Raw genomic sequence first — 72089 nt, 5'->3', positions numbered from 1 at the left:
TTTCTTCCATTATGGTTTCATGTTGTTACAACTTGCTGCCCTCTGTAATATTAAAAAAATAATCTGTAATTAATCACTAAACAATACTACTTAGGAGGATCTTCTGTAGACCTTCAATGGCCTATGTTATTTCTTGATTCTATTTTTCTGCATGACCTTACAGCCAAGATGAAAAGTAGTGTCAGTTTAATAGTAAATTGGACTTACACCACAAACTAAATCCTTATCACATAGGGAAGTACATTTTCTAACTCTAATTAGGACAAGCCTGTGTACTTGCAAGACTGGCAGGAAGCAATATTCCAAGTTTGTCTTTTGCTCTTTGATCTTCAGCAGCAGCATGTTTATTCCTTAGATGTGCAAGGCAAGAGAGCACCCTGAAATAGATGTGGAGAAGCCTGTCCTTAGTAAATAGGATTTGAAAATGTATTTGGGCCACACAGTAATGCCCATCTTGGCTCCTTTCTCCTTCCCCCGCATCCCCTGTCTGAGCCTTTAGTTTTTCACAGGGCAAACAGATCACAGCAAGAAGCTATACTCTGCTTTTGACACCTTGTACTACAGAGCATTTTCCTCATTCACGAGATAGAAACTTTAAAAAAATTATAAGCTAAATACAAAATCCCTTGTGTAATGTGCCACAGCTGTCTCTTACTTCGGACTTTTTTTCTTTGCATGCCGTTGTAGTGTTTGAGCATTTTCCTGATGTGTAAATTAGATCAGTATGACAGTCTGTTATCTGAAATTCGTCAGTCTTTACAGTTCTTCTGCGGGAGGTTTTCTTTAACAGAGGCTGCCTTGAGCTGCACAGAAACTCAGCATAGCAGCGAAGCTTTTCTGCTTTTCTCAGACTGCCTGTCTCTAGCTTCATGGTAGCACAAACTAGAAGACATTTGGTGTCACACACTTAACTCTAAATTTCCATCTTTCACACAATGTGACAACAATTGGGAGGAAAAGGGGATCTCCTAAAAGTGTTTTTTTGCTTCTTCAAAAGAAGACTGAAACTGAGTAGCTGTTAGAATTCTACAGGCAAAGAGAATAGGAAAGTAAAAGTTGACTTTCTCGACTGCTTTATCTATCCTGAAGTATTTCAGTGAGATTAAGTAAATTCTTAGTGTAGTGACAACCACATGTAAGGCAGACATCCAAATGTTACTTATTAAGGCCCACAATTATATAGGAACAGGTCTGTTAGAGGTGGAACAGTCCTACCAGATGATCATGTTTTCTTTCAGTTAAGCTTAAGAAAAGTCTTGACTCACCAGATACCTTCAGTCTTTGTGCATGTTTCTCAAATCTCATTGTAATTTTATTTAACTTGCTTTAAATTGCAGTAGGCTTTAATTCTTTGCAGTTACTTTGAATAGATGTTTTGGATATTTCTGAATTTTTAAAAACTAAGGGCATTAACTGTGAAATGACAGGGTTTGGAGACACTGGATAAATGAATTTTTTGTTCAGCTGGTATGTTGAACACATATACAGCTTGTCGTAACTTTGAGATACAGAAGACATTTCTACTAACTATAGTTTGTGGTGGTTTGATACTACAATTCACAAGTCCTGACTGTTATGCCCTTGCTTTAAAGTTTGCTCCCTCCATCCCTTTTATATAGGTAATGTAAGTAATTCTATTGTTTGTACTATGCTTGTGGACTGGAATACTTAATCTGTCTTAGATGATTTAAAAGACCAATCCCTTTCTAAGCAATACTTAGAAAACCCCAGAATTTTCCTAGTTTATAAAAAAGGAGATAATTCAGACTTGGAATACATAAAATTGTGGCAGAGAACAATGAAAATAACTTTGTAGTAAAGAAAGGCTCCGCTGAGTGCAAGGAAAAGCTTCCTATGAAGGTGACACATTGGAGCAGGAGCCTTGCTGAGATTTTGGAACCTCCCTCAGTGGAAGTTGTTAGGGCCACTTTGGAGTGGTCTTAGACATGAGGTGGCCTCATAGTGGAAGGCTGGGGCTAAATGTTTGCTTGAAGTGCTTTCTGGCTGTTCCTATGAATATTTTAATAACTTTTCTACACTCAGGAATTTGCAAAGGTATTGTTTCTTTTTTATAAGTCATTAAGCCTCAGCTGAGACACAGTAGCTTGCCCAACTGTGTTCCATCTGTTGAAAATTCAAGGAAAATTAATACTATTTCATTACTGTGGTTTAGACTAAAACAGTAATTATGATGAATTATGGTAACTACCTTTGTATTAATGACTTCACAGTATATGAATGGTTTGGTATCACAACTCTGATACTCTTGCTGTATAGTGAGATAGTGAACACAGTTTGTGTTTTTTCCATGTTCTGGAGGTTGTGTTTTTCTGATTGTAGTTCATGGCTAGTGTGTTGCTCTTCCTGACTGGCTCCAGCATTTGCCATTTGAGAGAAATCAAAAATTATTACAGTTCTGGATACAGTAGGTAAGATGCAAAAATGTGAATAGTAAATTTAACAATACATTGAAGCTAAGTGTTCTTGTCACTAACACTGATTTCTGAAGCTTCTCTTTTTCTCTCATATTCTTAAATATTGTATTTGGGAGTTAGAATTACTCCTGTAAGGAAGAAATTTTTTACAATAAGTTCTTGTGTGGGTTTTTTGTTGGTTTTTTTTAGAATATGCTTTATTTGTAAATATCATAAAATACAATGTAGCTGCGTTTAAAGCACAGGTGACTTAAACTTCATTTTCTTCTGGAAGGTAGTATAGTTTTTCTGTACCATGTGACATAACAAGTGATTACTTTGTTACAAGGAAAGTATTTTAAGTCAAGTTAAATCAAGAGTATTCTAATCTAGGTACTTTTGGTCTCTTATGTAGAAAACAAGAGACAAACTTAGCAATCATATATTAATATAAGCTAAATAATACTCTCTTTCTTGTTTTAGGGACCTGTGAGATTTAAGAATCTCTCTCCTAAGAAAATTCGCTGCTTCTACAGCCTTCCATCTTAGTGTGCAATTGATGATTTCACTTGAGACACCTATCTGAAGAAACTAACAGTAGGCAAGGTGTAATTGCCCTTTAAAAATGTTAAAAGTTCAGCAGTGTGTAACAGCTGTCAAGATACCCAAGAAAAAGCCATATATTTGTGACACGTGCTATAAACAGTTTGAAACTCCATCAAAATTAGCTAGGCATTATCTCATACATACTGGTCAAAAGCCATTTAAATGTCATGTATGCAATAAAACATTTAGGCAGCTAGTCCACCTGGAGAGGCATCAGTTAACCCATAATCTGCCTTTTAAGTGTATTGTTTGTTATAGAAACTTCAAAAATGTAATAACTTTCTTAAAGCATCAGCAGCTTCATAATGCAAATTATGAGAATGATACAAAACAAGCAGAAAACTCCATGAATTCTGAGCAAGGCAGGGTCACTTGTGGCATATTTCAGTGTTCTGTGTGCTGGAAACATTTTAAAACTGAAGAGAGGTGGATGCTGCATCAGTGTCTGAAGTCAGATCATCTACGTGGTGCCAGAAAGAGAAAGAAAACTCACACTTGTGAATCATGTAACAAGACATTTCCATCAAGATCCAAGCTAGAAAGACACTTCCTTATTCACACTGGACAGAAACCTTTTAAGTGTTCTTCATGTGGCAAATCTTTCAGACAGTCAACACACTTGAAAATTCATCAGCTCACACACACAGAAGAAAGGCCTTTTCAGTGCTGTTTTTGTCAGAAGGGATTTAAAATACAGAGCAAACTTGTGAAGCATAAACAGCTCCATGCCAGAAATAAGACTTTCCCCAGTATTGCATGCAAAGCAAAGGCTCTTAAGTATCCCAGACCACACAACCTGCTGGAAGGGAAGAGGGATAGTTTCAAGAATGCTGACACACGTGAGTCACAGGAGAATGACCCACATGATGTTCACTCAATTTATATTGTACCCTTTGAATGCCCAGCATGTGAGCAGTGTTTTGAAACAGAGCATGTTCTAAATTTGCACAAATGTTGTTATCCAAGAGACAGCAGAAGTTCAAATAATGGTACAACAGCTTGCAGACACACAGTCAACATGAAAAATAAGATCCTGATGAAACTGAAGCGTACTGGAGCAAAGGCAACAGATTTTTCTCTGACTGACAGAAAAAAAACCAAATCAGGTCATGTTAGAAATCCTGACCTGGTTGCAGCTAGAGATCAGTATTCTGATCAGCATGCCTCCACTAAACCTTCCAGGGATTGCCACAGCAACCTTGACATGCATAAGGCACTTAGTAATCAGATGAAAAGAACGTTGACTGTGCCACTACCTTGGCAAGAGTACCTGCAACCTCACAACTTGGGTGTTAATTTAAAAGGTGTGCTTACTGGTGAAAGCATGTTAAACGTTGATGATTCACTGGATAATAAAGATGATGCTTTTTGTGGTTCGTCAAATGATAACTTCTTTGATAATCCAGAAGTACGTCACTGTGCTTTTTCAGCTTCTGCTAAAAATAGACATAACAGACACAAAGTGTGTAAATGTGACAGATGTGAAAAAATTTTTCCATCTTCATCCAAACTTCAAAGACATTATCTTATACACACGGGACAGAAGCCCTTTGGCTGTAATGTTTGTGGGAAGACATTTAGACAATTAGCTCACTTAAAAAGACATCAGCTCACCCATACTGAAAAGAGATCCTGTAAAAGCCCCATTTGCCAGGTAGAATTTGAAAACCCGAACAAACTTTTCAATCATCAGGGAGATCACATTGAATTTAAGTCTTCTCAGCCTGTGGCTTATTCTCAAACACCTTCACAGCCATCTGGCTTTCAAGAATTTGAGCTGCTTCAGTCAAACCAAGCAGCTGAAATCAAAGTTGAAATCGAGTCGGGGAATTTTGTGCTTGACACCAGCAGTAGAAACCCACAGCTGTATTTGTGTAGTAAATTGTTGGAAACAGAGCAAAGCTGTTACAGTTATTGGCATGATTTTTCTGAAGGTACTGAGAAAAGTGAAGTTGTTAACAAATTGTATCAATGCAGTATCTGCTTTAAAACTTTTAAATCTCCTTCTAAGCTTGAAAGACATTACCTAATGCATGCTGGACAGAAACCTTTTCAGTGTTTAGTTTGTGGAAAACAATTCAGACAGACCCCACATTTGAAAAGACACCACCTTATTCACTTTAAAGAGCTTAAAGCTTAGCTTCACTGAGCAACAGGAGAATATATTGTTTTTATCAAAACTGGATAATGTCTTATGAAATCATAGATCTAAACTTGTGGTTGCATAATTATTAAAATACTTATGTTAGACCAAACAATTAACTAAAGAGGATTATATTTTTCTGTTCCACAGATGAGCTGGTGAAGAGTTAATATACTGTCTTCAGAACTGTCTACTTGTTATAATTTTTGAGATATGAATGTTGAGATGTTTTAAAAAATGCAAAAAAAAAGCCACTCTGCATTCCTTTAGCTAAATTAATTTATAAATAACATTCTTACTGTATTAATAGTGTTGCAGCAATCTGCAGTGCTCCATGAATCAGATATTTTAAAAGTTTTACCTTTTTCTGCATAGTATTTTATGTTCAATGACAACTACCAGAAAAGTAAAGACAAGGTAATTGCCACAATATAGAAAAAATGGTCCCTTTACTTTCTTCTGGCTCCCTATATGTTGCAAGCAAAGGACACTTGCTGGATTTGTTTCATATTTTTTAAAATATATATTTTAAAATGTTTCATATTTTAGAAAAAAATACAAAAAAAAGGAAGAAAGTAGAAAAAGGGGAGAAATGAGAAAATGAGAAAAAATGAGGTTTAATGAGAAAAATGTTGATGTGGCATTATAGAACATTCTGTTTTCTATAAAATAGAAAAAAAATGCTTTTTAATGTGCTTGGAGATCTATTCCTCATCTTGGAGATGAGGAATTAGATTATTTCCCTTTTTATATAAAAGGAGACAATGCTATAATGTTAGGATTTATAATCAGTCCATTTCACCACGTGATTAACTCCACTTCCTTCTATATCCCTCGCCTTCTCTAGCTCTTTTGATCAATTCATATATTACTGAACTATTTTTATGTAAGAGAAGTGGACAAGAAATTATCATTAACTTTACAAACGTGCTTACTATCTGTTCTAGTCTCCTTTCCTTCTAGCATACATATTGAACCAGTAAAAGAAGTGTTCTCTAAGATGTGATAATAACTCAGACAAGCAGTTTTGCCAGGAAGTCATGTTCTCATTATATTAAATATAAGAGACTGAAAATTACTTTTAGCTGAAATTAAGTAATTCTGATTTTGTATTAATAGAATCTGTAGCTATACTTTCTGGTAAGTAGATGGCTTTGTCCTTTGTGCTGAAGAGGCTGGCAAGAAGTGTAAGTGCAGTGGAGCTTTATACATTATGAACAAGAATGAAGTTTGTTTCTTTTTTATTTTCCTCTGAAAAAAACTACCTTTTAGGATACCTTGTTTATTATACAATTTTCAGTAGTTGAAACCTGAAGTTTTTAATCCTATTTCTAAATTAGTATCTCTAAGATACATGACATTCTCTATTTAAATAGATCCATATTTATTTAACTAAAATGGGTTTGATTTTTTATTTTATTTTTGAAGTGGCATGAGCTTTGTAGTATTTGGTGAATATGAAGTGAAGGGTAAAGGGCGTTTTTATTTTCATACATGTTATTCTTTTCCATTTTCAGAGAGAATAAACCCAGGAAAAATACTCAGAAACAGTCTGTAGTTACTATGATTTTTGTGTGACAGACAAATTCAGTACATTAATAATGACTATAGTTATATATTGAGATTTTTTTCTGCCTATGTGAATTGTTTCATATTGAAAGAACACTGTATAAAATGTTTTGAAAGGATATTGCTGAGCTCTTTTAAAAAACCCATAATAAACTATTTATATTGTACTTTTATTGTATGCTTTTTTTTCAAACCAGAGTTTTGAAACTACTTAACATTCATTATGCAGAAAAGACTGCATATCAAAATAACCAACTTTGTATGTTAGAACAATAGTTTTATTTCAGATATTTTTTATTATAAAGTATAAATATGTTTAAACATAATGAGATCTTTCTCAAGGAGTTACAGTCATTTAAAAATGCTATGTTTGAGAGCAATGTTTAGAGAACACTTTTTGTTTTGAAAATATCAGTAAATGAAGGGGAGGTAATACAGAAAGATACTTTTGAGGGATGAATAGACATTTGTGCAAAGTGTTACTATCTGATTAATTTGCAAAGCAATGAAATCTTTGGGCTTGGATTTCAGAAGGGCAGTAAGAGCCACTCTGTTTATCTGGCTCTCTATCCCTTTATGAAAAGTTTTGTGTCAGTATAAATTCATGATTTTAAGGGGTTAATTGCAGACATTAGCTAGAAAGGGGTAAAATCGTTTCTAAGAGTCAGGAGAAAAAACTCTGAAGTTGAAATCCTGTGTCCTTTGCAGTTAACAGTAAAATTCACTGGGACTGCCATACTAACTGATCACATCATCCATTTTCTACCTAGGAAATGTGGCTATGGATGTTTTTAAAATGTTTATGCTGTGCTGTCATTGCAATGTGTCACAAATGAGTGCTTTAGGTTGCTCAAAGAATCACTGGCAAAGGTATCTTTAAAAGCAGGTTTAATGTAAAAGTGAAGGCACGACGAAGTTGGTTGGCAAAGTTCACTCTACTACTTATTAGATGGTTAAAGCACATGGAGAAAAATCAGACTAAAATGTAAAATAAATCAATTTACAACTAAAATCAACCTAAAATGATCTGTGTGGAGGCTGGGGATGGAAAAAGGGTAAGGATGGGAAAGAGTAAGGATGAAAGGAATAAGGGAGACCCTCCAGTTGAGGGTCTTCACAAGGTTCAGAGGGCACCCCCTTGCCAAACTTTCTCCTGGATTTGACCCATGGGGCGGCAGTTGTACTCCCGCACAACGTTGGCAGAAAATCAAAACTTACATATGTGTTCCTATATATGTCTACAGAAAAATTCAAAAAGGAAAAAAAACAATGATAAACCACAGAAAAACTGTTTAATCACTTTTGTAGCTGCTTCTCATTGAGTGCTGGGTTTCTCACTTGGCTGTGATCTGCTCTACTTCACCCAGAGCCAACAAGAAAAGTTAGTGAGGCAAATTGAAGATAGACACAAAAGAAACTTAACTGAAGTTAATGAGACCCTAGGCTGGATCTAATGTTTAGTTTTCCTGGCTGCCTTCTAGTATAAATATAAAACTCTCAAAGTCATAATCTTGCAATAGTAGCTCATTTGAGTAACACTTTTCTAAGTACAGTTGAATGACTCTTAAATCAATAAAGACTATGGATTCAGCCTGTCTAATGGCCCCTTGTAATAATGTTGAAAATGCCTAGATCTCCTAAATAACTAAAGTGGTCACGGTTCATACTTCTAGCGCAAGGTTTTGTGGATTTTTAAAGTGCAAGTTTTAACTTAATAGCCCAGTTTTATGGTCTGATGGCTGTGAACAAGATGTGTCTGAGAGGCAGTTATCGTAAGGAAAATTGAAATTACAAAAGTGACTATGCTCTCATGTAATGTACTTTATCCAGGTTAAGCAAATTAACTGTACTTTTGTACTTTTTCATGTAATGACTAGTTCTGTCAAGCAGCTTTTAAACGGCATGTTTTTAGCATCTGTTAAAAAGGTGAATATTCAAAGTCCGTGCAAATGAAGGAGAAATCAGTCTTATGCCAACAAAATCACTCATAAGTGATCATATCCCTGTTCAGAAACTAGTGTTCTAACATAAAAGTGTCATTATATCTGTCCTGAGTTATCACAGGTCTCTGAATGCTGTTTACTTCTGTTCTCTGCCATTCCAGTTCCTGTCTGCTTCCAGGATATCCTAATGTGTGACTTGATTCTTTTATGCATCTGACATGATTTGGATATGTTGCTGAAATCTTTCCTCATCACTGGAATCCTTCCAGTGTCCCTGGTGCTGAACTGTATGGATCTGTGAAATCCCATATGTCACTTCTAGTCTAAGAGTCATGGAGGTGGTTGTTGCACGTGTGCTGCCTTGGCTGAGGATGTGAGTGCATGAAGATGCAAGAAGCTGGCCGGTGATGATGTAGACTGTGGCCTGTCATTCTCCACTGAAAGTCGTCTGGGTGTGTAGGGTAGTAAGAGCATATGGATGTGGTGACTGTCCAGCTTTGCCCATGGCACTTGAATGTCCCTTGCTGGCAAAGTGAAGGAAGGGAAACAGAGAATTACGGGGCCGCTGCTATATGAAAAAGTAAAAAACTGTTCCTAAGCATGGTGTCTCCCATTTGTACTGCTAATGCACTGCACTCATGTTCTATTGACATAAAGGAAAACATTATCTTTCTGGCATACAAATTTGCATTATTTTATTTGTGCATTTTTTTAGGGTATAAATTTTAATCCTTAAGTATGTGTTTGCAAAAGGAGCTGGCTGAGCTACCGAAAATCAGATGATTTCCTTCCTCAGTTTCCACTTTATTTTAATTCTCATATGATCCTGAAAATACATCAGAGAGATTCCTGTTAGTGACCAGGCCAACTAAATTAAGTAGAAATCTGCTAAGCCATCTAGACACCTCAAATGCACCAGGCAATTTGAGGATAATTTTTAAGATCAAAACATGTTAGGATTTTTTCATGACACTGAGAGCAACCTTGGATTAGTATCTTGGCAACCTTATTTGCCATAGTGTACTTTATCTCATATTTAGACTCTAGGTCTTAATAATAGCAGGTACTTGGGTAGAGAGAGTATCTTTGTAAGAATTCCCTCAGGCATTGAATAGCATGTCTGATGCTAGTGCAATTAGTGGAGGAAAAATGTCCATTTGCCAATAAGCTAAAATGATTTGTTGTGTATTATTATAGTTTATATCATAGTAGAAGGGTTTTTTTCAGTAAGAGGAATTATTAAAAATCATTAAATTATTTTTCAGTGTTACACCGTTGTGACTTTGCTGTCTTCAGTAGGATTCTGTTTTATTGCCATTTTATCCTCTCTTAAAATCCTGACATGCTAATGGAAATGTTTACCAAAAACCTAGAAAATATGGAGAAAAGCAAGGATGAAAGCTTTGGGAGACTGGAGCTAGCTCTTAGCATCTTAGAATTGCTCTGCCTCCGATTAAGTTTTATGTTGCATATTAGATGCACTTCAGTTTTGTCTGCAATCTATTTTTTTTCTTTATTGTGAGAAAAGATATGTGATCAAGGATCTACTTTTACAATGATGCTGCAAATAGACCCAAATTTCTATAACACTTCTCATGCCAGCACTAGCAGAAAGGAAATTATTTGCCTTATAATCTCATTTCAGTGATGAAGGCCCCATGTTCCTCCATCAAACAGATTTATTTCGTATTAATTTTTTTCCACATAGAAACTTTATCATATAAAAGCCTCTCATAGGATTTCTAGCAAATATTTCTAGACTTTTTCTGGCCATTGGTCCCTTAACTTCTAACTGTGGTTCTGCCTCAGTTGGTAGGAACCTAGCTAAAATTCTCTGAAAAGAATTAGAATAGCCCAGAGTCTGCTGTGACTTGAGCTGTTACCCAAATGTGAGCCCAGCAACAGAAAGCTCAGAATGACACAAAGTCTCCTATTTCACCATTTCCTTCACTAGACACACTGCTGCTATTCTGGGATATCAAAGCATCTGGGTTGCTGAATTAACCATATTTTTCTCTAGTCATGAGCTCAGAATATCCATTGAAGTTACTGTAAGTTTTGCACAAAAATCAAGGGCAGTACATTGGCCAGAATGTGTGCTAAATAAATATTTATACACAAATCAGAATGCTACTGATGGCTTCTTTACACTTTAAAATTCTAAATATTTTAAGAAGCATCTGTTGCTAAACTGAGGCATAATTTTTGAAAGTACCCATATTTACTGAGTGGAAGTACACATATTTAGTGAGATGAACACGGTGACAAAAGCCTTGGACTAGAAGAATACACATAAATAAAATAGTTAAAGGAACATTACATAATTGAATTAAAGCTATAAAGAACAGGCTGAACATTTAGTTTCTATGAATATTAACTGATATGAGGGATAAGCTATAATCAAAGGAATAACCCCTTGTCATTGTGCCTAAGCTTTTTACATGTTGAAGGATTACTCTGATATTTTTTGAGAAGCTGTTCCAAATTTTATTTACCTGAAAGCAGGTTTAAATCAATATATTTCTTCTACAGTATCAACAGGTAAGAGACACAGGAGATTTCAGATCTTTTTTTGCTTAATGTACATAATATTTTGTTTCTATGCCATTCATCCCCTCATCCCTTTCAAAAACTTACATAACATTGCAAGGAATGTTTCAAAATGTTGCATATTCATTGCATAGCCATTTTCCTCCTTTGGTTAGAAGAAAACCTGTATGTGCAAGTTTGTATATATACATGATGAGACCTGTAATTCTCATGTGTGGAGATTTCTGTTTCAGAGCTTTTCAGAGGGATGCCTCTTGAAAAACCTCATCTTTATGTGTAAAAGTCAACAAGCTAAGATAAAAGCTGATTTTAAAGTGATACATTCTCCTAAACTTGAGAGCCTTGCTTCACAGAAAGCCTCAACAGGCTTGATCATGCATGGGAGCTTTAGGCCTAGCTTGAAATTGTACAGATGAACCAGCAGGAAAACAACCCATGGATGGCAGAGCGTGGAGCAGTACAACAATGCTATCAGTGAGCTGCTTTTCTGTTCACCAGAGTGGTGTTAGCTATGATGGAACAGTCTCCACCCTGGAAAGGAGGTTTCAATATTTTCAATTCCACCTTATGTAAGGGGAACCTCTGTCACTTCTGCTCCACTGGCCACCAGGACAGGTGGCAGTAGAGTTATGATAGCCACCCCATTGCTCCAGATCAAAGAGCCAGGAGTAGCTGCTGTGCTGCAGTGACCAGGCTGAGGCACATGGGGAATCATCTGTCCCTAACACAATGCTTGCTTGGAGGAGAACAAGTCAGTTGTCCATCAGACAAGATGGTGGTTCATAATTTTCAAGGAATCTGGTGACTGGACTGGGTAAGGTAATTCCATTTGGCACCCTGACTGCAATGCTGGTATTTGTCACCTGCTTTGGAATAAAACTTTTACAGCAAAATTTACATAGGTGCAAGATGGTATCCATAACGAGTCCACATCTCAGTGCAGGGTTTATTTATGCCTAAGAAGCTGAAGGGTAAACCTCTGTGTGAAAGAGAAAAGTAAAAAGTGAAATGGCATTTATATTAGAAGTATGGCCCTGCTGAATCTAGTTTCACTGATCACGTCTCACTGACAACCCTAAAACAATAACCAAAAAAAAATTCAATTAATATTGGAAATCCTTCTCGATTAATTGTTTGGAGTTTTCATTGGTAGAAATTAATAATTTCTGTGACTCTAGGTAGAACCTAAAATAATCTAAAAGGTAGACAAGACAGAACATAGAATCAACTCCTGCTGATTATCACTAGGTACTTTCTGACCTACTGAAACTGTGTTCAGGAGAGTATCATTGAGATAAAAGCAATGGGCAGCCTACTGATGACCTTGGCTTACACAGTTTGCAAAGAGAGGGAGAAAAGCGTATTTTTCTTAGCTACAGTAATATAGAAGGGCAAGCATCCAAAACAAGAAGAGCTAATTAAGCAAGAAAGCAGCATAGAATATAAATTGACCAGGACTAGGTATGCAGCCTAGAAATGAATAATAGTCTTGAAAACTATCTACTCAAATGTGTGACTTTTAAATAATACATGTCTTCATGAATGAATTAACAGATTTTTTAAAGGAATATTTTATTTTCTTGACACGTTAAGTCAGTGAGTACAGAAAGATGGAGAACTTCAGAGAAGGCTGTGGGGATGACAGGGTAGGGGGTATTATTTTTCCTGAACTACAAAGGAGTTTGGGGTGGAAAGTGTCAGATGTGCCTCCACTCGGGGGGGTAAACTCAGCATAGGCATTCAAGAGACCAGTCTTAATTGACAGTTGTGAGCTGAGGTCAGAGTCACAGATGGGGACATAGGTACAACACTGGGTGTCATTATACCTGGTCTAACCACAACTCTTTAAAGGTTGCCCTGCTCTTGAGGCTTGAAAGTGATGTATTTTTCCAAATCACTGATTTATACTTTTGCTATTCATTTGTAGTCCTACTGTCCCAGCAGTCTCTAACTAAACAATACGCCTTATAGAGAAAAATTTAATGCATTATTTATAGGGAGGGGATCTTTATCACTTTATTTGACATTGTCACTCAGGCATGTAATCATATTACCTAACATTAGGCATGTGATATTAGTTTCTGATATCAGAAGCTCCTCCAGCAAATGAGAGCACTTAAATTAGTTCTAATCTGTGCTCTGGAACAACCTCTGTTGCCACATTGACTGGATTGACTGTAGTGAAGTTTAAGAAAACTGATCTCCTCACAGGGACACCCAAGTGCCAAAGATAGGTAAATGTGGATTCGTTCTTGAGCTTTCATAGCTTTGATAAAATATGGAAATTTGCAGGTTTTGACACATGCCTGATGATCTATCATAGGCAAAAGCCAGAAAGTTTAGGTTGGCCTTGCAAGGCTGTTCTAGAAAATTTACCAAGTCCAAAATACATTTGCCTCTCCCGATTGTCCATCTTAAACACAAGGCTCCTACCTGAAAGTCAATTGCAGAAGCTTTCCTATTTTCAGCCCATATTTATAGGTAATATTTATAGGACATTTCTTTGTCCTTCAATAGTTCCTTCCTTTCCTGTCATTTATCCCTGTAGTTTACATGGATAGCAAAGAGTAGTCTCTTTTCTTTTGTTTGCCAAACTGACAAATTTTTCTGATACATGTAAATATAAGCTATGTATGTTGATTTCTGAGGCAGGGAAATATACAGCAACCAAAGTGTGGAAGGCAACTTGGGGAGGACACTGTAGGCAGTATTATCAGCTAAGATGCAGCAACATCCTAATATGGCTCAACCAGCCAGCTCAGGTGAATTTTACTTGTATTTTCTAAACCTGTCCATGGATGCAAGTGCTAGCAGTTGTACTAGGTGATGGAGAAAGGGTAGACACCAAAAGGTGTAGTTGTATTTGCATAGATTTTGATTAGCCTAAGTTAGTCACAAACTACAATCTCTAAGCTGTTTAATTTAAGCTGAAGCATCTTAATGCACTGGTTTTTTAATATCAAAATTTAAGTGTAAGGTGGGGTATATTGGTTCAAATGTATTTTAAGTGCTTTGCATTTACGTATTTTTCATCAAATACAGATCTCTGAAGGTTTCAGTGACTAGACAAGACCATGTTCAATCCTTGTTATTTACAGAATTTTTTACTGATATTTTTGTAACTTTTTGGTTTTACTAGTTTTCATGCAGAAAATGTAAATTTTCAGGGTCTTCTAAAGTAAAGGCATGTGGTAGGCCTGTTTATTTGAATGCAGCAATTGTCTGATCCTATTCAATGTACTGTCCTTACTTTTCCCATTCCCATTGTACATTCTAATTCAGCTTCAAAAAGAATATTTAGTTTAACTTCTGCTTGAAGAAATGAAATGGAGATCACTTTGATAGCAAAACAAAGGAGGTCATATTCAAACAGACTTCAATAGGATCTGCTTGGAAGTTTAAAGTACTTGAGTGGCAGGTGCTGGATAATGAGCCCAGAAACAAAGCACCATCACCTCCCTAGGGAGTCTGTTAATTTCCTCCTTAATTAATGTGTTTACCAAATAGAATGAGTTACTGCAAGCCATTCTAAAGCATTACCAAACTTCTGACTTCCGTGACCGTGCAATTTTTCCCTTGTACCTTTGCCTTTCCGCCACAGAATTCTAGGCACATGGATCGGACAGGGTGCACAGCCATGCTCAGGTCTCAGCGGCAGTTGTTTGATGTTAGTGTGTTTTTCCCGCGTTAGGATGGACAGAAACCTGTGCCCTAAGTAATACATAGAACAGAAGGAGCCCCCCTACGTGAATTTACTGAGCGTTGGAATGATGAGTGTGGCAGCAATCTGGCGTGTTGACTGCCTCCCTCTTAACAGTATGAGGTTCAGCAAGACCAGGTGGTGGGTCCTGCACTTTGGCCACAACAACCCCTTGCAATGCTACAGGCTGGGCACAGAGTGGCTGGAGAGGAGTCAGGCAGAAAGGAACATGAGGGTACTGATTGACAGGAAGCTGAACATGAGCCAGCAGTGTGCCCAGGTGGCCAAGAAGGCCAATGGCATCCTGGCCCAGATCAGGAACAGTGTGGCCAGCAGGACCAGGGAAGTGATTCTTCCCCTGTACTCAGCACTGGTGAGGCCACACCTGGAGTGCTGTGTCCAGTTCTGGGCCCCTCAGTTCAGGAAGGATATTGAGGTGCTGGAGAGTGTCCAAAGAAGGGCAACTAGGCTGGTGAAGGGACTGGAGCACAAGTCCTATGAGGAGAGGCTGAGAGAGCTGGGGCTGTTTAGCCTGGAGAGAAGGGGGCTCAGGGGAGACCTTATTGCTCTTTACAACAACCTGAAAGGAGTTTGTAGCCAGGTGGGGGTTGGTCTCTTCTCCCAGACAACAAGCAAGAGATCACAGTCTTTACTGCACCGGGGAGGTTTGGGTTAGACATTAGGAAGCAGTTCTTTACAGAGAGAGTGACTGGGCATTGGAATGGGCTGCCCAGGGAGGTGGCGGAGTCACCTTCCTTGGAGGTATTTAAGAAGAGACTGGATGTGGCACTTAGTGTCATGATCTGGTTGACGAGGTGGGGTTAGGTCATAATTTGGACTCGACAATCTCAGAGGTCTTTTCCAACCTGGTTGATTCTGTGATTCCGTGTTTTCCCACAGCCTTTCTGCATTTACAAGCTCCTGAACTCCCGCAGGCGCCACTGTCGGGGAAGGGGCAGCAGTGCCAGCGAAGGAGCAGCAGGTGGCGCCGCCGCCCGACCGCCCGCCGCACGGCCGCTCTAGCGCTCGTGGCCCCGGAAGCGCTCCCGACTCCGCTGCTCCCGGCCGGAGATCCCTCCCTGGGCCTGGGCCGGGCTGGGAGCGCTCGGGACGGTGGCCTGTGCCAGGCGGCTTCAGCGGCGTCCCCATGGCGGCGACAGCGGCGTCCTCGGCCGCGCCGAAGAAGATCGTGGCGCCCACGGTGTCGCAGATCAACGCGGAGTACGTGACACAGGTAGGGCCGCCGGGCCGCCCCTCCCGCGGCGGGAGCCGGGCACTGGAAGGGCCGTTCCCGCCGCGACGGCGCCGCGGTGTTTAGATAGCCTTCCTAGGCCGTGGGTGTCGGGGGAAGGGTTTTGTTCTGTCGTAAGTGATGAGAGATATAACTGTGTTACGTACGAGAGGTTATTTCCCCCCAGCGCTTCCAGACTAGGGACATTTACAAAGCAGCACTACGTGCATCATGCACTACTAAAAGGCATGTTTTAACACGTGAAAAGTTGCTGAGAATTTCTTGTTGCTGAACGTTTTAAGTGGTTTTCTACAAGTCTGTGGGTTTTTTTAATTATTATTATTAATTTCTTTACCTCTGGAAATTTGCTTTCCTTCCTCTTCCAGAGCATAAAGGAGGTTGAATAAAGTTGGATAGGAAGCTCTTGTTACCATAGCTCAGGAGTCTTGTTGAAGTGATGGCTGCAACAAATAGCATTAAAGTATTAGACTTTTATATATAGTCTCTAGTTACTTGTTAGGGTCCTCAATGGAAGCATAATCATTTGAAACCTGGGATTCACAGTCTCTGAAAGATCATGTTGTATTTTTGAGGGTTTTGTTAGAAGTAGCTTACAAGTAAAAGTTGTTTATTACATAGCAGTCTGTGTATCTGAATTTTTTCCAGAGAATTACACCTCTCTTGGAAAAGGTTTAGGCATAAAATCTTAAATTGTTGAAAAACACTGCTGTTATAAAATATAATTTTGTTACCTGTGGTTACTGTAAGCTGAAATTAAGCAAGATATTAGTGAAATAAAGTTTTGGGATGGAATGTGTTGTAGAGATGTTGTATCACTACAACTGAAAATGTATGTATTTAACCTTTATTTTTTCTCATGCAGTTAGCAAATAAATACTGGGCGCCACATGTGAAGAAAACATTGTCTTTTGATTTAAAGGTAATTATTTCTACTGGAACTTTGTTGGGGTGTAAAAGAATGAGGATCAACCCTTTTCTGATGTACCAATGTCCAATGGTCTTTATTTTATATGAAAGTATAGGAGACTACTTGGAAGGTCAACAGTTGCTTAAGACGCTAATTTTTTATGTATTTGCAGTTTATAAATGTAGACACTGTTAGAAAGGTGTGCTATAGCAGTGCAGTTCTTTTACGTGTTATTTGTTCAGTTTACTTTGGCCAAGAACTTAGGGGGGCAACAGATTTTTGAGCATCTCCTTTGAAGTTAAAAGATGCTTGAGAGGGTACTGCTTGTAAAAATGAAGGATGAAAGATGCAGGTGTTGCCGAACTGCGTACTTCATAAAAGCTCTCTTTGGAAAGCTTCGATCAGACAACTTCAGTGCTGTTCTGGTGGATATGTGCACTTTGAATGTTTAAAATTTGGCACGATGTGTTTGGTTTTGTGTAGTGCAGAGTACCTAAATGTTAGGTTTCCTTTCCTTGTGGATGTTTGCCTAGTCTCTTTGTAGTATTTGTGATAAAATTTTTCTGTGATTGTTAGAACTAGGATGTACATAAGCAGCTGAACTGCTTCTCTGTGTCATGTGACATCGAAGTGTGCCTATTGCAACTGATAGTGCAGATTCTTTCATTCTTGTTGGAAAAACTTGATAAAAGTATTTTAGTAGCTGTAAGCAGAGAGTAACTAATTCAGAATAAGGTGTCTTAATGCATTTAGTCACTTTATTCAGTATATAAAATTCTCTTAAATATTCTTTCCCGTAGGTCATTGAAGATGTATATACAAAAGAAATTGTCAGGTCAAAGTAAGTACACCAGTTGCTTTCTCTTATTGGCAACCATTCCAACAGTACCTGTATTGGAGTGGTTTCTAATGTTTCATAGAATATTATAAAACTCATCTGCATGTTGAAAGGAGATGAAAATTACTCAAGGGTGTTTGAGTAACTTAATCGTTATGGTATTTCAAAGTCTGAATGTGGTAAAAAGAAAATTCCTAAACTCATAATTCTTAAATGTGATGGTTGGACATCCTATTATTCAGTTCCTTTACTGGTAGTCTGTTGTGTTTCAGGTTGGTTTTGTTGTGATGGTTATAGAAGCTTGATCCATGCTTTTATCACTAAGGAATGTAAAGAAAAAAAAACAACATTGAGGAGTGTGCTGCCTCTAGCTTTCTACTTTTTTCCTGGTTGCTGTTACCAGGTTTATAAAGGGCAAGTCTAATTTCTAGTTGTACTGTTAGATGGGGGAGACAAAGAATCCAGGATAAACTACATTCTACAGCTGTGTGTACAGGAAAGAATTGTAACTGTAGCTGGAGCTTTCAGGGGAAGTTTGAGCTCTGGAAATAATTCTCTTATTCCTTTCTGAAAGTAATCTAAGAATTGTCATATGCGATCAGAGCAGGCTTCAGTTTCTAGTCACTAAGAAGAAATACCATTATGAACTGATTAAATATATAATTGTAGTTTTCCAGAAGACACTCTCAGCTTCTAGCAATTTGTATTTTCAATGCTATTGGAAATGGTGTCTTTATATTTAAAAGACCTGCATGAATTTTTTTAAATGTGAATTTAATTGTTTAATGAATCTGCATGAGCTTTAGCTTCCACAGCAGTTGCTTCTGCATTAAAGTGGTTGCTATTGCATGGAAACAGCACAGCAGAAGTAATTCCTGGGTGTTTCTACAAGCTTCCTTATATAATGAAGTAAGGAAAAATATATCCATTTTCCGTGCAGCTAAGATGTGTGTGTTCCTGTGTTAATTGATTACTTTTTCCTTTTTAGGTTTGCAATTAGAAAAATAATGCTTCTTGAATTCAGGTAAGCTAATGGCAGCGAAACTTTGAGTTGTTTTTTCTTAGGAACCTGTAAAGATGAGAAGCAAATACAGGGCAGTAAGTCAGTTTGAAGGTAGTATACTCACTTGTTCCTACTTCATAAGGCCTTGAATTGTGTACTGAGGAAAATTAAGTGAGGAGAGCTTAATTTAAAGGGGAAATAATTCATAAATTTAAGTAACATATCAGAGTATCTTCGTTCATGAATCTCAATTTCTAGTGTAAGTGAAGCATCGAGGAAGGGAGTATGAGTGAAATAAGTGAAAAACTTAGGTCTGTAATTTGGAATGTGTCATTTAGCCTTAAATCAGAACTCATTGAAGTCAGAGGAAGTTTTTGGATTAAGTCTCGTACTGTGAGGATAAAAGTGAGTTGTGCTGCAGCAGCATCACTAACATTTTCTTCACTTGAAAAGAAATGGAAATCTGTTTAAACAGTAGTTTACAATTACTTCAGACTTGCCTGGAAGAATTTATAGAGTATGTCTAAAAACACAATGTTTAATGTTCTCTTTGACTCTTTTATCAAATCTTAAGAACAAATACAATGAGGTGTTTTTTATTTGAGGTAGATTCTTTGTTTCAAAAGGCTGTAATATATAAGTAGAGTCACTAACTACCGAAGTAGGATAAACTTCCCTCTGTTTCCTGCTTCCTAATTAGAAAAGTTGCAGAAAATGTAAATTATGGTTTGGGGCTTGACATAACAAATGGCGTGCAGTGGCATGCTGGTAGCATGACTTCTGGAATTTGTATGTCAGCAGTAACATGGATTTAGAGGTTCTTATCCTTTCTGTGAACATTCTTAATGTTATCAGCCCCTAACATAACTTCAGTACTTTCTGATCTATAGCCCCATCTACTGCCATTTTTCCTGTCATGTTCTCTCTTTGCCCTCCCTGCCCACTGTTTGTCTGTTAAGCTTTTCTCTCTTTATTCACGAGATTTTTTTTTTTATTTAGTAAGACAAATACTATTATACTGTAGTTGTTCTTTGCATCTTATGCTCAGAAATTTTCTTTGGGAAAATCAACCTGAGTTCATGTTATGACTTTGTAGGGAGCTGTGGCTACTTGTTACACTTGAAAACCCTCCGATGAATGTGTCTTCCTGATAAAAAACTCATCTGTCTCTTGTGGCTTTTACTGAGTCTTAACAAGTTTTGCTTCAGTGACCTAGATGAGAAGTAACTTGAGGAACTACTCAACAAACTATGAAGATGGCTTTAAAGAGGAAAAAAACCGCTGTGGATAACTGCTCTTTTAAATGAGTGACAGATTATGTGGGTGGCAGTAACTAATGATATACTCTTTGTCTCTTCACAGTCAGTACCTTGAAAATTACCTATGGATGAATTATTCTCCAGAGGTGTCCAGTAAGGCATATTTAATGTCAATCTGCTGTATGGTGAATGAGAAGTTCAGAGAGAATGTCCCTGCGTGGGAGGTAACTGATTTCAATTACAGCTGGAATTGCCTTTGATCTGCAAGTTGCAGTTTTTGCAGTGTGCTCACTTGTAATGACAGAAGGTGGCAGAGCTTGTAGTGTTAAAAGGGAATGGTGCCTCAGCTGGAGTATCTGATATGCTGTTTTAAACTGTAAGTTCTTTTTGGAGAAAGGACTGGACAGATGAAAAATTACTTGATCCCTCCCAGTGCACAAGTCCTTAATGTATGGCATCTCATAGCAGAATAATCACCAGCATTTGCTTTTTTGGCACTTAACAGAAGTTGGGTATTTACAGAGAAGTTCTTGTCCTGATATTGAAAGGAAAAAAAAAAAAAAGGATTTTTTTAATCTGTGGATATAAGCAGGCACCACTGAGACATATTCTTCAATAGTATTGTGCTTAAAACCTGTGAATATGGTTTTCTAGCTTTTTTGCATTATACTAAAATGATCTCGTATTCTGCTCTTGTGTAGACTGCTTGGTTAGTTTTTTTTGGGTTTTGGTGTTTGGTTTTTGTTTGATTTTTTTTTTAATAATACGTTTAGAAATGTTTGTGTTTCTATGAACAATCCATTTCTCACAAACATCTGAACAGTGTGAGCCTAGTTAGACATTCTATGCAAGCGTTATTTCAGAAGTACATTTACTTCAGTACTAGTGCCATTACTTCAGTGCTGGCAAAGCATGAAGGATTACTAACTGACTCATATGATGTCTGTCTGTTTTTGTTCTGGAATATGTCCTAGATGCAAAGTGACAGGTGTGTGTTACCTTTCAAGCAGATTAGTTAAATTTGTTATTTGGTACATTGCTGCCCTTGTAAAGAAACCATTTCGTCTTGATGATTATTTAGTTTACCTTTTTCTTCTGAGGTAGCTGAATGGAAGTTCCATTAAATAAATCTCTAGTGGTTTTTACCTGCTCACTTTTTGCAGATCATTTAGAACTGCCATAGTTTTAACCAAAGTCTACTGATTGTCTTCTAACCCGGGACATTTTACAATATTTCTGTGCAGTCACCAATTGAACATTCCCACAATACAATCCACTCCACTTGTGCTTCTTGTTCAGTTTGTCCTGTGCATCACCTGTGTGAGACTATGCAGAAGGTGTAGCGTGAGGATCCCGTGTCAGGAGGATATCATTGGTCTGTTTGCTTGTGCTGCCCGGTCAGAGTAAATGAAAAGAGGAAAATGAATCCTTTCTTTTATAGATTTAAATGGATTTAGGGAACTTAAGCTATATTATGTGAAAAGATTGAAATTATTTGTATCAATCTGACTCAAAATCAACTTCCTCTTCTATTCCCAGACATTCAAAAAAAAGCCAGAACACTTTCCTTTCTTTTTCAAACGCATACTGGAAGCATCGCTGGTTGAAAATGAGAGTGAGTACTCTCTGCATGAGCAGACAGTCCTGCTGCTTTTCCTTGATCACTGCTTCAATAGTTTGGTATGTGTTTATGCTGTTCTGTGTTAATGGCAGTTTGAGCAATTTCTTCTTTGTTTGTTGATGAAACAAAATTCCCATTTAATGAAAAGACATTACTGGAGGGGTTTTATCTGTTGTTTTGACTCTTACTTTATCTCTCTCATCATGTTTCCTTTTCTCTGACACAAGGTCATAGAAGAGACTTGAAACTGAAGCATTGGCACGTAGACAATTTGGAGGCACAATTTAATATAAATTTTTGTATTAAAAATGGTGCTTAAAAAATGATGTATTTATATTTGTAAAGTTACTTTACACTTAAAAGCAGATGACTTACTATTTGCTCTTTCTGTTTTGCCTGGGAGATTGCACAAAAATTATTTCCGTTAGCTATTGAGAAAGACTGTGTTTTTCACTTTTGAAACCAGACTTAGATAATATTTCTGTCTGCACTTCTCCTGAGTTAGTTTTAAGAAAGCATTGGACTAATTTGTGTTCTCAATCTGTAGTTAAAAAAGCATTGAAGATCCTAAATAGCAAGCAGGGAGAAAAATTTACAATTATGTGTTATATGAAGCAGTACTCTATAACCACTCTTGCTACTGGACTTTTTCTTTGCTTACACTGCACATGGGATGTGTTATTCAAAATCGGCATCTGCACAAATAAGAACAAAATTCTCAGAGACAAAACAATGTAGAAAGTGAATTATTTGATTTTGGAATTGGGAATGGTTGTGGGAGCCAGTAAGCATCTTGAACTTTATGTGTATAGTTCATTGAGGTAGTATTTTTCTGTAGTATCCATGGTACAATGCATCTCCATTTTAAATAGTTTGATAGTGACTATGGAATCCTTCTTGTAGAGCACGTTTCTCATATAACATGATAGGGAGGCCAGTGAAAAAGTGCTTGTAAAAGCACAGTGCTATTGCAAGCTGCCCTTATTTGTGAAAGGCGGAACAGAAGTCACAGTAGTGTTTTAAGTGAAGAGCGGTGAAGTTTAAAGTTTCAGAATGCTGAGAATGGAGTATTTGTCCATGAAGATGTTAATGGAAGTTTTTCAGTGGTTTAGGAAAGAAGGAAAACTTTGTGGATGCAGATCACAGGTAGAGTTGGGGAGAGCACATTTGAACTGACAGAGAGAATTATTTGTTTCAGATAATGGGAAAAGTGTAGATTAAGTGACAGAAACTTGTTAAATTAAGGGCTTTAGTAGAGAGTTCAAGAATAAAAATTGACTGAAGAAGGAACATCAGTTATCAACAGCTTCTGTGCTAAAAATACATGCACAGATGGGACCTCTGCTGAAGTATTGAGAACTGACAGACTCCGTGGAAAGAGCCTAAAATATGAAGGTGTTACTGGGTAATGCAGTTTCCCGTTAGGAAATTGTGAAGTCTAAGAGAACAACATATTTTTGTTAGATGATAATGTACATTGATTTATTTTGTAAGACAGGCACATCAGAAAACATAAGAATTTTAAAAAAGCATTTTTTGTCTGTAACTTTGTAACAGGAAGTGGACTTGATCAGAGGTCAAGTGCAGCAGCTCATTTCCTTACCGATGTGGATGGCTCTACAACCTGTAAGCATAACACTGTAAACTGACAGAGCAATCTTCTAGGCATTGTCCAAGTCTTATAAAGTGAATTCATATGGAATACTGTTAAGGAATTCTTACATTTACAGCATTGCTATGGAATTACATTTTTGTGTGCTTTGTAAAATTCTTTCTCGTTTGTTGCTAATTTCCACATAATTATGTAATTATTATGTAATTTTTATTAAAACTAAGCCTTTTTGCTTATAGCGTCTTTATAGTTTGTAGACAAGGCCATGAAGTCACAGGGATTAGGCAATGAAGCTGACATCTAACCAAAACTAGACTCTCTGTAGCAGTATTACATTCGTTTTACAATTATACTTATTGAGAATAGTCTGAGACAACTGTTTGTTTCAGTTTGGTATGTATTTTTTTCTTTTTTTAATGAAAAGACTGGATTGTATTTTTATCTCTCGTGAAAACAAGGATTCTTGGTGACTGAATAACATTTTAACATTTCAGAAGCGACTGGAACATGAGCTGAAAAAGACACCAAAACTAAGAAAATTCTGGAATCTAATTAAGAAAAATGATGCAAAAATGGATGAAGAAGCAAGATTGCAGTATGTTACAGAAACATTTTTTTGTGTGTTAAATCCAAAGCCCTTATTGCTTTCATTGTGTTTTAGCTAAAATAAATTGTTTCGATAAAAAAAGTTTTTTAAAAACGTGTGAAGATGGCAAAGAAGGATTGATCATATGTGGTCTCTTGGAAGCTCTTTTGTTTTTTAGTAGTCTTTATGCAAAATATTGTTACAGAACTTTATATTTTATTTGATTAGTGAATTTATGATATCAAATCTTAGAGCTATTGGATGAAAGTATAAAAGAATATTCATATAGTTACTAGTTTTTTTTCCATGACCTTTAGCAAATGTTTCTCTTTTAAGCATATAGCTTATGCAAATATTTGAATAAATCTGTGTGTATCTCACCAAAATTAAATGTTCCAAGGGTTTTGTGTTGCAATGTGGTAAGGTGTAGGTGGTGACAAACTTCTCTTTGACTCAGTAAGAAGCATGGGTTGTTAATCAGTTCTGTACCTAAAAACGTAGACTGCTATTCTGTGTGCCTGAGTGCAGAGAGAAAAGTTACCATCTAAACAGTTTAGGTGTGTTTCAGGGCAACCTGCTACCATTGTGTAAATTTTGAAGCAAGTAACTTTGTATTAGTTAAAGCTACAATGTACTTCTAGTCTACCCATAAGGAGTATTAATTCTTTCGTCATGTGTCTGATTTTAGAGCATATCGGGAGAGAAGATTTCTTTCACAGCTCATTCAGAAATTCATTTCTGTGCTAAAGACGATACCTGTCTCAGGTAACTGTGGTTCTTATGTTACTTTGTTGTCTGGTAATCTGTGTTAAGTTCTTTTCTGTTGCTGAAGTCCTTAGGATATCAACCTGAGGTTGGAGACCTTATTCAGATGGAGTTTTAGTGAAATATATGCCTGCCTGCCTGGATTTCATATAAAAGTTATATTCAAATTTGTATATATTTTAAAAATGAAACAGCAGAAAGCTTCTTTCAATCTCCTTCTGTTCAGTACGGACCTAGTAAAAACAGTGTTTCTGGGAACTGATATTCCTTATTGTATGCTCAGAGTATTAAAGCATTTCATACATACTTAGATGCCTTTTTAAATAGGTGATATAAATGCATATTATAAGTCTCTGTTCTGTTATTACTGTTGATTTACAGTAAGAACAAAAGCCTAAGTGAAGTGAAATTCTGTAAGATTTGACTGCAGTTGATTTATAAGTCATTGTGACAAGCAAAATTATATGCTTACCTGATTTAGAAAGGAAAAGTGTTTGTACAGCCTTTTAACAAAACAGGATTATTATGCTCTAAGCACAGCACAGTTTGGGTGAAATCACTTCCCAGAGTTCTGCTTTTGCTGTTAAACTCTTGGCAAACTTCAACTCTTACCTGAGCTGTAAGGGGAAAGTTTGTGTATTGTGGCTTCCTCAGAAAGGATACTTATCCCCTCTGTTTTTCTAATTATGCAAGATCTGTTTTAGGAAGATTTGCTTTAACAGTTCTTTAGAGACTTTAAGAATTAGGTAGTCATTAGAGCAGACTAATGTATTTTAATATGATTCTGAAGGCCCCTTAGTAGTCACCACTGAGTTCCTTTGAAGATGGCCAAGGCCTTTTGCACATACCTTGATTGCAGATTTTAAATTTTTGAGTACTGGACCCTAAAAGTTCTTAACAAGCTTAATGGGCCATTGATATCCTGTGGAAGAATGCATTTTTGCATGTCACGTATGAAGTTTACTCAAAGTTGATAAAATCACTCCTGAAACTCTGCTTCTATTCCTCTCTTTCATTGCTAACCAGAAGAATTTTGGATATAAGAAAGGATTGTTTCAGAAAGAGAAGAATGTATTAGTTAACTTTTAACAGGATTAAAAAGTTAGTACTTTTGTATATGTAGCATTTATTACATTTTTGAAGAATAGTTCAAGTGTAAATATATCGTGGTGTGGATCAGTTTTAAATTTTTTTTTTCTTCTATCCAGGTCCTGTTTCTATGGACAAAGTTCATTATTGTGAAAGGTTTATTGAACTCATGCTAGACCTTGAGGTGAGTTATTAAATTGTTTCAGCCTGTTTCCAGGTGTACTTTTCTAGACCTTTAATGCATAAAGTCATTATTACAGCCTTATTCCAAATAGCAAGTGGTTATGTCACAGCTGTGCATATGGTTCCTTAATAGTGGTTTTCCATCTGTAAATAGGAGGTTATAGCAGTGCATCTGCTTTGGGAACTGACCAGTAATGTTTATAAGCCAGATGAATTATTAGACAAAAGTAGGATGCTAAAGTGCTCAGTGAAGAGGACTTTGTTAATTGGAGTAGTGGTAATAATTCTGGCAATTGATTAAAGTGTGTGATACTTTAATCTGCTAGGAATAACTCAGAATTGTTCTTCCCAATGCATAACAGGTCAGTTAAAGTATCTTTTGTCTTACAGGGTTAAATCCCAGAAAGCAGCAGTAGTTCTGAAATGCAAACTATTTCTATGTTGACTGGTGACTGAGCTTTGTTACAGGGTAATAGGGGGCAAAGCAAAGTTTTGTGAAATTTTTCAGCCGGTACTGAGTGAGACAATTTTAAGCATCACAGAACCAGTATTAAAAATAAAAGGCATTCATTTACAGTTTCTCACATGAATAGATACTTATTTAGAATAACTTCAACTTCAGAAGGCATGCTGAAATAAAAGAGACTTTTCTGAAACAGTAATCACAGGGAACTTTAAAATGGTTTGATCTTGTCTAACTTTTGTCTAACTGTCCTCTGTTAAATCACTTAAGTAGTTTGTGCTTGTAGTTGCAATAGAATGAATAATTTAAATTAAAGCTTGTTTTATGTATATAATATGTATATAATATAATATACTCTTACAGAGAAAATATGTATTTGAAGGTAAACTAAAGTCTGCCAGTTAGCCAGAACACTTAAGAGGCAGTACATTTAATGTTGGTTCTTACTAGGTATTACAGAAAAGTTAGTGTGCAGACAGGTTATGAAGTCTGTTTAATTGACTGGAACAAGCAAATGTGAAATTAGCTGTAAATCCAAGTCTTTCTGCCTTTGTAACATGTACTGTGTTAATGGGCTCATTTGCTGACGTCGAAGCCTTTTTTAGTATAGTACTGTTTCATAGTACAGTATATACACTGCCATCAAAACTTAGTGATTTGATAATTTGAAAGTAATGATTCCATGGAGAGTTCTTATGGTTTTCTGAGTTTGTTTTTTGTAATTATTGTGCAGAGTAATCAACATTTTCTACTACAGATTCTTTTCTTCATCTTAGTTCTACACACCATTTTGATACTTTTTGGCTTTCTGAATTCAGTCCGTAGAAAGTTGTGGTGTATTATTGTATGCTGATCAACAGTTGCAGCTTTTTTTTTTTTAAGATTTGAAAGATTGATAGTCCAACTTCAGTCTTACAAAGAATAGGAGATACCGTATCATATTTAGAAGAAACAGTTTGCAGTTTTAGAAAGATAAGCTAAAAGTTAATGAAATTAGTATAGAAAATAAACACTTAATGTTGAAGCAGTTTGACATATCTTTTGTAGCACACAGTCATTATATAGACACTTAGTAGTAGAATAATTGCTGTATTTAATTTCTTTTTACTGGCAGGATGAATTCTCACTAATAGCAAGTTTATACCATGCTCACAGTCACATAAAAGGCTGTATTCTTAGCTGCTTACCTACATAAAACCAGTGTCTTGGCATACATAAGTGCTACTTTAAAAAGAGGACCTGTTAGGGTATTAGATATGCAAATAACTTCAACAATATATTGTAATATGCCTTCTTGAAATGGAAAATTTCTGAAAAGTCAGGATTTCTTACCTTTTGAAGAGTTGCTTGTATTAACGTGAGGTTGTTTACCACAGGCTTTGCTTCCCACACGGCGCTGGTTCAATACAGTGTTGGATGACTCCCATCTTGTTGTTCACTGTTACCTGTCTAGTCTTGCTAAAAGAGAGAAAGAGGGTCACCTCTTCTGCCAGGTGAGATACGAAGTTCTTGAAAATGACTTTTTCATTCACTGTGTTTCTGAATGCCACAATTGTTTTGTTTTATATTTATTTGTTGAAGATAGGCTTTTCTCCTGGATGCAAACTACATGTTTATTTAAATCAGAGAGTAGTTCTTTCTTACAGTTACCTAAGTGTGTGACTGCTGTTACATTTCATAGAACAATTTGGGTTGGAAGGAACCTTAAAGATGATTCATTTCCTACACCTCTGCCATGCTTAGGGACACTTTCCACTAGACCAGGTTACTCAGAGCCCTATCCAACCTGGTCTTGAACACCTCCAGGGATGGGGCAACCACAGCCTCTGTGGGCAAGCTGTTCCAGTGCCTCACCACCCTCACAGTAAAAAATTTCTTCCTAGTATCTGATCTAAACCTACCCTCCTTCAGCTTAAGTCCATTCCTCCTTGTTCTATCACTACCTGGCCTGTGAAAAGTCCCTCTCCAGCTGCCTTGTAGCCCCCTTTAGGTACTATAAAGGCTTGTATAAGGTCTCTCCAGAGCCTTCTCTTTTTCAGGCTGAACAGCCCCAACTCTCTCAGCCTGTTGTCGTAGGAGAGGTCCTCCAGCCCTGTAGCCAAGTCCTCCGGACTTGTTCCAACTTGTTGCAACACATTTTTCTTGTGTTGGAGGCCTCAGAATTGGTTGCAGTACTCCAGCTAGGGTCTCACAAAGAGCAGAGTAATATATTTTTGGTTCTGTTCTTGAAAAGTTCTTAAAAGTACAATGTAAAAAGCAGTGGAGCTTCTGGCATGCTTAACTGCACACATAGCAGAAGTTGTCTCTAGTGCATTCCTGCATTCTTGATTTTGACTTCAGACTTTTGTGGTGTAGCTGTTTTTCACTACTGGCCTTCAGTTTACTCAGTCATAGCTAGTATATTTTTTTTAATGGCAAGATCTGAAGATCTCTTGCCTTTCCTTCATGTGAGCTGCTTTTCCTGCTGCTTGCTGTCCCCCATCTCTGGGAGTTGTTAATTTTCATCAAGGGTCAGTATTGATGAAACAAAAAGCCAGCAGCACATCTGAATAATTTTCTTCCAAGTTAAATAATCTCATTGAGAGGTAGGATGAATTTCAGAGCTGCCATCAGAGGGGGCAGGAGGGAGCAAGACTTTTCCTATTTGGTAGCAGCAAGCCATAAGGTGGGTTCAGTGACTTAGTGAGCCTCTGGCAGATGAGATACCTAACCAAAATTATTTTGTGCATCAGCCAAGTATAAAATTTAGCTACCACTCCTTAGTCCATTTCTTCTAGAACTTTGAGGAACTTTTGTTTGTCCTCTTAAATTGTGGTTTTGTTTGTAGTAGGGTGTCTCTTATTGTTAATCCACTAATTTATATTAATGTCTTAGCTTTTAGATATGCTTAAATTCTACACTGGCTTTGAAATCAATGATCAGACTGGAAATGCTTTGACAGAGAATGAGATGACAACAATTCACTATGACAGAATTACTTCTCTACAGGTAGGCAGATGATGAAGTGCTTATGGGAGAGAAAGGATGTGGTTTTGTTTTTCTAGTCTAATTTGCGTCTGGAATATGCACAAGGATATTTCCTAAATCAAACCCTTACTTTCCCTATTGAGTTACAAGAATAGTTTTAGCTTGGCTGCCTGTCATATTGAAGACATCTAATGCTTCAGTGTGGTGGATGTGACAATGACTAAATAATATGCTCTAGCAAAACATCACCACTTCAGTCTTGAAGTTACTGGGATGAACTGTGAATGCTGTAGGAACTTGCAATGGTGCAGTAGGTGGCAGCATTTCATCAAGATCAGTGGGCATGTGGCAACAGTGGTCCCTTGTACAGAAGACACAAAGTAAATTCACATATGCTTTTCAGAACTTTTCCCGTCAGCTTTAGCAAAACGATTCAAAGAAGCATGGCCAAATTACACTTGTTCCTTGTTTTTCTTAATTGCCTGCAAAGCTACATGTCTGCTCCATTACGTTTCATTTCAGTTACAGACCTGATAGAAAGGTGTGTAAGGAAAAGATACTGTGTCAGAAATCCAGGAGTAACAAATAGGTGGTGTTTCATTGGCTTTTACTTCTGTGGTGGTAGTGACCGTGGGGTGGAACATGTTTTGAATCAGGAGAAGCTTTTGTCTGAACATTTAAACTGTTACTAAATTGTTTCTTTAATATGCTTACATCTAATTTTTGTGCATGGGTCTTTTGTAGAGAGCAGCATTTGCACATTTCCCGGAGTTATATGACTTTGCACTCTCAAATGTAGCTGCAGTAGATACTCGTGATGCACTGGTGAAGTTATTTGGACCCCTTAGGTAAGTTATCAAGTTGAAATTGAAATTGTTTTCAGTATAATTTAATTTTACAGATTTCTAGTCTTTTTTCTTTCTGACTTCTCATGCGTTCTCACATGACTTATCAGTTCCTTCTGAGTTGTCATGGTGCCTTTACATCTCCTGAATTAGAGAGACAGGTAGATTTTGAGTCCACTAGTAGTGAAAAATAACTTTATTTTTCTTTTTTTAATTAATGTGAGAAAGAACTAATATTCTGGAAAATAAGCTGGTTGCCTAAAGTAGTTGTAGTAGTAATTAACTTGCAGTAGTTAACCTCTAAACTGTTTAGTTTATTTTTTTTTACTGTGTTCTGTACAAGAACTACAACAGAAATCATAAAATTATGCCACTTTATTAACTGTACTGTGTTGTAAATGCTGTAACTAAAATGTGAGCAGGTTGTGTATTGTCAATGTGTGCTTTGTTGTTTGATTCTGTTTCAGGTACCTGTCTTGAAACAATAGAAAGTATTCATACCTTACTCTGTTTATCGTAGTTGAGAGGTTCAGCTTACACATTACACTCAAACTTCACTTAAAAGAATGATCCATAAATGTTGGTCTCTGATCAAAACAGATAGTTGGATTTTTTTTAAGTTGCAACAAGTGCTCTCTCTGGTTTCAGTTTAAGTGATAGAGGCTTTTCTTTCCTTTTGCTGTGCAGCTCCAACGTTCTCCACCAGGTGGCGTCGTACCTGTGCCTCCTGCCGCCCCTGGCCGAAGGGGAAGACACGACCCACGAAAAGGAGTTTCTGCTGGAGTTGCTGGTACAGGCATAGTTAATGCTGCTTGTGTTTTTCTTTTGAAAACTCATCTAAATCCAGCAGCTACGCTTCAGTAAAGTAGTCATTTAGGGCATTTTGCTGAAGCACCCATGAACCACAGCAGTGTTACAGCAGTAAATGGCATACTAAGATGGGGTTTAAAACCACATAAATTAAATATTTGAAAATGCCTATTTATATATATGTAAATTCCATGAGAAACTAATATGTGTGTGTTTGGTGTAATAGTAAAGGTCAGTCAGAAGAGTCTTAGTAATAGTTTTGAGTTCTGGAAAAGTTTTTGCTCCTTATTTAGCAACCTTCTTGCCCCACTTAAAAAAGTCTGCTAAAGTAGATCTAAGTATTCAGTACCTATTTAAGTCTCAAACCCATTTGAAATACTCTTTGTTGCACATAATTTCTTTTGATACCTTGGATATTCAAGGTATACCAATATTACTGTAGGCTTCTGATCTGATATCAGTATTAAAATGGCATAGCTGGTTTTTAAAATCTATTTAATAAACTTATTTTGGGGTTGTTGATTTCTTAAAAAATTGTTCACGTAGTTTTCTAAGACTTAGATGGTAGTGATACGATACCTATTGATGCCATGGAGAGATACTTATTTAATTTAAAAAAAATTATATTTAATTTAAAAAAATATTAAAAGAGGAAATGCAAGTGACCACCAGCAGTCTGATGCATCAAAAGTAGCTTTATTGTTCCTTTTTGACTTACAGTTTGAAATGCATTCTTTCTTTAGGTTTCCCGTCATGAGCGACGAATATCTCAAATTCAGCAACTCAACCAGATGCCTCTTTATCCCACAGAGAAGATTATTTGGGATGAAAATATTGTACCAACCGAATATTATTCTGGAGAAGGTAAGTATTTCAGCAAATGCTGAACAGAATGGTGAATGCTGCATAAAAAAGGCAGTTTTACGTTTATGCTGTTCGAGAAACTTAGATGCAGTACTTGGTGTCTTCCAGTATCTTATAGTAAGGTCAGGGGGTTTTTTCAGTTGTGAATCAGGAACTCTGAGATTAAATTGTTAGCAGTTATGTAGTGGATTTAAAGAAAAATAAATCTGTGTTTACACAAAGACATTTATTTGCTTCTGGATAACAGGTGTGTTATACTACCAGCTGAGGAACAAGTAGTTACTGTAAGGTGAAACAGGTTGAAAACAGCAACAGAAAAGCTGCTGTCTGTGCTTTACTTTTAAGTATAAGGGGGGGGAAAGGGTGGTAATGAGAGGAAATTAACCCTAATTATTTTACTCGTATTTCAAGGTAGAAGTGTACATATAGTCACTAAAGGGTAGTGTATGCACTGTTAAATTCAGAACCTACTGTTCTTGCTTAATGTGCTTATGATAAAGGAAGCAAACTGCAGGTATTGCAAACAAGGAATTGTGTAATTTTAAGCTTTGCAATATACAACACATGTATTTTTGTTGCACATCATGAGAAATTTCATTAGGAATGTGAAAAAATTAATTTGGAGTTAAATTAATATGGAAATCTTGTATAGCAATGTATATCTTCAAAGATATACATCTATATATATATGTATATATATGTATATATGTATATCAGGTTTTAGCAGTGACTGTTCCATACCCTTCTCTACGTAGTTTTGATTCAGAGGGGTTTTTGGGTAGTTATAAGCTTTAAGTTCAGCTGCTTAGCATAAATTAGTTTTTTTGGATGAATTCTCTGGGAAACAAATATTAATGAGAAGAAAGAGATGAGCCCTTTAGATAGGCAGAGTTATAGGCAACAAAGGACATTTTTCCAAACTGATATGATACAAATGTCACCTAGAGACCTGTCCAAGAAGAGATAAACTACTTACATTTAGTATGATGAAGATAGTTAAAACCTGGTTGGGATTCTTCTGAAGTCTAGGTCTTCTAGGTCTGATGATGATGTTTAACGTTTAAAAAAAAGAAACAGCATCTCTTTCCAAAAAAACCCTCAAACTAAACAAAGTAAAAAAACCTCCTAATCCTGGGAGATTGCTGTAATTTCTAGGAAATTAATATATAAACCAGCTGTTTTTTTAATTCTATTTTTTATTTCAGTGAACAGCACATAGGTTATTCTAATGCTCTGAAACGTTCAGGTACTTAAATAGAAGTCAGAGTAGCTTTACTGTCATTCAGACTGTTGGAAGGCTGACTTTGCATTTCTAGCACTGTGTGTTTGTTTTATTAACCAAAAATATGAATCGCAATATGTATGTTAGAGTAGAGGAGGAAAGGGAGGGAGGACGAGAAACAACACAGTGCAGAAACAGGTGTGATGAGCTGCTCTGACTTTTTAATAATGCATGAAATGTAATTTTGGCAAGTAACAGTGGTTGCTGGTGGAAGCATTTCCTCCTGTGGTGAACTCTTTTGCAGTTATTGTATTGATGGCATTATTGTGAAGTAGTTCTGTTGCCGTCAAACTATTACAAATATTTTTCTATTTTGCTTCTCTTAGTTTAGTTTACACTTTCTCTTTTTAATCTAATTCTCCAATCCTGGTTTCAAACAAGACGGTTTTGCTTTTGTGGTCTTGAAAGGTTTTTGTGTTCTTAAAACTAGCTTGATTACTTTGGTCTAAAATTTAAGTAAGAGTAATTTAATCCAAGAAGGATAGGAGTTTTGGGGTTTTTTTCTCTTATGAAATGGGGGAAGAATATCTGTCTAATAAATACTGTGCAGCCTTAAAGAGATGTTGCTTCACATCCTGCCCTTTGTGCATATAACTAGCTTTACAGGACAGGGTTTGTTACTTAGTGTTGGGAAATGTGTTAAAGTATTTTATCACCATCAGGCTTTCCAGAATAGAAATTACTGTGTTCTGTCACCTCTTCACTGCTGTTGTATCTCAGTGCATGTGAAAGCCAATATGTAGTACCTATACCAGTGAAGGATTTCAACAATAATATTACAAGTTACAAAAGTGTGATGCTTTCACAGGTCTGAAATGTAGGTTTTCAAATTGAAGTATTAGTAATGAGTAACTTACAAGAATTTTTATTGTGGAAAATTTACATCTAAGTCTACCCTAAAAAGATGCGAGCTTCAGGACCTGTCTAGGAGTTCTAATGCTCCTTGTGTAGTTAGATCTTAATCTTCCTGTGTTTGTCATTCTCGTAAAAAGCCTAAAACATTAACAGAAACTTTTGAGAAGAGTTGTGTATTAAAATTTGATTTCTTGACTTAAAACTTTTTTCTACATTAATGGGTTTTGTGGCTTCTAATAAACATAAAGCATGGGAATTGGGGAATTGTTGGATAATGCATGGGGTTTTGCAGTTAATGAGCCTTTTTCATCACTATTTAATGCTAGCCTAATTGTTACATTCCCAAAGTACCATTATTTTGCCCTGCATTTGATTTTCATAAAATCAATTTTGTTGTAGTCTGAATACAGGGATAGATTTAATATTTAAATGTGTCACTGTATTACTGCTAGAAGGATGACAGTTCCTTCAATCTTGTGCAGGTTAATTTAGAGAGAACCTGAAAAATAGGTACTTTTTAGAGGCATATATTGATTAAAAGGGGTAGTTCTTAGAATCTCGCAGGATAACAGCTATGGCAGTTATAGAACAATGCATACATGTATGTATGAATTCATAGAAACATTGTATGAATTCAACTTCTTTGTGTTTATTCATCAAATACCTCTCCCCTTCCACCCTTAAACCCTTAGGCTGTCTTGCACTTCCCAAATTGAATCTGCAGTTTCTGACTCTTCATGACTACCTGCTGAGGAACTTCAATCTTTTCCGCTTAGAGTCTACCTATGAAATCAGACAGGACATTGAAGATAGTGTCAGTAGGATGAAACCATGGTAATATTTATTGACTGCAAACCAGTCAGTTCAATTCTAATCAAAGTGCATTCGAGAATGAATAACCAATATTGTGTGTATACTAAATATATAGTAACTACTGTGCTTAAAATTATTACACAGATACTTACTCCTTCTATAAGGTATTGCCATCCCAAGGGATGATATTTTTAGGATGTGTGGATATGTATCCCTGTAGGGGGGTTAAAGGCAGTATGTTGGATGCCAACAACTTGTCGTGTTAAGATGGATGACTTAGTTTTCCATGAGTACTAAACCTTGGCTGACATTACAAAACATGGAAACTTACCATCTCAACTCCTCTGGTTTGTGACAGGGGTTCCTGAGTATTCTTGAATTTGCCATCTACCACATTTTTATCCTCTTTAGATTTCAAAGGTTTGTTTGGTGTGCTATCTTTTATACTCAGTAGTTGCATTTTGTTATATTCCCTTTTTCTTCTGTCTCCCTGAGTTGTTTTGTTGGGTTTTTTTGGTTGGTTGGTTGTTTTTTTTATGATGCTAGCGTAAGTTGCCTTTGTTTCTTGAAACATAGGTCAGTTCGTGTTATACATCTGTTCTAAAATGCAGTATTATGTGAATCTAATTCAGTAGCATGTGAAATTAAGTATTCTGCTTTTGTCTTAGAACTTACTGTGAGGTAAACTGTTTCACACTTTAAAAAAAGAACTGAATATCTTATCAGATAATGACTAACAAACTTTGGGGTTTATTTCTTAGGTTATCGGAATATGGAGGTGTGGTCTTTGGTGGATGGGCTAGGATGGCACAACCCATTGTGTCTTTCACAGTGGTGGAGGTGGCAAAGCCCAATATTGGTGAAAACTGGCCCATGCGAGTACGAGCAGATGTCACAATTAATTTGAATGTCCGAGATAACATCAAAGATGAATGGGAAGGTATTTATGTTCTTTGAAGAAAAGTGCTTAAAATAGGTGCTCATCAAAATACATTTTGATGTAATCTTATTTGTAGGAAAAGGGGGTTTTAATCCAAGGTACAGTTATATCCAAGGTACAGTTATGTCAGGGGACCCCTGGTGGTCTAGTGGTTAGGATGCAGCACTCTCGCCTCTGCGGCCCGGGTTCAATTCCCGGTCAGGGAAACTCCCCCGGGCAGATGGAGCTCGTCAGCCCTGTAAGGCCATCCATCTAAGAGAAGGTCACTCTAAACAAACCTACGTCCTGAGGACCTCACTGCCACTGTCCAAGCTTGCTCGGCCCCGTCAGATGAACCTTAGGATTAAAGGGTGGGCTCAGTTCAGCGCACACTGTGTCTCACCTAAAAAATCCACTGCGCAGGATCAAAGGGTAAAGACCTTTCCCAAATCTTTGTTCGCGAAGACTGGCCATACTACAGTTATGTCAATCCTAATACACTATTTAGAAGTCAGTTACTCAAATTCCAAGTCTAAGAAGTTTATACTTTACTAAAGTGAAGATTGAAATTATTAAAGTACTTAGATGTCTGTTGGCAACCGAATGTAACTGATGTCATTCAGTTACTAACTGTAGAATTCTGTCCTTTACAGGGAATGTGGAAAGTTAACATTTTAAATTTATACATATGCTAATAATGTAGCACTGAAAGTATGGGAAATGTGGCATCTGTCTCATACACAAGTGGAGAGAACAGACTTTAATTTAATTCAAACCAGTGCATTTGAGTAGTTTTCAGTATATTAGACTGTTGTGAAGTGTTGACGGTACCAAATACTATTTCTTATAAGTATCCACAGATGACAGTTCTTTTGCTTGGGGATTTGAACTTTAGTTGACCGTGTTGGCAAGTGGCATAGAGGCATGCACTTGTATTATCAGTAAATGTCACTCCCTTCTCTTTTGTTAGAGAAAGCTGATAAATATGCCGGAGCTGCAACTGCATGGTGTGATTACAGGTCATGTAGCACAAATACTAAAGCAGGAGTGTGTGATAAATAAGCAGATACAAGTTTGGGAATGTAGATTTCTAATTAAGTAGAAAATCTAGGAGGATGGCAGCAGAATTCACTGCACTGAAGTGGTGCACCTAGCTAGTGCACCTAGTGTATTCTATTTTATACATATATATATAAGAAATGGATAAGGGAAATGCCATTCAATCAAATCACTGAATATTCCTTTTGGGAATCAGGTCTGCGTAAACATGATGTGTGCTTTTTGATTACGGTACGTCCCATGCAACCTTACGGCACCAAGTTTGACCGACGACAACCTTTTGTTGAGCAGACTGGTCTGGTGTATGTCAGAGGCTGTGAAATTCAGGGCATGTTGGATGAGAAAGGACGTGTTATTGAAGAAGGTATGATTACCAAAGCTTTTTTTCTCTCTTTATTTTTTCAATTTTTAACAACTTAGTTGTTAACTTTCTTCTCTGTTAAGGAATGCTCATTGAATTAATTACCTACTTGGAAAAAAACAAGCAAATTCCATAAGCAACCTGGAAAAGGTTAACTAGTTTCCTCTGGTAAAATCTGATGTAGTTACATTAATTAAATAAATCTGGTATGTTTTTGTTTTAGGAATAAAATAGATTATATTCAAAAACTGTTAGAATAATGCAATGAAAATGTTTCTACTACTGTGCAGAAATTAGTTGCATCATGTGAATTTGCCTAAATTTCATTTGAGGAACAATTATGGATCACTTATTTGAATGGTAATCTGCTTTTAGCACTAATTCAAATTCTAATCTTGCTATTTCATTACGGGCAGGACCTGAACCCAAACCAAGACTTAAAGGTGATTGCAGAACGTACAGAGTATTTCTAGACCCAAACCAGTATCAACAAGACATGACCAATACAATCCAAAATGGAGCAGAAGATGTTTATGAAACATTTAATATAATAATGAGAAGAAAACCAAAAGAAAACAATTTCAAGGTAAGGTACTTGATCTTTGAGTTTTAGGTAAGAGTTTGTCTGAATATGCCAGCAGTACTGAGACTTGTTTATTTTTGATGCATGTAGTTAAGCTTTTCAGATAACATTGCATCCCTTTAGTAAACTACACCATGTCAGCTGGTGATAACAGATAACTAACTGAAAATCAGAACACTGCTTCTTCACCTAAGTATATAATGAAACATTAGTTTATAATTTCAGTCCTGTAACAGGAAGCCTACAGATTTGGCCTTTTGGGTTAAGCAGGTATGTGTTTTTTGTTACCTGATGTAATAGCGAAAGGAATATTGAAAAATGTGAAAAAAGGGTGGGAAAAGGAGTAGCTACTCAAAAAGTTGAAATCAGAAGAACCTGTTAGTTTTTGGGAGCATCACTGGATCAATTTCTTATTTGGTATTGGAATGTGTCAGATCAAGGGCAGCTCTGCAGGGAAGCACTTGGAGGTACTGGTGGGTGAAAAACTTGACATGAGCAAATAGTGTGTACTCATAGCCCAGAAAGCTAACTAAATCTTGGGCTGCATCCCAAGAAGCATGACCAGCAGGTCAAGGGAGATGTGAACCTGTTGAAGTGACTCCAGAGGAGGGACGTGAAGATGATCGGAGGGGTGGAGCACCTCTCCTTTGAGGAAAGCCTGAGAGAGTTTGCGTTGTTTAGCCTGCAGAAGAGAAGGCTCCAGGGAGATCTTATTGCACTCTTTCAGTAAGGGGGTTTATAAGGAAGGCAGACTTTTTAATACCAGTACTACAAGGAGTAGTGTTATAAGAAAGCAATATTTTACAATGAGGGTGGTGAAACACTGGAACAGGTTGCCCAGAGAGGTGGTAGATGCCCCATCCCTGGAAATTTTCAAAGTCAGGTTGGACAGGGTTCTGAGCAACCCGATCTAGTTGAAGATATCTGTGCTTATTGTAGGAGGGTTGGGCTAGATGAACTTTAAAGATCCCTTCCTATAAATACCATTCCATGATTCAGCCTCAACAGTGCTGAGCAGAAAGGAAGGAGCCACCTCCCTTGACCTGCTGGGCATCTTGGAAATGCAGCTACCAGTTGAGGTGCATGCCTTCCGTGTCATTTGCAAACCTTTCTAACTTCATCTGGATAAAAGAAAACAAGATAGTGCTATGATTAGTTTGGACAGTGTATTGAGCAGATAGAAGGCAGCTTGAAGGTTAAAGCTGAGCTTGTAGGAGAGAAGACAAGAGAACTCTTGTACAGTCTTAGTAAATTAAGCAGGTGAGACAGCAGAGAGTGCAAATGCAGTGTGTTTGCTAGAGGTGACACCACCATGTCACTACAATTGGTCAGCAGTGTTAGTTCTCACAAGAACTAATATTACTATTTTTACATACATAGAAATTACTTTTGAAAAGCTGAAGCAAAGTTTTTGTGATGTAGAAGGAGCATATTAGCTGTTAGGGACATACTTCTCTTGCTTTCCTCTCAGAAACTAATCATCTAGATTTAAAAATACTACCTGAAAAAGCCATGCTTTTCTTAGCACAAACGTATCATGCTGTACTTAATATATATTTAAGCCAGAAGTACTTGTTCTCTATTTGCAACAAAAATATAAATATTCTTAATTTATATAGGACTTGTCCATCCATAATTCTTGAGTCTTTGAAGGAATGGCAGGACCTTCAGGCTTAAGAAGAGCTAAGCTGCCTTCAGTTTAGTAACTTTGAAGGGCTGTCACAGAATTCACAGCATGTTTGAGATTGGAAGGAATAGATTTAGGAGAATAATTGAGGCCAGAGGGACCTTTGGAGATGATCTAGTCCAAACCCTACTTAAAGCAGAGACAAGGTAGAGCAAGTTGCTCAAGATCTTGTGACTTTCTACACTTGGAATTGGGTATGTCCATTGATGGAGACTACATAACCAGTCTAGACAACCAGTTCCAGTGTTCTATTACCCCTACAGTAAAAACATTTTGATGTATTTAAGTGGAATTTCCTGTATCTCCATTTATGTCCATTGCCCTTTGTCCTTTTACAGGGCACTACTGAGTGGACTCTAGTTCCGCTGTCCTTACTTCCTCCCATTACTTTTTTTTTATACAAAGTGATAAAATTCTCTGTCATCCCGTGAGTCTTCTCTTCTTGGAACTAAACAATCCGAGCTCTCTCAACTTCTGATACAATAGATTCTCCAATCCCTTAATCATCTTAGTGGCTCTCACTCATTCCATTATGTCTATGTCTGTTGTCCTGGGGAGCCTAGTGTTGGACACATCACTCCAGATGCTGAGAAAAGGGAAGAAATCAGGACCCTTATAGAAGTTGACTAAGCAGGGATGATGATCACATTACTTGATTCCATGAATGATAAACTCAAGCAAGAAAAGGGCAGAGAAACCTACCCTTTGGAGATGAATATGTAAATGTAGACTATCAGAATAAAATTCCATACTTTGATTTGACTGATTATTCTTTTACAAGATTGGCATTTGGAGATTCTGTATTATATTCTGGTCTGGACTGTTGATGCACTGTGATTGCCATCCATTTGTGTCTGTGTTTGCTGGCATGTTGTTGTGCTCCAGGTTAAGCTATAAACTGCCCAGAGTGGTTACATTTTTATTTAAGACTTTTTAAAAGCCTTTTGGTTTGTTATAACCTCTAATTAGTGTCCAGAGAAAGAGTCACACACTCTTCTGTAAGAGAAATTCTTTTTAATTTAGTGAGAAAAAGAAGATATTTTGGTGAAAGGTTTTTACAGGAGTAAAATACAACCAAGAAAAAGCATTTCACTAAAACATTCAGCACAAAGACCCATTCCACAGTAAACACCCACTAAAACAATCCATATACCAGCTTCAGTGAACCACAGTTCATTGGTTTTAAGTTACCCACAAGAGAAGGAAAAGAGTAAAAGAAGAAAACAGATTTAAAGGAATAAAGAAAAGAGAGAAGGAGAGAGAGAAAGAGAGAGAGTATAGTTACCAATAAGATTCAATGATTCACATGATGCCGGCTGGAGAGGGAGAAGAGAGAAGATCTCATGGAGTTTCATGTATTTATAGAGTTCAGTTTTCCCTCCCAGGCAGGATGTCTGCTCAGTGCCTTCCAGGCCAGAGTGAGTTGTGCTGTAGTCAGTCACAGGCTGTAGGGGTGTGGTGTGAGCGGGCTGCCAGGCCGGCTGCAGGGCTTATGTGTTTTGATACTGGTGTTTTAATGCATATATACACTGTATATATGGACTCAATGTAACCAAACTAAAGAATGTCAATTAAGAAGCTACATTCTGTCATCTTAGAACAGATTTCATTGGTCTTCAGTATGATTTTTGCTTGGTAAAAGGTCAATCTCTCCAGTCCTATTTTTCTGGTTTTTTTCTAATTTACAGGCTCTTCTGGAGACTATTAGGAATTTGATGAATACAGATTGTGTGGTTCCTGACTGGCTACATGACATCATTCTTGGATATGGAGACCCAAGTAGTGCACACTATTCCAAAATGCCAAACCAGATTGCAACTCTGGATTTTAATGACACTTTCCTGTCTATTGATCACTTAAAAGCTAGCTTTCCTGGATACAATGTTAAAGTCACTGTTAACAATCCAGTTCTGCACGTACCTCCCTTCAGGTGATCTCAATATTTCAAGTACTGGTCAGGTATTCTTGCTGAAATGTGTTGTCAGGTGGAGTTATGTTCAGGGGTTGAGGGGAGATGCTCTTTCTTTTAAGATATGTTAAGACTTAGTTACGTGACAGAGTTAACTGTACTACAGTTAGGCTCAAGACCAGTTTCTGTTCTCTTCTGTACAAAAATGCATCAGAGCATTGCTTGTAGATCAACCTATGGAATATATGGGAGAAACAAAAGTAAGAGATAGAATCAAGACATGTAGTATTCACTTCTGTACTATTCACTTCTGCATTATGTTATCTAGCCTCCTCAAGGTCAGCCTAAAGAATTTTAATTACATATTTTCCTTATATGTCTCATTAAAGCAAGCTAAGAACAGGAATTTCAACAACAGTTAAAATTTGAGCTTTTGGAAACACCATTCACACAAAACAAGGGGTTAAGTCTGAATCCCATATTGCTTATTTTATTTTAGAAATGGTTTCTGAAATAAGATACCTGCCTTTGTGACAGCTAAGTGTCATCTACACGTTTTGTTTCGGTGGTGCTGTTTGGAGACTTGACAGTTCTGTCTCTCCTGGTGCACCTCCTTGAACTTTGGCAACTGAGTTTCACAATGCATAGTATTGGAGAACAGGTTCTTCAGCTGAAGAAACTGTATCTTTTTCTCACTTATAAGTTAATGAGAAGTGAAATATGTTTCCTTTTGAAGGAATGGATTTGGGGTGGGAAAAGATGTCTTTCCTGTGCACCAGTCCATCTTTTATCATGGCTAAATTGAATCTTGAAAAGCATGAAGGTAATCTTCCATGCTTTTTTTGGAAACACTACATGAAGAATTTTTATGGAGAAGGCACTAACACTATATAATGATATAAAAGTAGTCTGAAGTTATCAAGAAAAGATCTCACAATTTTCCTCAATGATTTAGTGTTCATTTTCAGTTCACAGATTGACAGATATTGCTCTTTATGAAGAGCTATTGCTGTTTGTACTGCTGCATTTGTCCTGTAAAGAAACTAAGAGATTTACTGTTACAGATATCTTCATTTTTGTCTGGAGATAGTTGAATAGGCATTGGGATTCCTTCACCTGTGATTTGTTTCTGAATTAGAGAAGCTTGCTAACATATACAGAAGGCTATAAAAAATTGAAATGGGAGGATAAAAGGCTTCATGTTTTGTGGCAATTTAGAACATTGACACATCTTTTTCTAGCTGGCTCTCAGCACTGCTCCTGCCTTTTCAAGCTATGAAAATAGTGCTTTTGACATACTTTTTGTCTAATCAACTTCATCAATTTTATTTGTAATTTCTTTTCTTTATCCTCATTAGTACTTGGTCATTTGCAGCACTTGTTTCCTTATTGTGTGAAAGTTTGTCTTAATGGTGATAAAGAAATATTTCTGTATGAACTTTTAAGACAGTCTGTGTTGTATTAAACACATTTAAGTGTAACCTTAAGTTATGTGTTACAGGATAACTTTCCCAATAAAGGGAGGTAAAGGAACAAAAAGAAAAGAGGATGGAAATGAAGAAAACTCTGAAGAAGCTAAAACACTAATTGTAGAGCCTCATGTCATTCCAAACAGGGGACCGTATCCATATAATCAACCAAAACGGTAATAAATGGATGAGAACTTATTTTAAAATAATAACACATGCGTAGCAGTTCATATTCAGAAATGAGACTGATTTGTTTTATATTTAAATGAAACTATTCTATTATCCCCTCTCTATTAAAAAATTGACTTGAAGAACAGAGAGAAATACTGTCTGATAGTATTTTTTTGTCTCAGGATTTTGAATATTAGGAAAATCATACCTAAATAATTTTACAGCATTCTCTGCAAATAATAAATAAAGACAAACAGTCTTTTAGATGGGATAAATTTGTTGTCACATGGACAACATGATTTATTATCTTGCTTAGAAATTGCAAGACTGTTGTGTCTATAAAGAAGATAGTTGCAATGTTGATTTAATTTATGCAAGAGTTTGTAAGTGTGTAGTTCTGGAGTGATTTAGCCAATAATTTAAATAAAACTTGTTAAAACAATTGCTTTTATCAAAACTGTTGGCAAAGTCTATCATTTATCTGATGTTGTTTTGCTTTGTTACAGCAATACTATTCAATTTACCCATACTCAGATTGAAGCTATACGTGCGGGAATGCAGCCTGGACTAACTATGGTATTTTTAGGGATTCTGTTATCTTATTTATTTAATTCTGGCTTTAGGTAAATTCAGTTGTAGATTTTTGAGTAAATAAAAGAAATGAGCTCTCTTTTTTTTCCCCCTGTTCTTTATGTCTGTGTTACGTGACTCTTTTTCAGTTGCGTGTGTCTTGATGCTCTTTTCGCTGTTTCCCCCATGTTCAGCTGGTTCTGAGGCTAAACTACCTTTTTTCTCTGAGGAGGTCTGTTTTCATGGGTAGTGAAACCAATCTACTTCATATGCTGGATTACCATATTCCTTTTAGTCAGGAATCTCCCTAACTAGTCTGAATGAGTCTTTTATGATACATTGTATTTGGTCTTGAAGTTCAGCAAAGCCAGGAAGCAATGTATATTGTCAATACAGTTTGAGATTGTTCTGAGTTATTTTCCCAACTGACTAAATGTTTTTTATTGTGCAGTATTCTGATAATGTATTGATTTTTGTTTGGCTTTAATTTTTTTAATTGTGTTTCATTTTAGGTAGTGGGTCCACCAGGTACTGGAAAAACTGATGTAGCAGTCCAGATAATATCCAATCTTTATCATAATTTCCCAGAACAACGAACGCTTATAGTTACCCACTCTAATCAGGTAAAGTGTCAATCATGTGTGAAATTTTCTTGTAATTACAGTCTATAAGAACAGTAGGTATTGAAATTAGTATTTTGGGATTGCAGTTGTCTCTTAAAAATGAAAGCTTGAGTTGGCTTGTGTGTAGTTTTGCCATTTTCATAATGTGAAATTAAATTTTTGAATTTGAGGTGTGTAGTTTTGAGCTATTTATCGGAAGTTTTTAATACATTTAACTGATTGGAGGTAGAAATTAGAAACTATTTTGAGAAAGTCTCTGCTCAGTTCTTACAGTTGCACGTTCATTGTGTGCATGCCAGATTTTACTAATTAACTTTCTCATACACTGGTTGCTCTGTGCTTCATGTTCCTAAGGGAAGGCCTCTTCAGCTGATTGTTTGCTTCCCATTCATAAGAGATTGAGTCTAACAGCTATTTCTCAAGTATATGTAAACTAAAAAAAATAATGTTAAAAGTCTTAAAGAGTCTTACTCTAAATTTCTCACTCTACTTGGGACTCATGTCACCTCACCTTGAGTACTGTGTGCAGTTTTGGGCACCACAATATAAAAAAGACATTAAGCTATTAGAGAGCATCCAGAGGAGGGCTACAACGATGGTGAAGGATCTGGAGGAGAAGCCGTAAAAGAAGCAGCTGAGGACACTTAATCTGTTCAACCTGGAGAAGACGAGACTGAGGGGACCTCATCACAGTCACAACTTCCTTGTGAAGGGATGAGAAGGGGCAGGCACTGATCTCTTCACTTTCATGACCAGTGACAGTACCCATGGAAACAGCATGAAGTTGTGTCAGGGGAGGTTTAGGTTGGATATCAGGAAAAAGGTTTTTCACCCAGAGGGGGGCCGGCCACTGGAACAGGCTCCCCAGGGAAGTTGTCACAGCACCAATCCTGTCTGAGTTAAAGAAGCATTTGGACAATGCTCTCAGGCACATGGTGCGATTCTTGGGGTGTCCTATGCAGGACCAGGAGTTGGACTCAGCGATCCTGATGGGTCCCTTCCAACTCAGCATATTCTATATTCTGTGGAATCTGCATCTGGTTTGGAACGATTTGTTTGGAAACCAGGGTTATCTGTTTCCTGGTCTCCCTAATTATCCTGTATTGTCTAAGTTATGAGCTGTTTTAACTGAAATACCACTTCAAAAACATTTCATCTTTTCTCATCAAAACAGGGTCAGGCACTTACAATGTTGATCAAAGAATGGTGTAGAGGGCTTTGCTTTGGTGAGGAATTACAGCCTGGAATAATAAAGGCCAATCTGCAATGAGCTGTGGGAGAGTGACAGGTAGTGAAGTTTAGAGAAAGAATTGAGAGCGTTATTTGTTGAGGAGAAGGGGAAGGAAATACTCTGGGGCAGGTAGGAGACTTCTTACCAGACAAGACTTCTATGAGGACATGATCTTGAAATTGTACCTCGAGACATAAACTGTATCTCAGCAGGGTTTGTTCCCTATGCTTTGATGCATGACTTCCAGCTGGAAGTGCATCTCACCTATGTTTATTCTTAGTTTCATAACTTGATGATGCAGCACTTACAAAGTTGCTCCTTTGAGATAGACAATTCCTCTGAATTAGACAGTTGATATTAAGCAATTAGAGAATTGAAGAGTTTAAGGGAGAACACCTTGAAGTATAGTTAAGCAAAATTTATTTATCCAAATGGAATAGTCACAGCACCTGATAGTCAGTACCAGATCATACTCTTCTAGTGCACAGTAAAAGTTAAATTGTTTAAATTCATCTAACAACAATCAATGCTTACAAAGTGTGCCTCTTGAGGCAGTTTTTTAAACTGATGGATTTATCAACTAAGTTAACTATGTGATAGAATTAAATTTTAAAATTGTAAAATCCAATTTAATTATTATATAAAGTATAGGAATACAAGAATGTTAGTAGGCTAATTTCCCTGCTGTCAAGATTAAGTTTCAATATTAACTTTGTTTCAGCTTCCATTTATACTAAAAGAGTTATAATTTCCTAGCTTGCTTACCAGTGATTCCTCAGTTTTCCTCTACAAGAGCCTCTGAATCTTCTAAAAACTACCTTGTCTCCTGTTCTTGTCAATCTTTAGGCCTTGAACCAGCTGTTTGAAAAAATCATGGCTCTAGACATTGATGAGCGTCACCTTCTGCGTCTGGGTCATGGAGAGGAGGAATTAGAGACAGAGAAAGATTTCAGCAGGTGAGAAAGGAGGTGCTAATGATAAACTCACTTACATAAACATTGTAACAAGATGTGTGTGTTGAATCCACTCTACCTCCCATGTAAATGTGCAAGGAACTGTGTTTGACAAGTTTTTACCTTTCTCATATTTTTGAATCTCAGTAACACAGGGTATACTAGTTTTCCATACAGGGTTCAGTAATTTTGGTTATTACCTGCTGCAGAAACTGTGCTCCCTTGAGAATCTAAAGGCAGAATCAGGCAGTTGCTTCTTGACAAACTCAACTGCTTGAATAAAAGTAGTCCATTATAATTTTTGGGCTCATATACCTTTTATAGAATTAATCTGTGAGAGAAGTTAAAATGATAAAGGTAGGTTTTTGGAGCTGCAATTTTTTTTGCAAATATGATATCACTTCTAGTCTTACAGTGAATGTTACATTAATAAACAAAAAAATAAAATTAAACTTTATGCTTTTAATTCTTCAGATAAACAACTTTGAGGTTAAGCAATATTTCATTGATAACATATTGAAATATACATACATAAGGAAAGCTATCAACTCTGTATCAGTATAAAGACTTAAGATTCTTTTCTCCTAAATATTTATATGTTTGTCAGGTGTTAGTCCAATTGACGTCAGTAGGATTAAACACATTCATAAGTGTAAGCACGGATATAATGGTCGTGCACTGGAAATATTTGAACTGTCCAGTACTGGATTCTCATAGCAATACTTTGAATTCAAAAGCTGTAGTAAAAATTACATGTAGTCACTAGAAGCTACCCACGTATACATAGTTGAACATTTAGCAAAATAAATACCTTGTGATTTTTTCTTTTAATTTGAATGCTTTGATATAGTCAAATTATTCCAGAAATTTGGTAGCCAAAATCTTAGTGATACGATGCCATAGCATATATTTATTTAGTAATATCCATAGTTTAGTATATTCCTTGAACAGTAGTGCTCATTATTAAAAGGAGTTTTGTTTGAGACACTCTACATTGACTCTTTTCATACTTTTTCAAGGTAACTTTGGACCTATGGGATATTACTGCAGGTGCTACGGGTTCTGGCAGTTTGGGAGGGAGGGGTAAAGGTTGAGGAATATATTTGAAAGTGGGCTGCACTACTGTGAGAAGTTTATTTCTCATATGCCTTATGTTTGTTTTTAGGTTGCTTCTGAGTTCATGTTTTTTCTGCATCAGGTTGCTTTTGAGGGCACAATACTGCTTAAGGAATTTGTCCTGCTTGCAAGCTTGGTGTTCTTTTTTTGCACCCTCTGCAAGCACAGCAAAACACAGCAGGGGGTATAAGAACATGAGGTGGAGAGGAGCTGATTAAACTGGTACTGTCACTGAAGCACAAAGGGGATCAGCTAAAGAAAATTTTTGTAGGAATGAACGAATACATAAAAGAGGACATATGACTTAAATTGTGAGAAATAAGAGGTCACGGGAAGTGTGAGTGGGAAAAAAAATCTCACAACTTGGTTGCGGCCACTTCTAATTATAATGGATTAGAGCTGTTGACAAAGAAAAAACTAGTATATCAAGGATCTTAATTGTCATAGTTCCTTCTCCATAGTCTTGGGTTTTGCCAGTTGTCAGCAATATTGTATTCAGTTGTATCTTAGTAAATTCAAATCTCCAGCTTTAATGCTCTTCTAAATAAGACAATAGAACTCATTGTGACAGAGGTAGTGCCGAGTATTTTCTGTGCAGAAAGCATATTTTATGAATAGTAAGTTTAATAAGAGCTTGAAAGTTAGCCATTATTCACATTTGAGGTTTTAAGTATTTATGCATTTTCAAAAGAAAGTGTCCTGTTCCTCTCACTTCTTTAATTCCACCCATTTGTAACACGTCTAAATTAGTCTTCTTTTACAGAAAATCTGATTCACTGATTTTTGTTCTTTTAATGATTCTGGGAGGGGAGGAGTTCATGAATTTGATTCATAAAGGAAAAAAATGTGGCTTGAATTGTGTAAGAGAAGGAAGAATGGAACGAGTAGGTTACAGACTGATTATAAAAGTCATAGAAGCTATTCAATAGGCATGTAGGAGTACAGGATCTCTTATGAGTGAGTGCAGACCTGCCTGTTGTGGTGTGCTAATTATCGCATGACATTTTGTATATTGCCAAAGGAAGTAAGCCTTTTCCTGCTGAAACTCTGGGTATGGGTTTTGTTTATGACGGTCCATAGACTTGTGTGTAATGTACCCTAGTTTCTAAACAGTACATGGGAAGTAATGCTTTTCTGCTTCACAGGTACATCATGAGAATGTATTATTAACACTTAGGGAACTTCAGTTGAAGTGTAGGATAAAAAGAGCTTTATCTAAAGCGCTGATTCTTGCATGGCTTTGTGGATTGTTAGGGCTCAATTGATAAAAATATACAGCATGTAGCAAATTCTTGGGGTTTTTTATTTCTCATTGTGATACTTAGATAAAACAGTTTTGAATTAAATACACTTAAAAATGGTGTTATATTTAACCCGTTTCTTAGGTATGGAAGAGTTAATTATGTGCTGGCTCGAAGACTTGAACTTCTACGAGAAGTTGGGCGACTACAAGAGAGTCTTGGAGTCCCAGGAGATGTTTCTTACACTTGTGAAACAGCTGGCCACTTTTTCTTATACCAAGTAAGGATTGAAATATTTCTACATAGACTGTATGACCTAAATATGTTATGCAACACTTTGTAAAAATTGCAGTGAATTTTTCAGAGTTGCGTGTAAAAATAAAATGCTTTTTCCTTGGTGGTTCACAATACAATACCAACCAAAATTAAAATTACTACATAACTTGCTTGTATTGCTGTGTTTCAAATCCTGCCTGATGACTCACCAATTGAAAGGCTAGCATTGCTGCCCTTCATGACTGCTGGCAAGATTCTAATCTGAAACTTCTTCAGATAAGAAAATCTGTGGGCTGCTTTACATTTTCAACCAGCATTGGAGCAGCTACTTGATGGTCCTGCTAGAAGGCTTTTATGGCATTAAATGCCAATGTGAAATCAAATGTTTAGTGTACAAAATGGTGATTTTTTTTTTTGTATACTGTGTATCCCTCATTTCCCCTCCATGTATTTTTCAGTGACACATCTACATTAGCAATTAGTGTTGCATAAGAAGACCTGTAGAGTAGTACTTAGCATTAAATGCATCCACTGTATATGTTTTTACAAAAGTTACTCTGGGCTAGCCTTAGTGTGGGTCTTAACATTAAATGGACATTAGGTGTTGAAGTGTGCTGAGAGCACTGCTAAAGCTCATCTTCTGACTGAGTTTCCTCCTAAATGAATCCCAGTTTGTATTTAAAGCAAAGAGTGTAAGTGGAGATAATAAATTACTTCTGTACTGGGCTTATGTGGCAAGGTTTTGGTAGTGCCCTGTGCTGGACACAGCCAGCTCCAACAGACTCACCGCTGGCCAAAGCTGAGCCCATCAGCGACACTGGTGGTGCCTCTGTGAAAGCCTCTCTGAGAACAGGTCAAAAACCACTGCAGCAGCTGAGGGCAGAGAGGTAAGTGTGAGGAACAACCCCATGCACCCAGGTCAGAAGGAAAAGAAGGGGCAGAAGTTGCTCCAGGCACCAGAGCAGAGGTTCCTCCACAGCTCAAGGAGAGGATCATAGTAAAGCAGGTTGTCTTACCTGCAGCCCATGGAGGACTGTCTCAGAGCAGATGAGTAGCCCATGGAGTACCTCACGCTGAGCAGGTGGATATGTCCTGAAGGAAGCTGCAGCCTGTTGAAATCCCATGCTGGAACAGGGGAGAAGTCTAAGGAGGAAGAGGTGGCAGAGATATGGTGTTACAAACTTTAATGACAGCACCATTCTTTCTGCACTGCTCGGTTGGGGAGGAGGTAGAAAAATTGGGAATGAAGAAGTGAAATTGAACCTGGGAAGAAAGGGAGAGTGAGAAGAAAAGTAGGTTTGTTTTTGGCTTTGTTGCTCACCATCTTACTCTGTTTTTAATAAGCAGTAAAAGAAGATAATTTTCCACAAGTCAAGTCTTTTTTGCCTGTGATGCTACTTGCTGTCTTTATCTCTCTATCTTTATCTCAGCCCGTAAGCTTTTCCACCGTTTTTCCCCCTGTCCTGTTGAGGAGGGGGAGTCAGAGATGCTCACTGTTTGGGGTGGGAATGAGGTAGCCAGCCAAGCTCAACCCTCCACAACTTCGAAAATGTCATCCTGACACAATTTCAAATGCTAATTTAAATATACCTTACTTTTGTGATATTTTTTTTTAATGCTATGTATGCAAGCCTACACATTGCCAAAAATTCGGTGATATAAAACCACGTCAGTATGACACTTGTCTTTGCCACAGGTAATGTCTCGTTGGGAAGAGTATATCAGCAAAGTGAAAGTTAAAGGTGGAAAGTTACCAGAGGTCACAGATGTCTCCAGTTTGTTTCCTTTTCACCAGTATTTTGCAAATGCTCCTCAACCAGTTTTCAAAGGCAAATCCTATGAAGAAGATATGGAAATTGCTGAAGGGTGTTTTAGACATATTAAAAAAATATTCACTCAGCTTGAGGTAAGACGTGACTGTTAAAGGTAGCTGGATCTGGCTGATCCTATAGATTTGCCTATAAACTTTACATGGTCCCAAAATTCTCATTTGCCCAACATCCTAGAAGAAATATATACTTCTAGGCAGCTTCATTAGCCTGCAAGGTGAGAATTTCCACCTTTGAGTGGTATAGATATGTTTTGTGATAGAGATCTGGGTCTAATCTCTTTTAATTTGATCTTGGGAAGCAGCCGTTCTGCATGTTCCATTTTTACTAATTAGGTTACTAGGATTGGTACACCTATCTGTCCTCCTCTGATCCTTACAGGGTCTTCGTATGTACAGTGAATTGCCTTTAATCAGATAATCTGTTTAAGTTACTTTTAGGTTATCTTCTGTTTTTGCCAGAATTGCTTGAGAGGCTTTTCAAAGTTAGGGCAAAGGTGATTTTTTTGTATCATTTAGTCATATTAATTGTGTATTAACTTTGCAATACTGAATTTACTTCAGTAAAGTAGGAAACAAAATTTTAGGGGATTCTGAGAGGGTTCCTCAGAATTAATTGAATAATCGTCTGCAAATTTTTATATGCACACATGTTCACAGAATTCTTTGACAGGTTTTTAAAAGATTGTTTTTTGAAATATGCAAAACCTGGAAACCACAGTAAATTATTCAGATTAGATTGATATCAGTAGATACCTTCATAACTTCCTTGTTTAATTATATTAAGAAGGTGGCCAGGTAGTTTGAGTGGATATATTTTATAAGTTATATTTTTTTGTATTTTGACTTTCAAGAATTTTCTTTTGTCCTCCATAGGAATTCAGAGCATTTGAACTTCTCCGCAGTGGCCTGGATAGATCCAAATACCTGTTGGTGAAAGAAGCAAAAATCATTGCTATGACTTGTACTCATGCTGCTCTGAAACGACGTGACCTGGTTGAATTAGGCTTCAAAGTAATGATTATACTAGTGTTACTATACTACTTGATTTTAATGTTGGTCCCCCCCAGCCCTGTATAAACCTTTTTATCTGCCCTAAATCTAGGCAGCTAGATTATTTTGAGTTGCATTTTTTTACCAGTGTGTTTCAATTTGTAATTTTACTGAAGAAAAATGTAACTTCTGAAATAATTTTCAAGTTATTGTATATATGAAAAATGCTTAATAGTGCATTCAAAAAAAAAGTTAGTTTTGCTATATTCAGTGATAAGCAGCAGTGATAGGATTAATAAAATAGAGGCAGAATTGGGATGAAAAGCATGGCCTTTAGAACTTTAGTTACCTAAAGAATTAACCATTTGAGGAAAAAGAACCATGATGCAATGCTGTTTTCACTCTGCGGTGGTAACCATAACTATTAATTCAGTGCAGACTTTTTTTCTGACAAAAGCCAGACACCAGTAATTCTTTCGCTGATAATGCAGTGTATTGGATCACAAAATGGCTCCTCTTCACCTTCAGTGCAAAGATACCAAATTAGTTTGCTCCACTGCAGAAAGCTTTTCTCTTGTGGATGGGTTATGCCATATAGGAAGCATGTAATGTGGTTCAGTCATGGATTCCTTCTAGATGTAAGCCCTGATTGGTATGGATGGATCTGCCATTGATGTGGTAGGATTTCATCCTTTTGGTAATACTGATATTTTGTCTATTCCTGCTGTAACTGTTCCAGCCATCAAAAACGGAATGAATAATGGTAGCCTGAATAACTACATTAATTTGTATTTCTATCTGTATGGACATCTCTTTATTTTTTTTTTCTCAGTATGACAACATCTTAATGGAAGAGTCTGCTCAGATCCTGGAGATAGAAACCTTTATACCTCTTCTGTTGCAGGTTAGACTTGAAATATAAAACACATTTCAAAAAATTATAAACAAGAGTCTGTGTTCTTGAACAATAGTGAATATTAAAATGGAAAATATCTTGTGCAGAAAGTAACTCAGAACTGATATTTGCTGTTTGAGTAGGCAGTAAGAGCTGTCACATTGATTATGAAATTATTTTATTTAGTGAAATAAGCATCTTACAGATTTTTTTAAATGCTTGAATGAGCATTGAATAACCAGCTACATCAGGCCGGTGAGGGAAAATAAGTGAGAGGGAAAATAGATGAGAAATGCAGAAACTGAAGAGTTTGTGTAATTAAAGCAGACTATTTCACCAGAGAGGCGTATTCTGGGGGATTCCATTAGTATATTTACATGAGCCATCCAAATAATCCTTGAAAATTGAGTGGGTTTCTTTTAACGAAACGTAAAGATCTAGGCTTCCAGAGTAGCAGCACTTGATTTCTTCAGTTGCAATTCAGAAAGAAATTTTTAAAAACTGCTTTGTTTGGTGAGCTCTCTGTGTAAGATTAAAATTGCTGCTAAGAGCAGAACGACTATATAGAATGCTTGGTCTTCTCCAGAGCTGTAAGCTTTCGGGAAGGGGGGAAAAAAAAAAAGAAAGATTTCTTTTTTTCCATACCAATAAAAATAATTTTCATACTCTTTCTTACTAAGGCATTTTCAGACTTATGAGTTGGACAGTCCATAGTTCAGTTTTCATTCCTTGCTGTCTGATCAGAAACGGTTTCAGAGCTCTTCCACTTCAAGTGACAAGAAACAGAACTTTAGGTTCTGTCTTGAATAGTGCTCCCATGGGGAAAGGAAAATATCACAGGAGTGTGTAAGAAATGAGGGTCTGGCAGGTAGAAGTCTTCAGGATTCTAATTCTTGGGTAATGTTACCCACACAATCTGTTCCTTTTATGTCCCTATATTTTTTCATGAGGTCTGTCAGTATGTAACGTAGGTGCACAAAGGATGGTACAGAACTGGAAGGAGATATACGAAACATACTGAAGAGAATTCAGTCCAAGAGCCAAGATGAGAATTAGTTAGAGGCACATCCTGGTCATGGAAGAGGCCATGTGAGAATTACAGAGGTAAAGAGGTGAAGCACATGAACTGCAGAGACACTTGAAAGGCAGGTTAAGTCTGTGCCTCAGACATCTGAGCACTTAAACTGTTTCAGATGCATCAGTCATCATTCAGATGCTTCATATTCAATACCTCAGAATCCTGAAAGTAAAGTTCAAAGGACAGTTCTGGAGTAATACTGCTATGGAGTAACCAGGTTTTTTTTACTACTCTAGTGTCTATAATTGTAGTTCTTCCTTTTGTTCTCTGGCAATGTGTTACTTTTGGCCTTTAAAGCAATGTAATATGATATTTATCCTGATATTTCTCTACTAATTTTAGCAGATAAAGGTACCTATTGTTTTATAAGAAAAAAGACTTTATTTAGAATTCTACTCTCTGATTGGAAAGAAAGTAATAGTCTTTAAAATGACTGCAGTTCAGTGTAACTTAAATGTTGGAATTTAGAGATTAGACAAAGGCAGCCAATTTAACTATTAATGTGTTTTAATTGAGTGCCTGGATTATATCATAATAGTTACAGTAGTGTAATTTTTTAATTCTAGAACCCCCAGGATGGATTCAGTCGTTTGAAACGGTGGATTATGATTGGTGACCATCATCAGTTGCCACCAGTCATTAAGAACATGGCTTTTCAAAAATACTCCAACATGGAGCAGTCTCTTTTTACACGGTTTGTTCGTGTTGGAGTGCCAACTGTTGATTTGGATGCACAAGGAAGAGCAAGAGCAAGGTGAGACAGCTGATTGCATGTCTAGCTTGTATGGAAATACCAGGTTGAAATTGGGAGTAGTGCACATATAATTTTGGAAACTTTATTTTTTATTGTTAGGACAGAAGTTTGCAAAACTGGAATTTAGTTGTTTTGTTCAATTTTTTTCAGCTTAGACTAGGAAGGCAGATTTTACTTTGCTGAAAAGCAATTAGATTTCTTTCTTCATTGTTATTTTTATATAATATTACTCTTCTGTTGCATGAGTACTTCAATGAAAATTATATTTAAAGGAATTTAATATGCTTAAGTGTTTGGATTTTTTTACAACTGAGACTTCTTTGCAGAAACTTCCTTTTCTAATATATTCAAGGTTAAATAAAGATTTGATTTATTTAGCGTTGAGTATATATTCCCGTTAATTCTGTGAAAGGGTACTTTTCTTGTAGTATTTCAGCAGAACTGCATCTTTCATTGGCATCTAGATTGTCCACACAAGACCATAAAGCCTTTTTTTATATTAAAGGAGATACTGCATCTCTGTAATAAAATAACTTTTCTTTTTATCTAAGTATTTGTCATTTCACTATGGTAATTTAAATATCATATTTATTTATTGTGTAAATTGCATAGTTGTGGTGTTATATTAAGAAGGAAAAATAAAACCAAATAGGAGAAAATTTCTCTATATAAAATCTTACTTCTTCTAAGTTTAGTTGTAAATCTTTATATTAGGCATAAAATGTAGTTAACAATATGAAGGAGAACATTTTTTTTTCATGTAGGAAATGTTGAGAGGGTAGAATATTATTTTCTAGTCTTATGAATGACAGTTTAAAATGCAAATTCTATCTGACTATAATGGTAAATGACATTTATTTTGCCATCTTCTATTTCGCAACTTCTCAGTGAATTTTTTAGTGATAAGAGAGCACAAGAATTCCTTCATTTTGCAAGTAATTTTTTGATCTAGGATTTTTTTCCACACCTTCCTATGCTTTGTCCTTTTTGATCAGAGGTAGCTTACCCATTAATTATCTTTAATTATCTTTATAATTATCTGGTCTGGATATTATTATGCATGTCTGAGTGAGGCATTTTGGTTGTATTACTGTCTTATAAATACCAGAGATGATTCAGAATTAGGTAGATTTTGGTTCTTTCCCTTCATGTCTTATATTAGTACATGGCAATACACAAAATAAGTAACAAAATAAATTTCTTTTTAGAGTAAGAAATCCTACAACTGTTAATGCAGAAAATGCTTTTTTTCCTTACTCCTGTTTTGTAAAGAAGAGTTAATATTCCTTAAGTTCTGTTACCCATGAAAATTTCCACTAGAATTCTTTGCAAAATTTTGATCTGATCAAGTAGAACAGACTTAAGGCTGTGTGTGCCACGCTGAAGTGAAATCTGAAGTTTTCTGTGAGACAGAACCAAACAGAATCACAACTTAAAAGTAATATTGCTGGATAGCTTGTTCAAATAAATTCATTTATATATGTACAGCTGCCCAGCAAAGTTATTCTTTTCATTGAAAGCCTACAGAAGCACTAATCTTGAAAGCAAGGGGTTTTGTACATGTGAACTATTTGGATGAGTTTGAGAACCTATAACTAACTCTTTGGGGTTTGTCTCTGTGGTTTTGAACAGTTTATGTAACCTCTACAACTGGCGTTACAAGAATCTGGGTAACTTGCCTCATGTGCAGCTCCTGCCAGAGTTCAGAACAGCCAATGCTGGGTTTTTGTACGACTTCCAGCTTATAAATGTAGAAGACTTCAATGGCGTAGGAGAGTCTGAACCCAATCCATATTTCTATCAGGTAAGAGAAATATTACATGTATAATTCTTTTATTCTGAATATGCCTTACTAGATCTGCAGTGAAGACAGACTATCAAAATACAGTAAACTGATGTTTAGTTCATGTTCTCATGAGTTTTGGAAAAGTTAGAAGCTGGAGCTGTGTGCAAGTTAAGGAGTTTAATTCAAACATGGAGTTAACACCTTATATTTTGCTTAATATTATGGAAAGCAAACAATAGACTTTTAAATAATAATATTAATATTCATTTTTTCCCTGTGAAGATCACTGAGACTTATGTTAATCTGTTTTTAAAAAAGGCGTAAAATATATTCATAGGTTTTACTTTGGTTCCTCTCAATGTATTTTAATACAAATTATTCTGCTGTCAGTGAAGAAAGCAATGGTGAGTCATAATGCACTTTATCCCACTTCTAGATTGAGGACAAAATCGTTTGGAGAGTTTCTTTTGGTTTTGTTTTTTAAACTGTAATGCAGAAGTAGTAAAAAGTTGTGCAGTGGAAGATGAACAGCTGAAAGGAGTGCCTGATAATTGAGAGTATGAGCACTGCTTAGACCACTCTTTAGCTAAAGAAGATGAAGAACACTGATATGAGGACACAGAACACATTTGTTATTACAACAGTGCTTTCATGTGCAAACTCCTCTATTTCTTCCTACTATTACTTTTTTTTTCCCCAGGATCTTAAGCATTGCAAGATATTTAGTGGAGTATATTGGTGGCATTGCATGGTTTTTCATGAGATAAGAGATTGCCACCATGTATTATTTCTCTTTGTGAATTTGGGCTTTTCTTTCCAGACTTAGAGGGGATTAAAATTTGTGGAATAGCTTTACACCCACAGGTGTTTGATATGCCTGGCAACTGCATTTTCCAAGTAATGCAGAGCCCACTTAGTAAGAAAAAATAAATGAAGCTGGTATGTCCAGCCTATTCAAACATGCGCCAAGTGGGGATAAAATTCCAAGTATAAATAGATCAGGAGTAAATGTCAGCATTTGAGAACAACTTCTTAACCTGAAAGATAATTTTTGTTGACAGAAAATGGATTTAAACAGGCTATGAATAACTTCAGTCTGGAAATAGAACAAAACTTCCTATAGCCAGAAGGGTGGTTCTTTGGGACAGACTTATAAAGTAAGGGCACAGAAAGTAAGTTACAATGTACAAAATAACAGCTGGTCATTTGAAATTGAATAGGTATGACCTGCAGTAGAAATAACTGGATTTCATAATCCAGATGTCTGTTTCCTAATGAATACATGAAAGGACTTTATTCTAGTTCAACTAGTTCTTACTTTTAGTTTACTGGAGAGTGAGTCATTGCAGCTTTTTGAGTAAATATTGCAAAGTTTCAGTTGGTGCCTGACAATAGTATTGATGTAGATATTTTCAGTAGTTTTCTGAAGACGAATTAAAACAACGTTATTAAACCTACTTATGGTTCTTTTATTCTTTCAAAATGGTTTGTATGAAATGAGGAAAGAATTATCAGATCTAGAGACGTTTCAGCACTAAGATATTTGTCTAAATACATGACAGTGTCACAGGTGTTATTCTTTTTAACCTTACAGGCTGGGTAACCCTTTTTTTGTCTTCCATTTTTTTCTTTTCTTTTTCTCTCATTTTAAATTTTAGAACCTTGGTGAAGCAGAGTATGTTGTGGCAGTTTTCATGTATATGTGCCTGCTTGGTTATCCTGCAGACAAGATAAGTATCCTGACAACATACAATGGACAGAAACACCTGATCCGTGATGTCATTAATCAGCGGTGTGGAAATAATCCACTGATTGGACGACCAAACAAGGTGACTTTGAAAATATATTAGTCATTGAGTGGGTCTGCTGTCTGTGTTTTTAAATTGTCATACTGTCGATAAGACTAATTTAATAGATTCACAGCTACCTGTGCAAGTATTCCCTGGTTTACTACACATTTATTAATCTATGTTCTATGGAATTTTGTAATAAGTGCCTTTGTTTCTGCCAGTTGGTAATTTGACAGAGTGAAGTCAGTGAAGGTGAAAAGACTACAGGTTACATGGGAGAGAATAACTCTATTTTGTCATTTATTTTGTCCTCAATAAAAGCAGCAATCCCCAAAACCACACCTCTAGGAAGATCCATTCAGGGTGGAAATTATTTGATAAAACATATGACGAATCTGACGAAACAAATAAAGAATATAGTTATTAAAGTCTGGTGCTAATTCTGCAGGTTAAAATTGTATTATAAAGCCAATGACTTTCTGTAATCTTTTGGTATTAGCACCCCACTGCTAATTGTCTGAATTTAAAAAAACAAAGAAGCTATTTTTAGTCAGACAACTCCTCTAACATCTTGCAAAGAAACTCCAGACTTTTTGGTTAGAGACCAACTAAAACAGTTAAAGCATTTTCTTTTCTATTCTTGTTTACTGCAATCTCAGTCCAAAGTTGATGTTAAAATTTTAGTGTCATGTTTTAAGTGAAATCGCAAAGATTAACCTATGGAGGTTTTTTTCTTGGTTTTTGATTCTCTAGGTAACAACTGTGGACAGATTTCAGGGTCAACAAAATGATTATATTCTCCTTTCACTAGTGCGTACCAAAGCTGTGGGCCACCTTAGGTAAGTAAGAACACCTTTTGTAGTGTCATTGAAGTACATGTTCTCTGTGTCAGATACAGAAATGTTTATAGTACCCTGTACAAAAGTGTTAGATTATTTGGGTATGTAGTAGAAATGAAGTTTAATGCTATATATATAATGAAGTTGAGACGTACTTCCTTTTATAAATGTCTGGTACCCTCTTCATGATCACTTAATCCTTTAGTAATGGCTCTTATACTATAATTAGTTTATATTACTACAGGTAGGCTGAACTTGGTTTCAAGTAGAATGCTAAGACTGTAATGTTTGTTGAGCAAATGCAGGCTTAAATTTTCTCATAAATCCTTTCCTGTAAGTGAGACTTATTTATTTTGCATCAAAAGTGTTTGATCATTGCATGAGTTGCGTTATTATGTGTGGTTAAATGTGCTTTTGTTTTGGGATGGGATGGAGGAGGACTTGTCTAATCAGCAATAGTTAGATGAGTTATCAAATTCATCTTTACTCATTTGGTGATACAAAAATAGTGTTGGGATTTGTTCTCAATGCTTACTCTCAACTTTACTTGTGAGGTGTAGGAAGATAGTAAAGGGTGTTTTTTCATATCATTATTGATACAATGGACCTATATATATGGTTCTATATAATGGTTCTAGGGTTTGGTAGCTATTGAAACAGCATGTAGGGAAAAAACTTAAGACAGAATAGTATTTTAGCAGATGATTTTATATTTTCTTTAATTGAGACTTTAGCGTACTTTTAGTTATTTTTATTGCAACTATTTATCAGCGAAAAAGAACATGATTGATTTTGTTTTCTGAAGGGATGTCCGACGATTGGTCGTTGCCATGTCAAGAGCCAGACTTGGACTTTATATCTTTGCAAGGGTATCGCTATTTCAAAACTGTTTTGAACTAACTCCAGCTTTCAGCCAACTCACAGCTCGACCTCTTCACCTCCATATTGTTCCCACAGAATGTTTTCCAACAGCAAGACAGGTAGGAACAGCTGCACTGGATTTTGGTATCTGTAATGGGTGTTTGTGTTTGCTTACTTTTTTTGAATGGGCTATGGAAGACGGAACTGTTTTCTCTGCTAAACCAGTGCCTCTGCCTCTTGGCATTGCACCAGTCTGCCCAGGCAAGCGATGGAGTCACCATCCTCAGAAAGCTGTGTGGATGTGACACTTGAGGATATGGTTTAGCAGTGAACTTTGCAATGCCACTTGATTATTGGATTTGTTGATCTTAGAGGTTTTTTCCAACCTTAACGATTCTATGAGTCTATGAATTATGTCCTTAGAGTTAATTTTTATCATGATACATGCTATCTGGTTTTAATTGATGTTTCCATAAAACTTAATTATCAGTATAACTGTTGTGCCTGTGTAATGGATTCAGTATTTTTCTTTTGTGATCAATAAGTAAGCTTTTAGTGCTTACATATTTTTGGTCTAGCTATGAAACAAAGTTATTTCTCAAAAAAACCGCATAAAGCTAATCACTTCTCATACAAAGACGTAAAGTTACGTAATTTAGCTGAATAATTCAGGATAACCAATTTAACCGATTAATTTTTTTATCTTTTTAAATTAGTTCCAGAATCACGAGAGTTTGGTTGCTGTGCTAGGTTCATAAGCACAAAACCCTAATTTGTAATATGCGTTAGATCTTTCGAAAAAAATTTGTATTCAGCATCTAAGCACAGGGCACACAGAGCAGGCTGCTAAATAAAGAAATAGAGGAGCATATCTGCTTTGAATACTGAAGCTTTGAGAAGGGGTGCCTGCATGTACCCCAAATTCAGTTACAAATGTTTCTCTGGTCTTTAATGCTGTTGACAATTTTGGGAGGGAACCCTTCAGTTGAAACTTTCAGATCATGTGTGCAACAAGAGTGCAATGTGCATGGTTACTGAGTGTGAGCAAGAAACAGCTGGACTGCAGAGGGCAAGTAGGCCAAGTCCTAATCTGATCATGAAATACTTGTGCCTTTAATATGTTAACTTACTCAATTCCAAAAGGTACTTTATGAAGTAAGAATCAGAATCCAGCCTTTCCTTTTGAAATTTCTTCTATGAGATGCAATATCATTATTAATCCAGTTCCCCAAAGTGGAATACCTATACTTGCTAACTTTCCAAAGAATTCAGCAATTTTTTTTTCTTTGAAAAAGAGTATTTAACTTCTTGGGGCTTATGTTTTCTAATATAGTTGAATAACCTTTGAATAAAGGTTGCTTTGCTTTGTTTGCTAAATGTCAACCTTTTTTACTTTCCTTAGAATGGAGAAAGACCATCTCACCAAATACATGTTATTAAGAACATGCCTGAAATGGCTAATTTTGTGTACAATATGTATATGCACATGATTCAGAGTACTCGCCACCATCAACAGGTAAGGCCCTTCTAACTCTTGGCATATGTGCACTTAAAATAGAATTGTTTTTTGGTAAGTGGCATGAGAAGCTGTTGAGGTTTGAGACTGTTCCTGTTATATTTCAGATTCAAGAAGTGTTTGTGACTGGGAGTGAGAATATTGAGGTCTTTTAAAATCTTGCAGTAGCAAAAGCTGTATCTTCTAGAAATTTGAACCCCAGTTTAAGGTCACTAGTAGTAATTGGTCCAGGTGGTAGACATGGCTCTGTCTGGTCCAAAAATACTATTCATTAATACTAAAGAACTAGCTTGTTCAGTATTTACTGGTTTTTGCTCTTCTGAAAGATTTCCAAAAGTAGACAAAATTGATGTGAAAGGACACTACTCACTCTGTATAAGCTGACTGTGGGAAGAGAGTGTGAATGTGACGGTATACTTGAACTGATAGTCCAGGGTTCTTGTCTGTGAGATACAGGTTCTGTTCTGTAATGCAAAGATGTCTCTGTGCTACATGCTCTTCCTCTCTTCCACTGTTCCATCAAATATGGAACAGTGTAATCAGTAGAGATCAGAACCCGAAACTTCTCCTTTAACTGATTTTCAGACTTTCAGATAGAAAATTTATTTTTTTCTCTGCAGTTCTTATCCAGTGATTCTTGGATTTTATTTTATTTTTTCTTCTGTGAGACAGCTTCAGCCAAATTTTCAGCATTTTGCTACCTAGAAAAAGCCTTTGCCAGGTTGTCCTGCCAGACAGGATACTTTCTCACTATTTTGGGGAAATGCTCTAATTATCTGTGTGCTGTAAAGAAAAGGGGATAGAGAAAGAGGAGTGACACTACTAAAATCTCTTTTTCTTACAGCTATTTTTTATAGTAGTGAAGGAAACTCACACTGTTTTGTTAGAAGCCCAGGCTTATAAGCACAATAAGACTCGTTTAGGAGCCAGTTTGTCTAATGTAGTTGGAGATCTTTCAACCATGCAAAATGCTATGTGATGAAGACTTACTAGACTCTGTAGTTGGTCACATGCAGGTGTAAATGAATAGCCCTGTCAAAACAGGGAAGTGTGTATACATGTCCTGAGAAGCAGATGGTAGCATCTAAATATTACCAGCAAATGGGTTTGCTTCACATGTTAAACAAATATGCACCCGATCCTTCTGCTAATGCTGGTTATTCTTTTTGGCATCCTAATCTTATTCATTGCTAGCTAAAATTAGTTACAAAACTGCTGTTTTCCTACTGTGTCAATGAATCACATTCTCCTTCCAGGGAAGCCAAGAAGTGAACTACAGATAAAAAGCAAAGCAGGCATTAAATTTCTTTTGTCCTATTTAGTACAATGTAATATTTTTCCTTTTCTTTTACACTAGTCTTTATAGTAGTAGTCGCAAAGCACAACATTCATCTAAGTAAATCACAGAAGACCAAATTTGTCTCATACATCAAGACTGCATTTTTTTAATGAAAGGATCTCTGGTTTGGAAATACATCTTCTGTGTACAGGTGGATTAGAGAGACCAGTGTGATAACTTTGAAGTCTGTAAAAAATGCTTTTCATGTCTCTGCTAGTAGTCATAATTGCTTTATAGATTTGTCTATGCTTAGTAATATTCGTAATATTAGTGCCATTTGATTGAAGGTAAGACTTCACTGTAATTAAACACTTAATTTGTCATGTGAAGCCAAGTTGCCTTTTGAGGAAAACAAAACTGAACAGTCATCAATGGGAAGTTTATCAAACTTGCATTTAATTAAAACAATCCACAGTATCCCAAGGAAATATCCATCATGTCGTTAAATAATGTCAGGCTGCAAGAAGTATGAGTATTTCTGGACAGCCTGGAATTGTATAGCATCCATACTTACATTTCAGCTCTCTGTGTTCTTGGTGTTTTTTTCCCAAGTGGGGAATGCATATAATGTTTTGCAAACTACTCTTTTGGTTGCAAGCAGAACATTTAAACATTGTTTTGACTGTTAGTAGAACTTGCTAAGTTCTACATTTACAGCTCTGTGTGAAACTTGGATAAGTACAGATTACAGTCACATAGCATTTTATAAGGTGTTGCAGGGGGGAATTATGGAAATAAGTTGTTAAAGACAGGCCTGTTAAAGGCCTCAAAACCAAGTTAAACATATCCAGGAGTTTGAATTGGTAATAGGTGAGTTATAGTAGTGTCATGTGTGGAGTGGGAGCTTCAGACAAAGTTTATTAGAGAAGCCCTCCCACTGAGTCATGAGGTGGACCTCCTTGCTTTCTAAACTCCTCCTCAGAGAGGAGCCAAGGTGCAGCTGGATCCAATCTTAGCCTCAGATGTTGTCAATGGATTGTCAAGTCTAAGAAATTACAGAGGTGTGATTGAACCTTTGTACAACTTTGTCCCACAGGATTAAGGATGGCAAATCAGATATATTTATATAAAAATGAATTATTTATTATGATAAATGTTTAGACAAAAAGATCTTAATCAGAATTATTTACTACACAGTATAGAAGCTAAAACTACTAGTATAGTATAGTATATATCAAAGCAATTATATTAAAGCAATTATATTAAAGCTAGCAAAAGAAAGAAAGAATTATTAGGTTGAGGTTGTTGTTACTCATACCATGGGCAAATTTCTTTCAGTCGGCCTCAAGGGGTAACCTTGAGGGACATCTCCCACCAAGGGAGGAATCTCCACACACGCTCCAAAAGGGGTATGTTAGAAGAACCTGCCATTGGAAAGTGGGATTAGACTTTTGTAGTATAAAGGGATTGACTGTCAGTCATATGTCTCCAGGTCAGCTGTGTCAGTTTAGCATTTTTAGATAAGGATACTTATATATATCTGCCACACCTTTTCCTCACTATCAGGATGTTTAACTTTGGAGTTAGTGAGTCAGACTGATTTTAGCACAATTCAACACCAAAAGCAGCACGATATCCCCTCAAAGTCCACCACTGATAGCTTTGCAAAATAGGGCACTGTTCAAGTGGTTTTGCTGCATGCCAGGCAGAGCATCCTACTACAGGTAGGAATACACATGTTGCTCCAAGTAGGGATTTACCATAACTTGTCTTACTCTTTGGGGTAATGGAATGTTTGCTATCCTTGAATTGGAAGACCTGACTTGCTAATACCCTCTTTTCAGGAAAAAAATATATCTGAGATGACCGTTTTGTGAGCCAAGATTATTCTAATTTTTTTTATATAGGACTGAAGTGCTTACAAATCAATAAGGCTTCTAAATCTTAAGTCTTTTTTGTTAACTTGGTATGCAAACTAATGCAAAATCCTAACTATAAGGTGAACAGTTCAAGCTAAAATGTAAAAACTTAAAATCCTTCCATTTTAATCATTCAGCATTTACTGCCCCCACCTGCCATGATTGAAGAACCAGAAATGACTCAAACTGAAGAGACTGAAGTAGAAGGTGAAGGGCAAGACATGCAGGAAGATGCAGAAGAAGAAAATACGGTACTGGAAGAAATGATAAAGGAAGGAGAATTGAATGTGGTAGAAGAGGATGAACATCGAAAAATGCCCGAACACCCTGGAAGAGACAGTGATAGTGGAGACAGTGAACCTGAGAATGAGACTGAAAAGTGATTGATGGAATGCTTGTCATTTAGGCATTATGAAAAATGGATGGGGAAAAGCAGTTAGAAAAATTGCTATTTTTATATTGACTTTTTTTAAAGGGTCGCTTGTGTAAGCGACATGTTTGGTATATTTGTCACTGAATGCTTTGTGCACTAGCAAGATGTTTGGCAAACATTCTACTGAGTTCTTGTCAGTATCGGTAATGTAATTTGTTAAATGGCCTCAAATGATATGCATTTCCTTTTCATAAGTTGTTCAGTAAAGATGCTTTTTATACCAGTTTTGAGTATTTGACCCTTAATTCAGTCACTATGTTACCCATTAAACCTCACCGATGAAATATATTCAGTATTAGTCAGACACTCTTTACAGTTTCCGTAGTGTTTTGCCCTGGAGAACTCCTTATGCAGAACTGTGCTTATGTACACTGAGATGGTATTTTAGGCAAAGGCTCAAGTTCATTAAGATACTTAGTTGTATGTCTGAGAAATGTGAATTATCATGCGACTTTGAAGCATTTAAAAGCTCTATTGAATTGCAGGTTCTCAAGGTTTCTTAAGTCCCAGGTACTTGTAGCAATTTCTCACTGTTGACTTCTGATGCTGTTTTTAATTTATTATTCTTTACAGAAGAAGTAAGGGTACAGCTTTTCAACAGCACTGATTTTTAAATTAGTGTTTTGAAATAAATTGCTTTAAAAGAAGACAGTAATTGCCCAGGCCAAAGCCACACAAGGAAGAAAAATGAAAATGGTTCCCTGAATGCAGGGTATGCAAAACATACAATATTGATATTAATGACATAATGGTCGAGTGGTGTTTTTTCAGGGTAACTTCTGAGTGTACACATTTCATAAAGTGATCAGAGAAAGGGTTTTTCCTGATTCGTTAAGAATACTTTTCATCTTGACAAATTATTCAGTGGTTTAATGAGACTTCTGAATTTCCAAGTAGATTTTCAAACAGCAATAGCCATAACATCACCTGTTGCTGGCAAATGGAAAATTCTTGGTTTTCAAGTGTTGCAGTTATGAACCTACCAGATGGACTTGCTATAATGACTAGAGAATGATTAACTTACAAGCTTTTTTAATAGCGTTGAAGTTTTTTATTTAGTATTTTTGTAGAACAATATGGAAAAAAAATGGTATCAAGTTAAATGTAAGCCAAGCTCCATGAAACACATCTAGTGTGTTCATCCTGAGATCTCATTTGCTCCTCCCCCTGAAATCATTCTCCCCCCATCAGTTAGAGGGGAGGTCAGGAGTAGCAAATCTAAATACTTACCTTTGGTACGCTGTGTTCTTTTACATTTTGTCTTTGCTGAAATTAAGTTTTCTCAAAGAAGAAATTAATCATTTGAGCAGAATTTCTGTTCTTTCCTTGCTTGTTTTGATTGAAGGGAGCATACTGTTTGTTACTGAATTGTCTGCCATAGGAGAAAAGACACTGCAGTGTTGAACATGTGGATATTAAGTTTCATGCAATAACAATCACATGTTCATGCAGAATTGAATAATACAAGGCCTTCAGGCTACAAGCAACTAGCTCAGCTGAGGGTTGTCATCTTTGTTTTCCAGCCTATTTTCTATAAATACTGAGTCTGACAATCATTTACTTGCTTTAGTATTTAACCAATTTGAAAAGGATTCTGCAGTTGGCTTTTTTGTTTTTCTTTTTTTTTTCTAAAATGGATAATTTAACTGACAGAGATTCTATCAATAGTTAGGACAGAAGGACTTTTAGCAGGCACCTGAAGTTGAAAGGAGCTTCAAAGACCTTTTTGAGTTGTGCACAGTTTGCAATGAACAATATGCACAGCTACCTGTGTGATACTGAGTTCTGTGTGCAAGTCCCAGGTGTATGTGGTCACTTTGGCTGAGTCCTTGCAGGACAAGAGTTGTCCTAGACTTCAGTGTTGCCCTGAAATCATAACTGGAGTTGTAATGAAGGTTGTTTCTGGCTAAGGTGCAGGAAGGGGCAATCGAACTACAAACAATTGCAAAAACTTGAACAGCCTTAATATGCAGCTTTCTGAGGGACCAAGCACCACCTGTAAAAGAGATGGAAGATTTTGTTGAGGTAACTTGAGCAAAGCAGGTTCTTTGCTATTCTTAATGTCATCTTCCGCATGTTAAACTTGACTTTTTTCAGGGATGTGGTAGCATTAGGAAAATGCATTTTCAAAAGTTTGGCAAAATCATGTTTTTCTTCTAGCAGTGGTTGGAAAGTTCCTGAGGCTTTGATTTGGAGTATTAGGTCAGGAGTTTGCGGCCTTTTACCCCCAGGCTTTTTAGTTCTGTTTTTAATCTTTGGTAAAGAACAAACTTTGTCTTTTCCACCAAAATAGTGGAAAAGTTATGTTCTGCTTACATTTTCTTATAAGAAAGAGTAGGTGAGAGAATTGAAGGAATCTAAAACTGTAATTTTGATCTACATGGTTTGTTTTCCAATGCCAATATTTACTAGGATTTAGCATCTCTCTTCTAGTGCACAAGAAGATCCAGCTGTTAAACTAAATGTATTGAAAATTTCAAAGAAATTACACAAATTATATTAAAAAGGCAGAATCTTTAAGTAAGTGAAAAAAATCATTGTTAAGATAGCTTTTAAAAAATTCTCTTCAAGCATTAGTGCAAAGAGTTATAGCAGTGCATGAAAACCTAGCAAACAAAATCCAAGTCTGTCTAAGGGCAGGATCTTCTAAGGGTGTGAACTGGAGGAAAAAAAATAAAATTGCTTTACTTTATTTTTCCAAAGCTGTATAATAAGAAATCCATTAAGGACATTTGAGTGAAACTAAAGAACTAGTGGTTTTTCTTCATATTAATTTAGCTAAGCCTTACATGAATTGCTTAATTTTCCTCTGTTCTACTAAGCCTGTAAAGCAACATAGGCACTACTTTCCAGATTTGTTTAGAGACTAGTTAAGAATCCCTTGGATGCTAATGTACTGCTGATGTAAAAATGATACTGTAATACAATGTCTGTTCATTTCTGTAATACCCAGTAATAGAAAGGTAAAGAGCAGTTTACTTGGGTTCTGTCATCCATAGGTGGCTAAGATAGTACTATATAAGTACAGACCCTTTTCCATCTGTGACTGAAATAGTGCAGTAAGTGCAGGTGTCGGTATTACCAAATAAAGTGCCTTGGTAACACTCTCAAAGTACAGTTTGCTTTTGTTTTAGTCTCTATGGGACTTCGAAAGAAAGCTTGGCAGTGTGGCAAAGGCTGTGGGTTAGTCAGTTCTAAAAAGTTCAGGACAAAGTTTGCCAAGGGGGAAAGAAGAGACAAGCTGGAGGTCTCAATAAGCAGTTAACAATAATAAATATAAGCCATACAATATATATAATCTATAATAAACTCCTAAGATCATTACTTTTTCGTAACCTACCTTGCATTTGCTTTAGTAGAGGATACTGAGTACTGAAGGAACCAACTTCCTTCAAGGGGAAGCAAGCATCTGGCCCTTTCCCTTCCCTCTTGCAATAGACCGTGCAGTTTCCTGGGACATAAAAGGATATGAATCCTGAAGAAAAGTATTCTCATGAGGAGTAGAAGTTAAGTTTTTCTGACAGAATGGCTTTGCTTACAGGACAAGAGACACCAGTTTTATTCTCTGAAATCACCGAATTCTTTTAAAAGAAGACCTAGAGGCAGTAGTGATCACACACTGGATAAACTTGATGACATACAATTCTACTGAAACAAGAATTAGGTTACACATGAAATCTTGTAGCAAGCAGACAAAAGCGCATGTCCTAGTGAGCAAATAAATCACAGCCCACAGCAGTTAAGAAGCTGTGAGTGCTGTTAAGATATATGACAACATGGTTTCCTTTGCCAAACATGGTAATCCTCCCAGTAGAAACAATCAATAGAAAGGGAATGTTTTGGGGGGAATTTGGAGGCTGTTTTTATGGCCCTTAGTGCTTCCTTTGCTATACGGTTTCTCAAGTATAGTTCTTTTACAATCCTTTTTCTCAGAGTATTGGTTGCTTAGGTACCTGTCAGAAAAGCCAAATAACAGTGCAACAATATGCTATAACATTTTCAAACAATACTGTTTCCATTGCAAATTAGAAAAGGACATCCTTGAAAGGCTTTCAGCTAAGTATTCTCTGTAGGTCCATGTAATTTCCTAAGTTTTTGGTAGGTTTCTGGAAAAGTACAGTACTCAAACTTCCAAAACCTGCAAACACAGGCATCTACAAAATGGCTACATTGAAGAGAATGGAAGAAAGAGAGAAGCTATACCTGCAATACTACTCACTCTCAGTTTCTGCAGTAATGAGAAAGTGATTTTTTTTTTTTCCCCTACTCCCATGGTGGGAGTCCTAACAAGGTGTCTTGTTGTGTCCTAACAAGGACAGATCATTTCTCTGGACCTTGCTTTGGTAGGGCTTTAATCATCTTAATCTAACCCATATGAGGGGTAATGTAATACATTGCTATTAAGAAAGATAGCATGTTTCATTTAGCTTCCATTACAATTTTCACTCACCTTGAAAAAGGAGCAAGGACAAAGATATTTAAATCAAGTAATAGCATTACTTAAGTGTAAAGCAGAGTGGCCTCTTGCTGTACCATTGTATCTAGAAAACAGATTCAAAAAAAAGCTGGAGTCATTTCAGCTATAAGTAAGAAAATTTCCAGAGTTCAAGCATTATCTTTCTGGTTGAGAAACACTTTTGGAGTAAACAGGGTATGTTTCTGTATGAGTATTTTTTAAGAAAATGTAGACCCAAGCAAAACGCTGAGCCAGCTCTGTCAATTACATAGTTCATCTATACACATCAGTGAATAAATTATATAGGAGTGCATGTTTGCCTAATAAAACATTAGAATTTTATGATTCCAGAGAACAGCATAAAAGAACAAGATAGATTGCCAAATAAGGGTCAAGAATATATCAGTCCTGGCACCATTTGCAAGAGATAAAAAGAAGCCGCCCTTATCACATTTATCAAGTGTGAATTCCTAAATTGCTGCAACCCAATGTAAGAGAAGCCCTGTTACGCATCTAGAGACGCTTCAGCATCCTGCTGTGCTAGTCTGACATCTCTTGTGTGTCAAGAGCACTTATTTTTAGATGGGAGAGTCGTTAGGGACAGAACGTATCTTCACTACTGTAAAGGAAGTAGTTCAGGAGCAGCAGAAGTGCATAGAGAGAAGCTGAGTATAGAGGCACAAAGATTCTGTTTCTGACCACAAGTCACAGCAGTTTAGGCTTGCCCTATTTTTTCAGAGTGATTTTTGGCATCAGCAGTCATGTCTTATTGGGCAATACCATGTTTTCTAAATTGAGACCACATGTTTTGCGAGCTGAGTCAGGGGGAGAAGTCACTCACCAATAATCCTCTTGTGCTGATGACAGATAAAGAACATTGAAACAGAACTAGGGATGAAGAAAAGCCCAATTGTGGAAGGGTTGTCTTGCTGTCTGACAACCTCTGGAAATGTGATCAGAGATAAATAAAAAAGTGCTGTAATGTAATGTATGTAAATACGACCTAAGTTTGAAAAGACCTCATGCATATCCAAATATCCAAAAATATTGCCTCTGTATAGCTCTGAATTAAAACCTAATAATTACGAAATTTAAGGTGAGATAATGGTTTTGCTTATGCGAAAGATATTACTGAAAATTACTATTCTTCGATTGATTGAAATATTTACTGAAATTAAAGTCTCTATTAAAAGTTTTGTGGATTCATACAGATCTTAGAGGAGAACGTTACATATTCACCTTCAAGAAGATTTTGAGTTCTTATTTTGGGGACTGTTTTTTACTGATAGCATATTGTGTATTGGTCTGGATTTTCTTACCTCTGTTGGTGTGTAGCAGTGAAAAATCTTGTGGAGAGCAAGGACAGAACCCATGGCATCCAGTTAAATTCTGTATTTATTATATAAACATTATTTTATATATATATTATAAACATTATATATTTATTATTGTATACGTATATGTAACATTGTATCTAAACTGTTGCAATGAATGGTATTTACATGAACTTAAAGTGATGAATTATGGATTTTCAGAACAGAAAACATGTTAGGGTATTTTGAAACTTCTGTGGGGTATTTTTTTTAGGAAATAATGTTATTGTGGATGTAATGACAATTCTCACAAAGCAGTGCTTTTCCCAAAATGTTGCATAAATGTGGCACTGTGTTGGTTGCTTATTTAAAAAGAAACAAAAACTGTTTAGTAATGCACTTTTCCCTTATGTGAATCATACATTTTTAGAAAGTCAAGGGATAAAATAGAAAGTAAAAGGTACAATATTAAAAAATCCACCAAGACCAAACAAAAAAACCCTTAACCAGCCAACAAAAAAAAAAACACAACACCCCCACACACAACGAAACCCCCAATATATCTGAGTGTTTAAAATGTCTGGGTTGCTTTGTTTTGTTTGTTGATCCAATTAGCACTGAAAAGAAATTTAAGATTTGGAGTTTCATACAAAATGAAAACTTGAAACTCTGACCAGCTCTGATTACATATGTTTGGATGTTGAACCATTCCTGTGCTACCACTTGAGTTCCAGTTTTGAAAACTGACCATTGTAGATGCAGAAGTAAGAGCATCTCACGGTGCATCATGCAGGAGTGAAGATTATTCACTATAACCCTCATAAAGTTCAAGCTATTAAAATTGTGCTCAATATTCTGCTTTCCTGTCCTGGTAAAGGATGTAGTGTCATACTATTTCTTTCCTTGTCCAGACTGACCATATTTCAGGCACCTGCTAGTTCTACTCAGAGCTAAGAAATGCTAAGAAATTTTCACAGGCTCAGTTCTTTATCTCATTTGATCTCTAATATACTATGAACTAATCTTGCTCCTGCATACACAGATACTTCAGTGATGGGACAGTTGTCCTAGATTGCTCTCTGCTCCTGCAGTGTTCCCCCACTGGCATTCTGTCAGTCTGAGCTGCGTAATGAGACGAGGCACCGAGGACAGCTGCTGCTCCTGACTCATCTCAGTGCTCAGTCCTGTGCACAGTACCTTCCTGTAACTCTAAGCTGATGCAATCATTATAAAATGGAAACA

The 72089-nt window shown here is 36.6% G+C and overlaps 2 protein-coding genes and 1 long non-coding RNA gene across 5 annotated transcripts in view; all 3 read left to right on the top strand.

The window, feature by feature from the left end:
* Positions 1-6905, top strand: part of ZNF770 (zinc finger protein 770) — a 9000-nt gene extending 2095 nt beyond the window's left edge. For all 3 annotated transcript variants that reach the window (XM_027638021.1, XM_027638019.1, XM_027638022.1), the window contains exon 2: positions 2898-6905. In XM_027638021.1, the coding sequence (XP_027493822.1) occupies positions 3040-5160 (2121 nt within the window). In that variant the 5' untranslated portion in view covers positions 2898-3039 and the 3' untranslated portion in view covers positions 5161-6905. The remainder of the gene's footprint in view (positions 1-2897) is intronic.
* LOC113944638 overlaps positions 1-7176 on the top strand; it is a 7449-nt gene extending 273 nt beyond the window's left edge. The window contains exons 2-3 of the long non-coding RNA XR_003526736.1: positions 2710-2717; positions 7162-7176. This is a non-coding gene — a long non-coding RNA (uncharacterized LOC113944638). The remainder of the gene's footprint in view (positions 1-2709; positions 2718-7161) is intronic.
* Positions 7177-15970: 8794 nt separating this feature from the next.
* On the top strand, positions 15971-65301 carry AQR (aquarius intron-binding spliceosomal factor). Its single transcript, XM_027638018.1, has 35 exons — positions 15971-16159; positions 17040-17096; positions 17885-17925; positions 18911-18946; positions 20288-20408; positions 21724-21864; positions 23363-23431; positions 23912-24012; positions 24692-24768; positions 25977-26041; positions 27880-27996; positions 29378-29491; positions 30215-30318; positions 31003-31105; positions 31869-31989; positions 34819-34960; positions 35701-35879; positions 37114-37281; positions 37695-37864; positions 41237-41478; positions 42959-43102; positions 43604-43673; positions 44180-44290; positions 46368-46477; positions 48976-49111; positions 50804-51013; positions 51812-51949; positions 52761-52832; positions 54468-54655; positions 56288-56459; positions 58100-58270; positions 58985-59070; positions 59876-60050; positions 61334-61447; positions 64783-65301. The coding sequence occupies exons 1-35, from the start codon at positions 16073-16075 to the stop codon at positions 65026-65028; spliced, it is 4398 nt and encodes a 1465-aa protein (XP_027493819.1). The 5' UTR covers positions 15971-16072; the 3' UTR covers positions 65029-65301.
* The last annotated feature ends 6788 nt before the right edge of the window (positions 65302-72089 follow it).

Source organism: Corapipo altera, unplaced genomic scaffold, assembly GCF_003945725.1.
Source record: "Corapipo altera isolate COAL_440 unplaced genomic scaffold, ASM394572v1 23, whole genome shotgun sequence".
NCBI lineage: Eukaryota > Metazoa > Chordata > Aves > Passeriformes > Pipridae > Corapipo > Corapipo altera.
Note: the sequence above shows the minus strand (reverse complement) of the source record. Positions and strands in the feature narration are given on the sequence as shown.

Coding starts and splice junctions, on each gene's coding strand:
- AQR (XM_027638018.1), top strand. CDS start 16,073: ATGGCGGCGACAGCGGCGTCCTCGGCCGCGCCGAAGAAGATCGTGGCG. Junction 16,160..17,039: donor ACGCGGAGTACGTGACACAG/GTAGGGCCGCCG, acceptor TTTCTCATGCAG/TTAGCAAATAAATACTGGGC. Junction 20,409..21,723: donor AGAATGTCCCTGCGTGGGAG/GTAACTGATTTC, acceptor TTCTATTCCCAG/ACATTCAAAAAAAAGCCAGA.